At 38.6% G+C, this 72,089-nt stretch overlaps 1 protein-coding gene across 3 annotated transcripts; it reads right to left on the reverse strand.

Annotated features, from left to right (window-relative positions):
* Positions 1-7,657: 7,657 nt before the first annotated feature.
* On the reverse strand, positions 7,658-42,705 carry LANCL1 (LanC like glutathione S-transferase 1). 3 transcript variants are annotated; one of them, XM_047773397.1, is made up of 10 exons: positions 42,635-42,705; positions 42,226-42,322; positions 38,836-38,953; positions 21,956-22,163; positions 13,689-13,824; positions 12,987-13,133; positions 12,124-12,306; positions 9,205-9,381; positions 8,683-8,755; positions 7,658-7,814 (listed from the first exon to the last, which is right to left on the reverse strand). In XM_047773397.1, exons 2-10 carry the CDS (start codon positions 42,307-42,309, stop codon positions 7,738-7,740), a joined length of 1,203 nt encoding a protein of 400 aa, XP_047629353.1. In that variant the 5' UTR covers positions 42,310-42,322; positions 42,635-42,705; the 3' UTR covers positions 7,658-7,737. The 3 variants fall into 3 exon arrangements, with proteins under 3 accessions (XP_047629353.1, XP_047629354.1, XP_047629355.1); XM_047773398.1 differs by having other exon boundaries at positions 42,570-42,636; XM_047773399.1 differs by lacking the exon at positions 42,635-42,705 and adding an exon at positions 42,531-42,554.
* Positions 42,706-72,089: the final 29,384 nt, after the last annotated feature.

Raw genomic sequence — 72,089 nt, forward strand, 5'->3', positions numbered from 1 at the left:
CTAAGTGTTTTTCATGGGCCTACTGATATGTGTGTGTATTCTAAAATACAACAAGAAAAAAAATTAAAAGTTCTAAATTTTATTTTATTTTTTTTTTGTTTTTGTTTTTTGTCTTTTGTCTTTTTAGGGCCGCACCCATGGCATATGGAGGTTCCAAGGCCCGGGGTCCAATCAGAGCTGTAGCTCCTGGCCTACACCACAGCCACAGTAACGCCAGATCTGAGCCGTGTCTGCGACCTACACCACAGCGCACTGCAACACTGGATCCTTAACCCACTGAGCGAAGCCGGAGATCGAACCATCATGGTTCCTAGTTGGATTTGTTTCCGCTGGTCCACGACAGGAACTCCGAAAATGTTACATTTTAATTTAAATTAACACAGGAGTTCCTGTTGTGGCTCAACAAGTTAAGAACTCGACTAGTATCAGTGAGGATGTGGGTTTGATCCCTGGCCTTGCTCACTGGGTTAAGGATCTGGTGTTGCCTTGCACTATGGTGTATGTAGTTCACAGACGAGGCTTGGATCTGGCATTGCTGTGCCTGGTAGCTGTAGCTCCAATTCGACCCTTAGCCTGGGAACTTCCGTATGCTGCCCATGTGGCCCTAAAAATGAATGAATGAATGGACGAATGAATAAATAAAATGTCTACAGCATAATGTTAACCTTATTATTTTAAAATTTAATGGTCCTCAAAGTTCCCTGTGATCAGCATCACCTGCAGCTATAATTAAAACAGATTGCTCTGTATATCAGGATATCTGACTTTGTATGTCTTGATGGGGGCCTAAAATTTGCATTTCTAACAAGTTCCACATAATGCTAATTAATGTTGCTGGGCCGGAGACTGCACTTTGAGAACCAATAGTCTGAGGATGTTATTTCATGTTTTTTTGGCTTGAGCATCTGGGGTGGGTAGTAACATCATTGACTAATTTAGTAAAGTCAGCAGAAGGAATAACTTGAAGAATGACAGGTATAAAGATGGCCTTTCCAAGGAAACAGGAGAAAAGACCATCAAAGCCAGACTTACAGAGGGTCTTTTAATGTATTCTAATAATCTGTGAATGAACCTCGATTTTTGGGCGGGTGAGAACTGGTGAAAGATAAAATACACTATGCTGTCTATTCCCTGTAATAAGTGGTAGGAAATGCATTGGTTGTTTGAGTCATCTAATCTTGGATCAATTCCTAGTACAGAACACGCAGGGAATATGCTTATGTGAACAAGAGTGCATGCTCATACTCACTAGTATCAGCCTTTCAGTTTAAGAGTTGAGAACTAATGGGTTTTTCCTATTTCTGATGATATTTCCAAGCTTCCTTCTTTAGCCATGGTCTTATGCACTGAAGTGTCCCTGGACTATAGACCCACACTGCTTTATGAAATTCTCATTTTGGAAACATAGCAAATAGGGTAAATGACACCTCTGGTGTACACTTACTACTCAGAACACATGCTAAGAAAAAAAAAATGGAGTAAAGAATGTGATTGATCTGCTTTTGTGTTTATGCAGTTTTAAAAATTGGCTAGCTAATCATGTCTTCTTGTAAATTCTAAACAAGTACAGAAGGGTCTAATTTTCCTTCTACAAGCCTTGATTCCAGATGACTCAGATTAATTATTTAGTATAGATTATCTTCCATATGATTCTCATATTACCAGAAACTTATGGCTCTTTGAAGGATTTCAAATCCTTGGCAATTTTTCCATTAAAATTATAAACACATATTTGTTCCAAGTCCAGTTCTTTCACTTGCTACAGTCACCATCACAGAGAATTAATCCCTTCACAACCATACCCTTTGCCTTGACATTACTTGGAATTTTGTCACATCAGAAATCAGACTCCAATCACTTCAGCTCTTTCACGCTCTTGCTACTAGTGTGTGTGTGTCCTTTGATCACAAACATCGATCAATTCTTTCAACTCATCAGCCAACCCCTGACCTTCCTTCCTTCTTCTCTGCTGAGTTGGGATTCCATGACGCATTACCTAGTCCAGTGGTACTTAAAGGCCCCATCAGACTGGCATTTTAGAATTGTTCGAACGGGGTTCCCCCTGACTTGTATGCACATATGTTGAAGAATGCTGACCTCAATGTTTCTTTGTGCATGACTGTGTTCACACATGATATTCCCCCTTTCATTACTCACCAGTCCTCATGAGGTTCTGCATCTCATTGAAATCTCTTGTTTATATTTATCTCCTGACTTAAAGTCTTTAGTGAGCAGGTATCACCTTATCTTCCTAATCTTAGCTAGACACTGTACCTATCATATTCTAGCAGCACAATGAACATTGTTTGAAGTTCCTCAAGTTAATTGCTGCATAGGTCATGAACCAATTACCAGGGTGCTGGTTCATATTGATGAGTTGTCTTTTCAAAAATATTTGCATTTTAACAAGATTCCTAAAGGAAATGAACTTAACCTAAATCATGAATAAAGCTAACTTTAGCTTTAGTAATAAAACTAATAAAAGCTAATAAAGGGAGTTTTTGAGAAGTTGTTAAATTTTGGGGGCACATGATTTTTTTATCCTCATATTTCTCTCCACCTTCCTCATCAGCAAGGTGGTCCAAATGAAAGAATGCTTGAGTGCTTGTGCACGGAGTGACTTTAAAGTGTCTTGTCACTGCAGGAGTACTGAACTCCAGTATCTCCGAACACATACAGAAACCATGGGTCACAGAAGAGACTTGGACGTACTTGAAATTTGGGGAACAAAGCAAAGCTAGCTTGGTGGGCGGGGGTTAAGAGGAATTTTAGAAAACATTTCCTTGTAACTCCTTTCCTCTTCACCTGTCTTCTTCACCAGACTCTGAGTTGCCAAAGTAGGGATGTATATCTTATGCACACAGAATCCCTGTCAGGCATCTTGCATACAATACATGTGTTTAATGCATTTGGGGGATAAAATAGTTTTAAAGCATTACTCATGGCATGAGTAAATAAAATGGCAAGTTTACAGCGTGTAAACAGTAAGTGCCAGCAGTTCAGATTATACCAGCAAGGGAGTAATGCTAATTCTTGAATGCTCAATCCTGGGAGAACAATCATTTTCACTGTGAGCCACATCAGTATTTTTCAGGTTACAAACACCTTTCTTAATATCCCAGCTCCATCATGGAAGAGAAATTAGGCAACTGTGGCACCACTTTATAAACTGATATATCAAGAGTCCTGCCTTTCCCTGCGTAATGACTATATGCCTCCTCTAATGCTTATTTGTAGAGTGATAGAATATTAACTGAAGATTTAATGTCACCGTGTTTGTAATTTGCATGTGGATGGAAAGTTAACATATTGTAGAAATGTGAAGTTAAAGTGGTTGACTATGAACAGCAGTCCTGCTAAGATACATTCATCTATCCTCATTATTTCTCCTCTTCGCTTATTATGTCTGCTGCTTACTCCTATTACTCACAAAATTATCAAATAAGTCCCAGAGGATGCACTAGCTCATGGCTTTTGGAAAACAGTGTTTAGAAAGCTTATATAGTGGGATCAGTGAAGCCAGCATGTTCTCCGTTGTAAAAAAGCCAGTGTTCTCTTGCCTTGATAATTGACCCTCAACTTCAGAAGGAAGAGGGCGAATTTGGATGGGAAGCAGAATGAGAAAGCAAATTATCAAGGGACTGACCTGTAGGTCTTTTGCAGTTTAAATGATGCTTCAGAGCAGGGAATACATGAGATTCTAATGACACTGAATCCACAGTGGGAACTATCTTGGGGAAAAAGAAATGACACAACAATTATTGTTCTATTCAGACTCTATGAGGAGGAAGGCAAAGTTCTTTTCTAATGCAAAGTTTAGGAAAAAAATAAATTATTATGGGTAAGTCACAGGAAATGAATTACTGCTTCAAGTTTTCTTTGCTCATGAGGTTACAACTGTGAGACAATTTCAAGTGTTTGTTATTATTTTTCTTCCCGCAGGAAGATGAGCCAGGGAATGGTAGAGAACAGAGCTAGCTGGGCTCATCAGTTGAAATGTAAACTTGTAGAGAGTTAAGGGAAATGCTCCAAGCATCACTTTGGAATCTTTGGGTGGCTTCTGCAAAGCACTGCCCTCTTCATACCTCCTTGCCCACATCTAAAGATGTGATGCCACCATCTATACTTTTATTAAATCTAAAGAGCAAAATGAAAATAACTGCATTTATTCTTAGTGTTATGAGTCATTCAAACAATAGACAAAGGGAATGAAGGGCAGTTTAATCATATGTACCAGGGGACAAAATGTAATTTGAAGATAAAAACAAGAATGTTATAATCTGGCAAATTTTGGTGTGCTAAGTGATAGTAAGTAGCTGTGTCATGAAAAGGAGTAGTACAGTCATGCTAGGTGTTTCAGCAGAACTTCTTTCCAACTTCTGCACATATACTTTCTAATTATGCCTCATTTACTTTCACACTCTATTCAAAATTCCTCTCAGAACTGGTCAGCATGGAGATCAATTTCTAGAATTAGACCTTTAGTTACTAACCACAGGGTGGATTCTTATATATATGAGATCGTTGATACACTGCTCTGCTTGAAGCCTAGTAGATTCCTCCTAATTCTATAATGATAAGATTTAAAAATATTTTCCTCTAAGAAATCTTTACTTTCACAAAGTACTTCAAATCTTGTTTGACCCAATAATGAAGAAAAAGTCAGGAACAAACCCTAGGGAATGAGTGTATAGAGAAAAAGCCATCATTCACCATCGAAGGAAAATATTTCTTTACTTTAAACCAGAGTAAACAAGAAGCATGTGACGATTATAGTCCTAATAAAATTTTATTGAGAACCAGTAAGTCAAATCCTTTACAGAACAGAGAAATAATACAATCTCAGCCCTTTCCAATAAACGGCAATAGAACATTGGTATGGAATCCCTGAATATCTCAAACACTGTGTTTTGTAGGAGAGAAACAGTTCTTCTACAGCTTAATAATATAGAAATAGGGTGCACTGATCTATTTAGGGGAAGCATAACTGGAATCGGAATTCAGTATGAATAATAAAGGACTACAGATGAGCTCATGTAGGCGAAGGAGTAGATGAATACATGTTCATTTTTCACATTTTGTATTTCAAACTCAGCTAAGAGAAAGCAAGGCCTTGTAAGATCAGACACAAATTAACCTGAGGACACAGGAGCATGGTGTATATCTCTCAATTCAGTTGTGCAGGAAAGTGGTAACGAGAGAAAATGGCCGCTTTTACCTATAACTCTACCCACCGTGAAGGCTTTTGATGTTAAATAAATGGAACTGACATCAAAGATGAAAAGGGAGTCAAACGACTCTAAGGATTAAAGACTGACTTCTTGATAGGACCAAAGCCCAATAGGATCAATGTAAATAATTGATCATGATGTTCAGAGAAACACATGACAAGATAAATGAATACTGCTTGACAAGGTTTTACTACTTAGCCTTTGCATGTAGATAAGAGACACCATTGAGTTTTCTGGGAAGCATTTCTGGGAAGTTTTTTGTTACCAAAAAGAAAAATATCTGAGGGAAAAATGATGTAAATAGAATTGAAATGATACCTCTTCTTTCCAAACCTAAGAAAGCTAGTATAAAAGTTCCTTTTCTACCATAGTATAAGGGTATTAGTCTGGGTTTTATAGCCTTTGCCTGAGTTTAAAATCCTATCAAAATTTCTTAGCTTAAAAACATAAATAAAACAAACAATGGCACAAATATAAAATCCTTCCAGTTTAATAACTCTAAAAGGCTAAAGAAAAAATAAAACCTCAATTCATTTGTATCGATAAAGTTGTTAATGGATGACAGCAGCTAGATTGCAATCCAAATATGAACAAGAATTTTATTCAAAATGTTCTCCTCCCTGTATTGATGTTCTTTTGGGGTTAAATTAATCAAGATATTTGGAGAAGCACTGTGATCAGTCTTCTCTGGTTAAGAGAAGGTGTTTTATTCTTTTCCCTTGGCTAGTTACTATAGCAGCTCAAAGTGCAGGTACAGTATAGTAAGACATTTAACTAAACCTAATGGTCTTTACTCTTTCAAGTTGGATAAAGGCAAATGAGCTTTAGTGTGAGTGCCGATACCTCTGATCTGAAACGTTCATGGGAAGGGCACAGCTTGCACACACAGCTTTCTAGCAGCACTTTAGAAATTTGAGAGGCACAAGGTTGTCCCGAATAGCAGAAGTCGCAGAGGAATAAGCTAATCCTAGGAACTGAGCCCTGGGTTGTACTTTAGGTACAACTGTCATTATCCTTTAAAAGGTCAGACGGTTTCTAAAATGTTAGCTGTTTTGGTGCTAAATGGAAATTAATAGGGGAAAAAGGAACTAACATGTACGCAGTGGGGATTTGGTTCAAAGTTGCAATGAAAATAGCATATTTTTGTGACCAAGAGAGCTGTGAAGTAGGCACATTTAAAATTCTTAGACTCTTGTTTTTTTAAAGCTGCAAAATGTTCCCAAATCAGTCAAAATATATTGAAAAGATGAAACAAGCCTGGGAAAGTCAGTAATGGAAACAGAAGAAATGGTAACTGATGAGTCAAAACATTTGTACAGATTTTGAAGCACCAGGGATTTGATTCTACATCTACCATATAAATACCTGATCCTGAAGGCTAAGAAACTAGTGAATGTTAAAGCCTAGGATATGCAGAAAGATGGGATCCATTTGTTCCAAGTATGATCAATGGATAATACCTCCTCAATAAGTAGCATTTCTGTCAAAAGCTTAGTGATTTTGTTCAGGATATTGATGATATAGCACCCTTCACCTCTAATAACAGAAGTAGAATGCTCTACTACTTAAAGACTAAAGTCAGATAAATAGGAAGGGAAACATCTTATGGCTTATACCAAACAGCCAACACTTTAATAGCACAGTCACTGCAAGTAAGTAAAGCACAAGTGAAAGTTTAGAAGGTCAGACGGGATGAACTTAAATCCCGGGATATAACATATTCACACAATGTGATTCCTAATCTTATACTAATTCCAAAGAACAAACACATTTACATAAGTAGTTCCACATTAGCTTATTTTAGAGAAAACAATGAACTGTTTTTGTTAGCTTATCATGAACTAACCTTCAAATCAGAAGTTTCACAATAACCATTGAATTTCAAAAGATGTTGGGTTACAGAGCATGGATTCTCTGATAAAAAAAGGAGGTGAATTTCAAAGTATGTTTATCTCTAGTTTAAATAAGCATTGAGAACTTGAAAAATGGTATTTAGGTCCCTAGCTCATCTCAGTTGACAACTCTTGCGATTTTTGACCCGGAAGCAGTTATATTTTTGTCCCCTTTCATAATCAACCACCTAGAGAAAAGCAAAGTCATAAAACTGTCATAAAAAAATACTAAAGAGGGAAATATCCAACAATTATCATATACTTATCTACACTCAGTTTCTTTGGAATATTTTCAGAACAGTATCAGATGGTTATGTTCATAAGCTTAAAATACAATTGCCTCCAAATTCTGAAATACACACACACATATATACATACGTGCCCTCAAAATACTGTACATTATCACCTATCCTACTTTTTTAGGAAAAACTGAAGTTAATTAAGACTTCCTTGGGTATTTTAAAATAAAAGTAAATAATAAACAGGAACTGAATTCAAATTCTGAAAAAAAAGTGAACTAAATCAAGCACACAATTTGGTTCTACTGTTGCTTTAATCATGGTTTGATATACAGAAATGCTCATGCAGTGAGTTGCAGGGGGCAGACTCTCCTTTTATAGTTCAAATGCAGGGAACTTGGCTTTTGTGGGCACTAGCAGGTCAGCCAGGAAATATATTGTTCCAGCCATTCCTGAAGGAGATGAAAGAGGCAAAAGTTATTACACCAAATGATGCTGTTATAGAATGGCTTTATTTTGTAACATAAAGAATATTATAATATTAATTGAAATGATTTATATGAAGTGGGCATCTGTTTATATATGTTGCAGCTCAACATTAAGGGAGATCACTGGTGAGTACTGAGTGTCTTTATCCAGGTGGAAGACGGAAAGCACAGTGGAGTCAGACCAGTTCAAGGAGAGCCTTGCCATTTACATGTGAGCTCCTTCACTGTGGCCACATTTACCTGGCTGAGCCTCAGAAACCTCGTCTGTGACATGAGAATGATTATGTTTTTCTTTCTTTTTCTTTTTAGGGATGCATCTGTGATATACGGAAGTTCCCAGGCTAGGGGTCGAATCAGAGCTGCAGCTGCTGGCCTATATGCCACAGCCATGGCAATGTGGGATCCAAGCTGTGTCTGCAACCTACATCACAGCTCAAGGCAATGCTGGATCTTTAACCCACTGAGTGAGGCCAGGGAGTGAACTTACATCCTCATGGATGCTAGTTGGGTTCATTACCACTAAGCTGCAACAGGAACTCCCTATAATGTATGTTTTTGCAGAGATGATTTATGATGACATCTACAAAATGCCCAGCATATGCCTGGCTCCATAATAGGTAGTCACCATGATGACTACTAGTATTGGGTCTGCAGTCATTAAAAAATTAGTGATTTTTAACACTAAGTTATCGCACTAGGAAGTAAAGAAGTAGTTTAAGAAATAACTGTAAAATTAATTTGTTGATAAAACTCAAATTGAGATACCCTAATATTACTAAGCAAGAGAGGCAGATGCAGATTGTAAGGCAAATAAGTCATGTGTGAAAACTACCTTCAAAGAGGGAGAAAGGAGTGTCCGGTGTTCTGCATCCATGTTCTCCATAATCTAGACACCACTCAGCAAACTGAAAATGAAAGCAAGCTAAATTACTAAAGTGATTTCTTCTAGAGACCCCTAAAAGTGGGTAGAAATTATCCTAAGATTTAATGTAAAAAGTCGAAAACTATCTTCAAGGCAGGGAAAGGGGTTAATGGGTTAATATAGAGAAATGGATGGTCTAAAAGAGAGTACAAAGCATATTCCTCCAAGGTTATCAAAGAAGAAAGGAAGGAAAAAAAACTACCTACATCTCCCTGCCCCCAGCCCCCCATAAATGCTCCTGAGTAGAATTATGTCTTTAAAAGCTAATTCAATTGAATAGCTTTTGTAGGTTTTTCTTAAACTGTGTTTGTTCTATGGATTAATAGCTTTAAAAAAATAAATGAATAACAAAATAAAAACATCAGATCAACTAGAGACCCTCCTACAACCTCCTGGGCAAAGGTGCACTCTGTTTGGCAGGTTGACTCCTACCTTACAAGCCCTATATAGGTACTTCATGTCCTGCGTGAGGTTGAACAGGGTCAGGAAGGCATAGGCGTTCCCCGCAGTGCCGTGGCACAGCCCGTACCCCTTCTTCAGCAACCCGTACTTCCAGATCACATCGGCACACTGGTAGGCATCATTGAGATACCGTTCTTCTCTGAACACCTGCAGAGTCCAGGGACATACTTTTATTATAAGGGATATAAAAGAAATTTCTATTGGTCTTCCTTCCTGATAGGAGAAGGGGAGACAGGGTAAGGGAGGAGAGAGGGAGGTGGCTTAGCAAGAAAGGGTAAGGAATACAGCAATAGAGAGATGTGTTACATTGGTGGGGACAAATTATAATAATTAACTAGCTTTTTCTTGTTTGTTTTTATTTTTATTATTTTTTAATTTTTTGTCTTTTTGCTATTTCTTGGGCCGCTCCCGTGGCATATGGAGGTTCCCAGGCTAGGGGTCGAATCGGAGCTGTAGCCACCGGCCTACGCCAGAGCCACAGCAACACGGGATCCAAGCCGCGTCTGCAACCCACACCACAGCTCACGGCAACGCCGGATCCTTAACCCACTGAGCAAGGGCAGGGACCGAACCCGCAACCTCATGGTTCCTAGTCGGATTCGTTAACCACTGCGCCACGACGGGAACTCCCTTGTTTGTTTTTAAATATGTTAACTGGGCATGACCTTGTCTGCATGGTCTAAATTTTATGCGTATGCGTGTTTGTGTATGTGGGTGTTATTGGTGAAGTTGCCTTATTTTACTTGCAATTTGTTGTTACCATTAATGACTTTCCAAAGAATAAACAGCTGTCTTCTCTGTAACAATGATGCCCTTCTCTATTAGAAAGTTTCTTTACAAACTGGAGAAGAAACTATTTATAAAATTGATTATAAAAACTGATTTGATTATAAAATACTATACTTTGTCAGAAAAATAGAGATACATCTTTACAATCTATTGTGTGGCCTCTTATATCCCAAGCAAAGATTTGAGAAATATCCTCTCCAAGTAGACATTTTACATATCTCATTACAGTAGAAAAGTAGAATAAGACAGCTTTAAAAGATTCTGCATTATTTTCAACTTTCTGAAGGCAAAATTTGATGTGCTAAAAGTTTATTTAGACTACGAGGTGACAAAGCCTACCTAGAGTCTGTAGATTTGTAATTTGTAGATTTGGCACCAATAAACATAGATATCTTGGTTTACTTACTTTTTTTCTCAAGCGAAAAACCTTTCTTCTTTGATTATGGCTCTGTCATAGTATGCTTTTTAGAAGTAATATTTTCATTTTAAAAATTACGGTAAAATAGACATAACATAAAAGTTACCATTTTAATAATTTAAGGTGTACAATTCTGTGGCATTAATTACATTCCTAATTGTTGTATAACCATCACCATTGTCTATATCCAAACTTTTTCAACATCCCGAACAGAAACTCCATACCCACTAAGCCATTAATTCTCACCCTCCCAGCCCCTGGTAACTTTTGTTCTATTCCATCAATTTGCCTATTCTAGATACCTCATATTAACCCCATCACATCCTGTGGAATAATACAGTATTTGTCTTTTTGTATCTGGCTTATTTCATTTGGCAAATGTTTTCAAGGTTCATGAATGTTGTATATCAATCATAAGCTAATACTTTTTTATGGCTGAATAATATTCCATTGTAGGTATACACCCTATTTTGTCTATTCATTTATCTGTTGGTGGACACTTGGATTGTTTCCACCTTTGGCTACTGTGAATAATGCTTCTATGGAACATTGGTATTTACTTTTTTGGATATAGGAGTAGAATTGCTGGATCATACGTTAATTCTGTCTTTAATTTTTTGAGGAACCACGAAACTACTTTCTACAGCAGCTGTACTATTTTACATTCCCACCAGCAATGCATGAGGAGAATTCTTTTTATTTTTTGTCTTTTTTGTCTTTATAGGGCCGCACTCCCGGCATACGGAGGTTCCCAGGCTAGGAGTCTAATCGGAGCTGTAGCCACCGGCCTACACCACAGCCACAGCATTGTCAGATCCGAGCTGTGTCTGCGACCTACACCACAGCTTACAGCAATGCTGGATCCTCAACCCACTGAGTGAGGCCAGGGATTGAACCCGCAACCTCATGGTTCCTAGTCAGATTCGTTTCCACTGTGCCACGAAGGGAACTCCCTTTTTATTTTTTTAATTAATTATTTTTTTTAAGGGCCATACCAGTAGCATATGGAAGTTCCCAGGCTAGGGGTTGAATTGGAGCTATAGCTGCTGGCCTACACCACAGACACAGCAATGTGGGATCTGAGCCCTATCTGTGACCTATACCACAGTTCACGGCAACACCAGATCCCTGGCCCACTAAGTGAGGCCAGGGCTTGAACCCACATCCTCACGGATACTGGTCAGATTTGTTTCCACTGTGCTACAATGGGAACTCCTGGAACTTCAGTTTTTAATTGAGCTCCTGGGATACTTATCTTGACTCTGCCACTCATGTTATCATCTTGGCTATTCTACCTGTCAGTGAAGCAGTCTCCTGTTCTATGACATAATGTGTGCTATGGTACAGATGGATACTGTGAAAATGAATTGTAATCTATATAGCAAGGTGATTTTAGGCCCAACAGGTGATTTTTCTATATATCCTTCAAGAATTATACAAAAAATTAATTTTATTGATTTTTTTTTTCTTTTTGGCTTTCCAAAGAATAAATGGCTGTCATATGGAAGATTCTGGGCCAGGGATTGAATTTGAGCTGCAGCTGTGACCTATGCCACAGCTATGGCAACACCGGATCCTTAACCTGCTGTGCCACAGCAGGAACTCAATAAAACTAATTTTAACTTACAGAATTTTGTATTATGTTTCTCCATTTATTTCTAAAGTGAGAAAATTCACAGTACCTTATAGGCCTGAATGAGCATGTAGATTACCCCAGGGGAACCGTGGCACCAATGGACTAGCAGATCTCGAGTGTCGTCCACACAAGGAGGGTAATTGCCTGAAGGGAATTTCAGCTGGCAGACATAATCTACACTAGGCTTGACCAAACTCTGTAACTTCGCATGGCTCACTTGAAGGCTGGGCTAAAAACAAGAAAGGGAATTACCAGTTCTGCTGAAACAAACAGACCTTCCTAAGCCTCAGAGAGGAGTTTTAAATGAGAAAGAAAACAAGACCAAAAGGAACTGCTGCAATAAACTCTATTTACCCTTGGTCTATTTGACTTTGGCTGATGTCCCCCAGTAGTATTAGATCTGAAGCACTGCTGAGTATGGCATATTCAGTTATTTTTCAGGTAAGCTACACAAAATCCATTGAAAAGTCTCCTTAGTTTTACTCTCTGCATGAGCTTTAGACAGCATTTCCTCCTTTGTTTTCTATTGGTTTTGTTCTTACTCATGGAATTTGTTGTGCACTATAATGTGAAATAATATTAATTCAAGGCATCTGCTGAAAGAGAAGAGAGCAGAAGGCACTTCATATAGAAGGATAGGTCAAAATATTTTAGTTTGCACAAGTGGCATGAGGTGGGAGAGTGTGTTCACCTACAAATCAAACATCATATCAAAATGCAGTGCTTTTACAGTTACACATTTTTATATGCACCTTGGCAAGTATTACCCTTGCTTATCTAGACCAGGTTACCAGGAGAGTGATGCCGTGGTTGAGACAGGATCATAAAACAGCGTGGGAACACTGGTCTTCCCACCCTAGTTAGTATAGTTAGGAAGCACACTCTAGACTCACCATCATCATCTCTTACCTGCATCAGGTAGTAATAAATTCCTGCCAGGCCATGAGCAGCCCCCACATAATATTCTTGGTACCATTCATACATCAGTGGAGTTTTTTCTGTGAAGTTTCTTTTTCTAGCTAGGTTTTCTCCAGAGGTTAAGACTGTTTCACAAATCTACAAGGAGAAAGCCAACCAAAATAGAATTAGCGTGGAGGTGAGGAACTTTTTGCTAAGGGGTACAGGGGAACATGGCAAATTAGACACCTCATATGGCCATGGATGGGCACAGTTTAATTCAGTACTCAGAGAAGCACAGGTGACTATTCTGCCTAAAAGACGGAGAGTCTGGAAGATTCTGAACTCTTTTTACTATAGCTAGACTATAGAATTCACCTGTCAAAAGAAAGCAAAACCCCTTCAGGCACAGAAGGCATACCTGCAGCTAGGAGGTGATATCTGACCCATATCTTCCTCTGAATGGCCTCTAAACTCTCAAACAGCTAGATTGGAGCAGCTAGACTTCTTACTCTGAGTCACTCTCTATACTCTTTCCAATAGCACTCCACATGAAGCTGTTGGTTCTCTGATCATGCCTAACCTTCAGAGGTTAAGATACAACTTACCCTTCAGCTCCCTGGGATGTGCTAACTAGGGAAACAAAACCAAAGAGTCTAGGCAGATAGTAAGCAGGATCCTAAAAAGACTCCCCAAAGCATAAACACATGCTACCTGCTGAATATGGCTTCGAGGAATCTTTTCTACTCCAAAGTTCTTATTCACAAAGAGAAGAGCATAGATGTAGCCCATTCGTCCATAGAGCATTTCATTTGGAGCATGTGGGTCAATCTTATTTAGGTGAATTAGCCTGGGAATGAAAATAACATGCCTAAGACATTGTGAAAGGGATTGGGTAGAGGTATGTACTTAAAAATGGTATGTTTAAAGCACACACATAAATACATATATACACACACACATACATATAATTATATACATACAAATATATGTAATTATATTATTTTAAATGTATAATAAAATACATAAAACAAATATTTTAATGTATTTACATATCATAACATATTATTATACACTAAATATTAAGTGGGCTGGGCCAGATCACAAAGGGTAATCAGCATTCAGATTAACCCTCAACTAAATTTGTTTTTTTCAGTTCATAATGGAACTGACAAACAAGAAATTCAAAGAATGAAGGAATACATGAGAATGGCTGGGACCACCTGTAGCCTCTCTAGTCCCTCATGGTGACATGCCCTAAGACCAGCAGTTGGGGTCAGAGAAACTAAGAATTGCTGGCTATTATAACATTCAGTCCAAGGAAAGGACTAAGTTAACACTCAAAGGGCTATCTATTTCCATAAAATGAAATGCCTGCTGCACCCCAGTTATATCCTTGTTTGGTTTATTTCTTAAAATGTGTCACATGGCCTAGTTGATGTGTTTGTATAGCAGCCCAATCTGTCATAGCTGATAACACATACAAATGGCACAAGGGATTAGTCAATCTCCCTGTCTCCCAACTTTTAGTTCTTTTGAGAAATAACCATGGTTGCCAATTTCTTGTACAGTCCTAGAATTATTTTATGCACATAAAAGCATAAACATAGTTATTTATAAACATATCTCCCCAAATATTCTGTGGCTTTTCAATATAAAATACATCTTGACAACTATTCCCTATCAGCACACACAGAATAATCTCATTCTTTATGATAGTTGCATAGTATTCCATTGAATGAATGTATTATACTGTATTAGTTTCCTGTTGATAGACTCAGTTCAGCTTATAAGAAAAAGTTATTTTTGGTTATGGTTCCAGGTACTATGGAGTAAGCACACTCCATCCTGCCTCTCCCAGTATATGTAAGTCCCCAAACTGGGGAGAATATATAAAGCAGCTATTTGAGACCCCTGAAAAGTAAATAGTAGCAGGCAGAATGGGGATGACCAGAATTTGAAGTACTGCCAAATCAGTGGTGAACTTACCACGTTTTCCCCTCTGGTATTTCCCTGGCCTGAACTCAGGGCAGCCTGAAACCTGGAAGTGGGCATCAGAGGGCTGACAGAGAGAGCACCAGAAGAAGCCCTTTAGGTCTATCTCAAGGAAGAACAGGAAAGGGAACCCTTATTAGAAAGAGTGGGTAAAATACTTCATTTTTCCTTATTTTCATTTTTCTTTTCTTTGTTCCTTCACTCCCCAGGCCACAAGCAATCTCAGGGTGGCGGCAGAAGTGAAGGCAACAGAAGCCCACAGGAATCAAAACTCTGAGGGAGGGGACTTGTCCTCGCAGAAAAGAGGGGCTGTAGTCCTAGGAGTAGGAGGAAGATGTTGCTTCACCTCTCTGTCTAGCTTCCCCGTCACTTGACCCCCAGTGTGCAGACACATTTGTGGGAAGTATGTGGCTGAGTAGGGTAACCAGAGCCTCAGATTTCATTGCGGAGAACCAAAATGGGAAGCCCCAGGGAACCAGGATGTAGGTGGAGTTCACAGAGGAGTGAGAGCTCACGGAAGCAAGTCTACTTGTAGTCTGAACTCTGAGAATGAACCCGTTTTTCTTTCTGGTTTTTTGGTGGAGGCCAGCAAATATGAGAGGTCGGGAAAATGTCCTTGCTATTTTAGGTTTTTTATTGCATGAAATTTTGAAAGCACATCTCAAGTATCCCTAAATTATCCTATATATCTGATGTGAGACCATCTAAAGTATTAAAACAATTTTGGGTAAAATTTGACAAAATGATATTAGCATACTAAAAAAGTATGAGAGGGGAGAGAGTTAGGGAATTTCTGAAATAGAGTAATAATGAGAGGACATCAGCTCTATCAAAAAATGACCTTGTCATTGGGTAGTTTATTAGATTAAACATGTGATATAATCTCTATACTTTAAATTTCTCATCCATAAAAGGAATCATTCCTTCCAATTAAAAAAATTTATTTTTAAAGCAGTTAAGTATAAACAATATCTGTATAACTATCTAATTTTAGTCTATCTGCTAAAAATACATAAAAAAAAATACCCCTGGAGTGACTGGTTATATTTGAAGTATTCTAATAAGGAATCAACATTCAGAGATACCTGGCACTTCAAATACCTTTATCAAAATTTATACCAGAGGATTTGATAGTACATATAGTGAGGAATGGTTAGAAAATGGCTTTTATTGGTAGAATGAGTGGTGAAGGAGGGTGGGAGGTTTGCGAGATGGTACCAGCTCCACCAGTTTGATGAGTGAGATCCAAGAAGGGCCTAAGGGAGATGTGGCTTTCTTTGAGCAACAAGAACTGGTCAGGGGACTAATTGTCTGTGTGTGTATGTGTGTGTGTGTCTTCTTCCTAACAAATGTTTGTACATTTGCTAGAGTTTGGTAAATAACTGCTTGTGCCTTTATTTACTCAGTGGTAAGGTTATAGTTGAGATGGTATACAGGCCCTACAGCTAATTTCTGGAGGCCACCAATATCTACAAACAAGTAAACAAAAACCGAATAATTGCTACCACCAGGCGTTGATCAACAGGCAGGGAATCCTAGCTCTGAAGGGAAGGTACTTGTGAAAGAGAAAACAGTCCTCTTCTCACAACCCCTCCCACCACTTCCACAAGCCTGTGATGAGAGGGGAGCACTTACAGTGCAAAATGAAGACATGTTTTAACAACCAGAATGAGATGATTTTAGTGAGTAAAAAGGGCTGACAGTTACGAAACAGTGACTGAGAAAAAGTTATGAAAGCATTCTTAAGGGAACCTACTCCCCAGCAGCAAAGAGGGGTTTGAAAAAGCTTAGCTGGCTGCAATTACTGATAAGAAACTTTTTCCACATTATACCTCAACAAATGAAGGCATCTCAGTCAAACTGATTAAATACACATATGCTGCCTCGTGCAGTTTTTCCTACTACAGACAGTGGAGCAGGGGTTACGTTAGGAATAGGGACATAGTGGTCAGAGGCTGCTCTCAATTTCTTGTGATACCTCACTTGACTTTTCCCTCCCAATGCCAAAGCGATTATCTGGGAGACCACCATCCACTTTTTTCTACTTCAGTATCACACACACACACACAAACACACCCCTGATATTTTTAAGGAACTTAAAAGATGTTTATTAAGAAAAGTTCTATCCTTCTTTCATGCGAGAACTATTCGCTGCTCAGGAATGTTGAGACTTTAAGAAAATAAAATTTGTTTACTAGTTACAAACTCAACGTTGTAGTAAACCGAATGAACATCTCAAGAGTTTTGATAAGAATTTATCATCAAGTTTTTTTTTTTTTTGTCTTTTGCCATTTCTTGGGCCACTCCCGTGGCATATGGAGGTTCCTAGGCTAGGGGTCCAATCAAGCTGTAGCCACTGGCCTACACCAGAGCCACAGCAACTTGGAATCCGAGCCACGTCTGCAACCTACGCCACAGCTCACGGCAACGCCGGATCGTTAACCCACTGAGCAAGGCCAGGGACCGAACCCACAACCTCATGGTTCCTAGTCGGATTCGTTAACCACCGTGCCACGACGGGAACTCCCATCAAGTTTTAATATAAATATCAAATTACATAGAATTTAGATATAGAAAACACTTTTGATTTACTTTTATAAAGGGTATTGAAAGAACTGTCCAAAAACGGAAATGACTATCAATTTTTTAAACAAACATTTCCCTTTGGAAGTTACAAAAAACAATTATTAACTCCAGTGATGTTCACCTTGAACAAAATGTGTTTGAACCACTGAATAAGAAAACACTATTCCTTTATTTGCCATCATTATGGCCTGCATTACCACTAGGTGGCGATATATAATTAACATCCCAATTACTTTGCAGCCCAACACGGCATCTGGGCAAAGTAGATAGCAAGTACCTTTCAAGTATTTGAAAATAAAGAACTGTTCAGTGCATCTCAGTAAAATACTACTTAATAAAGAAGTATTCCTTTTTTTTCTGGATTTGCATTCAATTCATTAAAACTCACAAGTTGGATCTGATGATTACTAAAGACGACTTTTAACTCCATGTTTTACATGCTATATACTCTTAAGATAAAATGAAGAAATCACAACATTATCAATCATAACAGTTATTTTATGTGTTTTCAGAAACTCTCAATCCCAGAAGCACATCACTGCAGCTCCATTTGTTTTGCTATGTTGATATTAATAGCAACCGATCTTTAGATGAGACAAGTCACTGAAATGTCACTGAAGGAAAAACAAAGACATATGAAGACAGGATAATTCTGTTCCACTCCTAGCACTATTTCCCCAGGGTGTTACTAGGGAGAGTTTTTGTCTTTTATCTTCAAAAGGTTTTTAACTTTTAAATAAAGAAGTCCTTTTCTTCCTCTCACACTACAAAAAGGAGACAGGATACATTTTCTGACCAGAAAGACAAAGTTCTTCATCATTTTAAGCACTGGCTCCAAAGCATGATATGTGTGAGGTTAGTCACTTAATTGAGCACAAAATAGGCAACGTTCTTTATTCATGCAGTGGTACCAACTATCTCTGTTTAGAAGGAAGGAAGGGAGGAAACAGACATAATATAAATCAAGCAGTAGGAAGAACTAGTGCTATTTATTATCTCCCCCACCTCCTGCCTCAGCCAACTGCAGAACAATCTGAACATGCACACGTAACCCCGCCCCCCCAGCACACATGTAGACACACACTCCTTTTGGGGAGTCATGGACCCCTCCAAGAAAAGTGTAAATGTTCTCTCCTTGGTGAATACAATTTGGGGGTTTTCTATATAACTCTGGAAGCCCTAAGATTCTCAAAATTCCAAAGTTAAAAAAAAAAACTACCTAAAGATTAGATTTTCAATGATCCCAAAAGCCCTTTTGGTCTCTAAAACTGAAAATTATGATTCTGAAAGACCATTACATTAAAAAAATACCAGAACAGTAAACTGAAATATGTTGGCAGTGGAGCACAACAGAGATGCCACACACAGAAAATGAGTGTCTGATATCTCAAAAGGGCTGTGTGATAGGAGGAAGATTAGGTAAAAAGTAAAACAAATAAGTAGGTTTGTTAAATAACTGATAATATCAAATAATCTTAGATTTCCCGAAGTTGAAATGAAAAGACTTAAGAGATTTTTCCCTTAAAACGGAGGAGATGTGAAAATAATTTACAAATAATAATTTTCTTCTTTCTGGTCTGATATACACTTCAGAAATCTAAAAAATAAAATCTGTGGCCACAAATAGGCTACTTTCCTAGCGTATACCCACATTCTATATTTTAAACCTTAACAAGTTTATTTATAAATAAGATATTGTTGAAATAAACAAAAAGATAGAAATAACAAAAGAGGTATCAAAAAAAGAAATTTTAGTTTACTCTCTTAACAGTGTTTTATAATAAACCAATATTAATACATGATGCTATTCTCCAAAGAGTGTTTCTTAGAATAAGATGTCATGAGGAAAAAGGGTTGCCTATGTGACAAGTGTGGCAAATTCTGCTCCCTAGGGTCACTTGAGTTTCCCCCATGTGTAAAAGCTACTAAAGCCTGAGCAGCCGGTAAAGGTGCATATTTAACTTTGTGTCATTAGTGCTTCCCCACTGTGTCTGAATACACAAATCTTATTTTCATTTAATAGCTATTAACATTCATCACATATCAAACTGTTATTATTTGACTGTACATATTTTACAAGTGGCAGGCATTATATATAGAATACTGGGACCACTGCAATTTATTTTTATGAAATTTAAAAGAGTGATTCATGGAGTTCCCATCGTGGTTCAGTGGTTAACGAACCCGACTAGTAACCATGAGGTTGTGGGTTCAATTCCTGGCCTCGTTCAGTGGGTTAAGGATCTGGCATTGCCATGAGCTGTGGTGAAGGTCACAGACGTGGCTCAGCAACCACGTTGCTGTGGCTGTGGTGTAGGCTGGCGGCTACCGCTCCAATTCGACCCCTAGCCTGGGAGCCTCCATATATTGCAGGTGCGGCCCTAAAAAAAGACAAAAGACAAAAGAAAAAAAAAGAGAGTGATTCATTACCTGAGATTTTCTTATGAACCTCTAAAATGGGGGGAATCCTCAACAAATAAAATCAGAAGTGATAATACTATTCTAACAGTAATTTATAAGGATGAACAGTGGGAATCAAAAACCATAGTCAACTCAGAGATTATCACTAATTAAAATGTTGCAGACCTACTGAAAAAATTGGCAATGGGAGTTACCTGGTGGCTCAGGTTAAGGATTCAGCACTGTCACTGCTGTGGTACAGGTTGATCCCTGGCCTAGGAACTTCCACATGCCATGGGGTGGCCATAAAAAAATAAAGAAAAAAAAAAAACCCCAAAACTGGGCTAAACTTTCACAGACACCTCACCAAAGAAGATACACAAATGGCATAAGTACATGAAAATATTCCATACAATATATGTCATCAGAGAAATGCAAATTAAGATAACAATGAGATGTCAGTACACACTTTTTAAAATGGCCAAAATCTGGAACCCTGACAACACCAAATGCTAACAAAGATGTGGAGCAACAGGCACTTTGATGCATTGCTGGTGAGAATGCAAAATGGTACAACCACTTTGGAAGACAATTTCTAAGTTTCTTCCAAAACTAAACATACTCTTACCATATAATCCAGCAATCATGCTCCTTGGTATTTACCCCAAAGAGATGGAAACGTATGTTCACACAAAAACCTGCACACAGATGTTTTTAACAGTTTTGTTTATAATTGCTGAACACTTGAAAGAAACCAAGGTGTACTTCAGTGGGTGAATGAATACATAAACTCTGGTACATTCAGACAATGGGATAGTATTCAGAACTAGAAAAAAAAAAGAGCTATGAAGCCATGAAGAGATAATGGAGAAATCTAAATACATATTATGAAGTGAAAGAAGCCACCTGAAGAGAATCCACACTCTATGATACCAGCTATATGACATTCTGGAAAAGGCAAAACCATGGAGATAGTAAAAAGATCAATAGTTGCCAGGGGTTAGAAGGAGGGAAGAGGGATTAGTAGGCAGAGCACAGAAGTTTTTTAGGGCAGTGAAACTACTCTGTATGATACTATGATGGATACATGTCATTATACATTTATCCAAACCCATAAAATGTGCAACACCAAGAGTGAACCCTAATGTAGACTACAGAATTGAGATGATTATGATGAGTCAGTGCAGGTTCACTGATTGCAACAAGTGTCCTCTGGGGGAGGATGTTATAATGGGGGAGGCTATGCATGTGCAGGGCAGGGGAAATCTATGTCTCTTCCTCTCAATTTTGCTGGGATATGAAAAATGCTCTAAAAAGCCAAGTCTACTAAACAGTGGAAACAGCAACACCACCACCAACAAAAACCTTGGCTGGAACTGCAACTCTCCGCAGGTTAGCATACTCAGAGGGAGCCTAACAGCACTGAATGCAGAGTTGCATGCCAGCCAGATTTCTTAGTAGAATTCTGAAGGAATATTCAATAAACTCTACTAAAGCAATAACTGTTGTTTATTAGTACAACAGTTTCATAATTCTTCATGATTCTCAAGCTTCTAGTGGGTTGCCGTGATTGATATTGAAAATGAAAATCTGGATTTGCATGTTATTTGTCCATAAGAAAAGCAGTTTTGAATCTGTTTGTGTTCCCTTAGGAGGCTTCTCCCAGCCCACTATAGGATGGGCACCACATTTCTTTGAATTATTTATCTTGGATAGCACTCTGGATTAGTAATCACATGATTAGGCTTTTGATCTCATTTATGTTACTGAACTGATGTCTGCTCTGGAAAGAGTCAATGTCATTATATCTTGGAGTAAAATAGGAAATATAATGGTTGTTCCTTAATTGCAACACAGGAGTAATGTGAAAATTGATCAAATGACAGCAGAAAGATTTATTGCCGAGAGGAAAGTAAATTCACTAAAATGTTCTTTTGCTAACACACACAGAATTAAGGCATAACGTCTAGATAATAATTCTCAAAGAGAAACATGGTTACCGGGTGATACAGTCTTCTGCCTGCTTCTCATTGTTCATCTTGTCATGCACCACAGCAGCCACTGCCAGGGGGCCCGCATCCCCGCACAGGAAGGTGATGGAACGCTTGGTCAAACAGTTCAGACTTTGCTTTGCATAGCCATGTGCCATCTGCAGGTAGGCAGGGTCCCCAAACACATCATAGAGGTGTAAGTAAAGCACAGCGATACCTGAAAAGCAAAAAAGAAAACCACGTACAGATGAGGAAAGGGTTGTTGACGGTATTATTTGCTGTGTTGCCTATTCAGCAGCATGGGTTTTTTTTTTTTTTTTTTTTGTCTTTTTGCTATATCTTTGGGCCGCTCCTGCGGCATATGGAGGTTCCCAGGCTAGGGGTCCAATCTGAGCTGCAGCCACCGGCCTACGCCAGAGCCACAGCAACGCAGGATCCGAACCGCTTCTGCAACCTACACCACAGCTCATGGCAGCGCCGGATCGTTAACCCACTGAGCAAGGGCAGGGACCGAACCTCCAACTTCATGGTTCCTAGTCGGATTCGTTAACCACTGCGCCACGACGGGAACTCCAAGCATGGATTTTTGATTAGCTATAACAAATATGTGAATTATCTGGAAGTTGAGATGACCTTAATTCTAGACTCAGCTTTATTACCAAGCAGCTCTAAGGACAGTAGACAAATACTTGCTCTCAGTTCCCTCATCATTACAACTCTAAATTAATACAGGGGCTCTAAGAACTCTAAACCCAAGTTCATTATTAATCCTTGTCACACTCTGGTTATTGTGTTGATGTATTCCTTTTGATAGTTAAAATGATAGGTCATTAACCTATGGTTCTAAATAAATCATCACCTATTTAACAAACAATAATTTACTTAATAATAAACAAGAAACATTTGTTCTGAGGAGCTAAATAAATTCAAAGACTAGGGAATGAAAAACTCATTTTTTAAAAATACAGATGATAATTTTTTTTGCAAAAGAAGGTAGGTAACCAAATCCCCTATCCCAGTGTAATTTTAGGCAGGGATTATAAGAAAACTACTAAGTTATTTGGGATCTGAGAAAATAAATTCAATTCCTCCTTTATTTTTTTTTTCACTGTCAAGGACCCAGCCACTTTAGGAACTATACTAGAAAAGCTGCCAGTAACTCTCGCTTTGGGCTTTACTTGATTTGCTTCTTACCCTACTCTTGAAGCCTGCTATTTGTAATTGAGGCCTTGTCTGCTCGTCCTCATTCCAAATGCCTGTCACAGTAGATAGAGCCTTTCCTCTGAAGCTGACTGGTCTCAGGGCAGACTCAAAGACGTGGGGTAGGGAGCCTGTCTGCCTGCAGCATTTCCAGAAACTCATTTCTCCCCTTAAAGTACATTTTCCATCTCATTTACCATTTTTAGAATATACAGAGCGCCTCTGTTTAAATCTAAATTAATAGAGCCAATCTCTTCATGGATTTCAATGCAGTAAAAATGCAGTTTGCAAAATTACTTTTCACTGTACTGAGGACAATTTTAAATTTAGATGGTTTTCTCATTTTGCATGGGTAATCTCCAAAGCTTTGTGCTACAGACAATTCAATTTCACATGTATATTAAAGCCAAATTTTCATTTCCTGCCAAAGTTAATAACCTTGTCTGCTCTTTCAGAGTGGCTTGATATTAGTAATTCCACAAACTGCTGATCAGATGTTCCAAAGCTTAAGGTTTGTAGACATAAGCATATGAAACCATGTACGTGGGTAAGAAAAAATTTTTTTTTCCCTTTTCACAAATGATCAATGTCAAGAGCTTCTTCTAGAATTAGGTCCTTAAAAGGCTTCATCTCCATCTATACCAGGCATCTGCAGGCAATCTGTTTAAACTGTTAACCTTTCATTTTGCCCTCCTTGTTCCCATTGCTGCCTGAACTTCCCTAATTAAGTTATGTAGGCATTGAGGCCAGATAATGACATGACTGAGATCTGAGAAAATAAAAAGTGATTAAATACAAGCCCAATGATTGTTTTCCTTTCCAGACCTCTGTCTCTTGTTATCAACAATTCCTCTTGGCCTAAATATTTAACAAACAAAACTCATTAAAGTGTGCAGCAATTTTAAGGTTTGATGGATTTCTCATGAAAAACAGGTCTCACACTATTTCATCTATAAGAAATTTTTTTTCTTGTTTTTTAGAACTGTACACGAGAGCATATGGAAGTTCCCAGGCAAGGGGGTTGAACTGGAGCTACAGCTGCCACCTACACCACAGCCACAGCAATGCAAGATCTGGGTGGCATCTTTGATCTACACCACAGCTCATGGCAATGCCAGATCCTTAACCCACAGATTGAGGCCAGGGATCTAACTTGCAGCCTCATGGATCCTAGTCAGGTTCATTACCGATGAGCCATGAGGGGAACTCCCTATTTTTTTCTTTTTGATCAGCAGAATTAGCTTTCCACCACCTCAGGTTCTGTCCCTCTCTGTCTTTTCACTGGGGGCCTCTGTGTCTGCATATTTTGACTAAGCAATCTTTTCAGGTTGCAGTTTACAATGCCTGCCTCCCCCCTTGCTACAAGACACTCAAGGATGAGAAGGGTTGCAAGTGAGGAGTGCTGCTGTCAATTAGAAAACTTTTCCTGGACAAGCTTATTATAAATCAGTCTAGGTCAGGAAATTAAGACAAAATACATAAGTCAAAGATACTTAATCCCTCATTAATATTTTATATCCAATGTGGCCTAATTGAATAATAGAAAAAAAATGGAGGAATTGCCTGTGACCAAATATCTTGAACCTGAATCTTATGATCTTCTAATCTGTGACAATATTCATGCATATAACCTCTACATAAATACTGAAGGATGAGTGATAAATGGCAAATTTGGAAATCAAGATGCAACCTCAAGGGCTCTGCAGGGAAAACTCATTAGTCCTTATATCTGTTCATAGCCTTGACCTCAGCTATGTTTTTAAAAAACTCTTTCCAGGAGTTCCCATCACGGTGCAGTACAAAAAAATCCAACTAGGAACCATGAGGATGCGGGTTCGATCCCTGGCCTTACTTAGTGGGTTAAGGATCTGGTGTTGCTGTGATCTGTGGTGCAGGTCGAAGACACAGCTCGGATCCTGCGTTGCTGTGGCTGTGGCATAGGCCAGCAGCTATAGCTTCAATTGGACCCCTAGCCTGGGACTCTCCATATGCCGTGGACCTAAAAAAGCAAAAAAAAAAAAAAAAAAACCCCAAAAAACCCCAAAACAAAAAAAAAACCCCAAACCAAAAAAACCAAAACTATTTCCAAATATAATTTTTATCTAAATAAATTTTTTCTTTATGGAAAAAGTCAAACAGTACTGCAACACTTAATATACATTTGCAGACCTCTGCTCCACTCTATTCCTGCCTCCCAGAAGCAACCACTTTCAACAATTTTAGCTATTTCTTCTAGTATCTGTTTCCATATATAATAATATGCTATGTGCTTTTTCTTGATTTTTCTTTATCAGACATTTTTGATTCCCATTCCACTCAGGAAGATAAGCATTTAGCTCCTGTTGTAGGGTTTTCTAAATGGTCCCCCCCAATTTACCTCCCTTTTCTTTCAACAATAATGCTCTGGATTTTAGCTAGGCACATGGCTTACCAGCTCCTTTGCATCTGAATGTGGCTTACCAGCTCCTTTGCATCTGAATGTGCATGAATAAGTTCTGACCAATGAGAACAGTAGGAATAATGGGGTTAACTTCACACAATGTACTTGAAGGAGGGAACCTACCCTTTCTCTCCTACCGACTGGAATGCAATATGATGGTGTAGCTGGAGCAGCCGTTCTGGACCTTGAAGTGGCAGCTCTGTGTTGAGGATGGTGAAGCATCAAGAGTAAAGAAGCTCAGAACCCAAAGTACTGTGAAGCTGCCATACCAGTCCTTGACTGCCTACTTACACAAGAGAGAAATTCTGTTGTGTTAAAGCCACTGTTATTTTAGGTGTATCCCCACATGCTAGCAAGCCTAAACCTAGAGAATACAGCTCTCTTCAAAGGTGGGGAGGTAGGCAGGAGGTAGACCACACATAGGGTCTTGTATACGAGTTTAGGATTTGGGGATTTATTTGAAAAGCACCATCTTAAGCATGGAAGAGCATAATTTGTATGTTTAAAAGTTCATTGTATTTGCACTGTAAAGTTTGGAAAAGAGTATATGGAACAGTGGATGCAGGAGGAGCAGTTAGGAGGATAGTTCAGCAGTATAAGCATGAGGCAGAGTGGCTGCAGTAGAGATGAAGTAAGAATGAATTGAAAAGTTATCTGTCACAAGGTAAAAAATCAACAGAACCCAGTGGGGAATGACTGAGGGGAGATATCAAGATGCCTAACTACAACATCTAGAAGGGCAGTGGTGCCATCCTCTTGAGATGGAAAACACCTCTAGGGGAGGGCCAGGTATGGGAGGGAAGATTACAGTTGTATCCATTCATAAACTCATCCCTAAATATGATTCTAGTCTCTAAAGGATATTGAACATAATGAGAAAGAATATTTCTTACTGGCTTCTAGGCTAACAACCATCAAAACTGGTCATGATGGAGTTCCCGTCATGGCTCAGTGGTTAACGAATCTGACTAGGAACCATGAGGTTGTGGATTTGATCCCTGCCCTTGCTCAGTGGGTTAAGGATCCGGCGTTGCCGTGAGCTGTGGTGTAGGCTGCAGACGCGGGCTCAGATCCCGTGTTGCTGTGGCTCTGGCGTAGGCTGGTGGCTGCAGCTCCGATTAGACCCCTAGCCTGCGAACCTCCATATGCAGTGGGGGTGGCCCTAGAAAAGGCAAAAAGACAAAAAAAGAAAAAAAAAACAAAAAACAACTGGTCATGAGGCTCTATACAGAATGGTACCTGGAGTTTAAAATTTTTGATGTTTTCTTTAATCACAGAATATATTACTTTAGAATATTCTTGGGCTTAAATTTCAGCAGCAGATAAAATTTCCTTCTATATTGTTTGCTAAAGTAAGAGGTAGAATAATCAATATTTGCTTCCTTCTTCTACCCTTTCACCTTTTCTTCTAGACCAGAAAAGTTTGAAATGAGATTTAAAATTTGATGGCATTTAATTATAAAAGTATGCTCCAAATTGTTTTAGATTTTAAAATTATTTTGTTAAAAAATGAAAGACTGCTCCAGCTTTTATGAATCTGGATGACTTCTGACATTTTCATTGATAAAAATTTAAGTTAAATATTCTACTGGTCTACTTCATGATAATTACTAACATAAACTATGAAAATTAATGCTTTTTGGTCTTAATTTTATTGTTAGATTTGCTCATATTATCTATCTATCTATCTATGACTTAAACATACTGACATGAAAAAAGATATACTGAGAAATAAGTGAAGCAAAATCTAATCCATTATTTTCCCATAAATCTTAAAATCATTAAAGGTGACTTTACAATAAATATTTGGGATAATATCCTAGTTCTGTTAAGTAATGAGTACTTTTCTTCAGAAACAAGAGATTACTCCTACTTTGGAATGTGTCCTGCTTTATTTTCCTAAATGGTATAGGAAAGTTGTTATGGGGATACTACCTCTGTTTTACACGCAAATCCAGACAAATTTAAGGAACATTAGTTAAAAAAAAAAAAATCAATCAATAAAGTGCCATATGGGATCAAGCATGTGAAGTCAATAGCTGTTTCAGAAATGGAATGTTAATTCCTTAGTTATTCACAGCCTTGGAAGCTGACTTGGTGGAGAAGGAAGAGACAGGTAGGCAGAGTACCCCCTCTATCCCGGGGGGGGGGGGGGCAAGTAGTAGGTATGGATGGGGTGGGACTGAAAGGGGAGCTTCATATGTGGAAAGCTGAAATGGAGCTAATACAGCAAGTACTCCTAGCATGTGAAATTCTGAGCAAATCCATGTGGATTAGAAGACTAGGGGAAGACCTGGTTAGTAAGGCTGGATGCCTTGGGAATTCAAATGATTAAAAACCAGACACTGAAATTTAGATTCTCTGTTTAATCTACTGTCAGTTAATGCAGAGGAGCAGTATTCAAAACCAGCATTTTTCAAAGGTAAATTTGGCTACAGGTGATAGTCCAGGTCCTTCAAGATGGAATTGAACATGCAGCACTTTATTAGGGACTCACAGCACAAGAGTGCTGCAGGGCATCATATCAGCAACCGCATGCTTTGGCCTGGAGGTGCAACATACCACTTCTACCTGCAGCCCCTGGACCAGAAGGGGTGGCCTCACCTAACTAAAATTAAGTTGAGAGGTCTAATCCTCCCAGGAGCCCGGAAGGAGGAGGACAACCAGATAAAAGCAAGCACTAGAAGTGTCTAATATGGGGCCTCGTAGAGAGGCAGCAGAAAGAGAGAGCCAAACCTTGCACAGATCAGGTTTGAGATGTTCATTAAACATTCAAGTGGAGATAGCAAAGGTAGCTGGATATATGAGTCTGGAGTTCAGGGAAGAGAGGGTGGACAAATGTCCTCCAAAAAATAAAAGAAAAGAACTTACTTGTCATCTCCCATGATTTACGAGGCCAGTAGAAACCCAGATGTCTATTATTTTGACTTCTAACTCCTGGTGCCTGTTTGCTCAGAATCAGTGTCCAATGTGACAGACTCTAATGATAGGTATCTATGGAAACTTTAGTTAAAAGTAAACAAATTTAAAATTCATTTTCTTAGTCACACTAGCCACATTGCAAGTGCCTGATAGCTACTACATGTGGCTAGTAGCTGCTATAATGAACAGCAAAGAAACATTTCTGTCACTGCAGAAAGGTCAAAGGACAGCACTGCTCTGAACACCAGAGACAGATTTCATTCTTTCTAAGAAGTTAGGATGTCTGGCATTGCCTCACAGCTCATCCCGGGAATCTCTTGGTTTTGAAATGTTGACAACTAATTTACTTGAAAGACAAAAACATACGGTGAGGACCTAATAAAGCTTTTCTGTAACAGGAATCCGTCCTGGCTTTCAGTATAGAAGTGCTGAACCAGATTTTTCTACTCTGTTTCCTTCTGTAGCTACTACTGTGAGAAGGGAGGGTAAATTGTTCAGGGACATTTCTAAATCCACAATTTCCTTACTCAGCTACTTATCCCAGTAGTACTATAAATATAGCCAGCTGTTGAGAAGTAATTAATACTAAGCCTTTGAATTTCTGAGGGATCATTAGTCCTATTCATCTTGACCAATCAAGACCTTGATGCATCTCAAACGTCTGTGGAGATGCTAAAAATCTCCACAGATGTATGAAAGCTCTCAGAGTATTTCTCTGTAATTCCGCATTTTAGAAACCACTCCTTAACATTATTCATTTATTTTACAACCAGCCTACACTGATATAAAAACCTTTGCCAAGGTACTTCAGTTCTGAAGGTTATTTCCTTGTAGGTCAGGTGCTTTTGAAGACTCTCCTCATGTACTCTGGTGGCAAAAATCATGTTCAGAATATGGATACTGCTAGAGCTGCTAAAGGTGGTCTGCTAATGCCCAAGCATGGGTCTTAATCATTCTGAATGATATGGAGACGGGAACTTCCGAAAGGAGGGGGGGATGTGTTGTTCCAACCTAAGTTTCAAATAAACTATGCCCTAGTTGAAAATTTAAAAGCTCATCACTTATTTTTTTTTCTTTTAGACTAATAGAAAATAAGAAATGAACATTTTCTCTGATTAATCCCATACAGTATATGATCACCTGCTTTCTAAGCAGGCTGCTACTTTCTAACAGGTTATTTTGTAACTTCTCAATTTTGTGTGTGTTTGAGTGTGTATGTTTCCATTTCTTCAATAAAATGACAGTGTCTTTAGAGCAGGAATCCCATTCCCAGTCACTGTAGTTACTGTTTGGAGTGCTCACCACAGAGCCTGGATATAAACATGGTGCTGACTAGCACATACACTCAGTCTTCAGATCAAGGCCAGCACAGCACAGTGCTGACTTTCCAAATACTCCGGTACTTTTTTTTTTTTTTTGTCTTTTTAAGGCTGAACACGAAGCATATGAACATCCCTAGGCTAGGGGTCGAATTGAAGCTGCCTGCAGCTGCCAGCCTATGCCACAGCCACAGCATGCCAGATCCCAGCTGTGCTGCAACCGACACTGCAGCTCCACAGCAATGCTAGATCTCCAACTCATTGAGTAAGGCCAGGGATAGAACCCACATCCTCACGGATACTAGCTGCGTTTGTTACCGCTGAGCCATAACGGGAACTCCTCCAGTACTTTTAATACAGGTAATGTGTGCCAGGAAACTAGTTGTAACTTCACATCCTTAATTTAATAATATTGGACCAAAACAAAGAAGTGGAAAAGTAAATAACGAAGGCAAAGCATTCTGAAGATGTGTCTTTTCTCCTTTATCTATTTCCAGAGGCAAACAGGAAAAGAGCTTAAAATTTAAAAAAAAGGAGATATCATACTGTCCTCCCTTCTTCCCTAGTGCCCTGCAGTGTACTGCTTTGCAACTGTCCAGTTAGGAAACACTCCTACTCTTTTATTTGGACTACCATGATGGGTGAGAAACCCTTCAGCATGGTAGTTGTTAAGAGCATGGGTTCAGGAATCACTGCCTGGGAATGAAACCTAGCTCTGCTACTTCCCGGTTGTGTGATATTATCCCACTTACTAAGCCTTTCTCTATCTGAGTATCTTTATCTATAAAATGGAAATAACAGTAGCTACTCCTTAGTTACTGTAAATCGTACTAATCAATAGTCCTTAGCACATAATAACTATTTGGTAAATGCCCAACCCTATTAACAGGTGAATCTAAGTGATTGAGTCACTTTGTTGCATCTCTGATGCCTGATCTAAAGAGACAGAGGGAACCATACTCTTCCCAGATCCTGCCCCTCTTCTCATTGGCTTCTCTGACTGGGGAGGGTTAGCAAAGTATCCCCTACACATGTACTATCTGGCCCCTCTCTTGAGCTTTCTGGAGTCTTCCCCTGCCTCAGTCTCTCTCTCAATCCTGTTCCTCGTGTCATAAACTATTCCTTAGCTGTCCAGATGCTCTTTGAAGGAAGGTAGGAAGGTAAATTCAAACTGAAGGCAAGAAGGAGGATGCCCACTTTATGTCTGGTCTAAACAATATGCTCTCTATCCAGCTTTACCAAGGATAAAGTGAACATTAATGAGCCCTATGAGTCCTGTCTCAATTTTGAGTTCACCTCTCAATTACATCAGAGGTTGAAGGGAGAGACGTGATTAATTTTTCCATATCCTAAAAGACTTGAAATGAGTTGGGTTCCCACCCTTTTCCCATTCCCCTAGTTTTGTTTGAGTTTGCATAAGCGGTAGCTAGAGTAGTAACGGCAGGCTTCTCTCCATTCATTCATTCGTTCTTTCATTCAACCATTTTTTTTTTTTTTTTTAATGCACCTACTATGGGCCTGGTACTGTGTTAACTACTGAAGTTAATGGAATAAAAAAATGACAAGACATGGCCCCAGTCTCCTTGGTGTTGTCTATAAAAATCAAATGCTTAGTTATGTTTTCTTTACCACCTGACATTTCTTCTCATCTAACTACAAACACTCTCATCCTGCTCTGTGCTTCACCCAAGCACATCAGTGGCATCTAAACCCTACAGCTATTTCAAGCCTGTGACTCAGCAATTTAAGATTACCTACAGCATGATGACAACAGTACCATATAAAGTGCAAGCACAAAGAAAGCAGGCGACATTCTTAGTGCATTCACCTATCTATCGGTCACTGTGAAGGGCTCTAATAAACCCTGTGTGGATCCACACCGTTGATTCCTTCCATATGTCCCAACAGCTCTGGCTGGGAGGCATAGGTGCTTCTGATAAAGGTGAAGGACACTTGGACAAGGCTCAAAACAGACACTGAAATTCTGACTCTGATGAATAGCTACTTATAAGAAGATCAAATTGCAAAGAAAAGATACCTAGCCAGAGTGATTCCTTTCAAATAAGTCAGCAGAAACTATGACCCACATGCTAAAGCTGTAGCTCAGAGGCTATACATTTGGCAGATCAGAGGAACAGTGTCTTGAAACACTTTAATAACTTGCATTTAGAGTGTAAGTTAATATTACTCTAGGGATTATGCTGCATATCCTCTTATTTAAAATGTTATCTAATACTTGAAAAGAGGAAATATATGCCAATCTTAGACTCATTAACTTTGTGAGTTGGTTATAGAAGATTGGGTCATGTCTTTTAGAACTAAAGCCCTAGAGTCCTGTGTGTATTTTTTTTTTTTTAAGTGTGAGCTGATCACCATTTCCCTGAGGAATCATCATAGTTAAGAGTGGGAAAAAATTAAATTAAATGAAAGCTAGCACTTTACCTCATTCTCTCTTTAAGACACTTGCGAGATCAGCCATCCCTTGGGTTTATTTTCTACTTTGTTATCTGCAAGGGAAGCAATCTTTCCTATCAAGCGTTTATTTCTAACACGAGAATACTTCATCTGCTCATTTAATGCTTTATAATAACAATTCCTCACCAGTGTTTCATGTTTTCCATTTTATAAAGCACTTTAAAAATCATCTCACCCCCTAGAACCTAGAATCTACTTGGAACAAAAGCCAGAGTAGTCCAATGGCAGGTGGTATTATGCTCTCTGGTGAGTCCTCACAGTTCCCTGGACATCACCCATAACCACTTAGTAGCTGGCTTTTAGATTTGATCTTTTTTTTCCCCTTTTATTGCTGCACGTGTGGCATATATAAGCTCCCAGACTAACAGATGAAGAGGAGCTACAGCTGAGGCTGCCGCACAGCCACAGCAACACCAGACCTGAGCTGCGTCCAGACCTATACCATAGCTTGAGGCAATGCTGTATCCTTAACCCACTGAGCAGGGCCAGGGATTGAACTTGCATCCTTACAGAGACAACATTGGGTCCTTAACCCACTGAGCCACAATGGGAACTCTGGCTTTAGATCTGATTCTAAGGGGCTTCCACACCTATTTTTCTACACTGTCTGCTATGAGCACAGGCATTTAGAACAGTTCTTGGTGGAGCACCTATACTACCAATGGTTTGTCTAGCCTCCTCAGCTGGGAGCACATACTGCAAGAACTTCTATAAATCTACTGAGATAGGATGAAGGCTAAAACTGAACAACTGAATGCTTATTGCTGGCGTATATCACTCATCAATATCAGGATGCACTACACTTCAGTGTACTAAATCTTATAAAGAGGATTAGAGTGAAAAGAACTGAGGCTGTTCATTTCAAATATCGCTTATTAACGGTTGCAAGAGCTACTGATTACTTTCAGACTAAGGGTAATATTTCACTCAAGAAGATCCTCAACAAGCCTTTTCAAATACATTATGAGGAAAAGCTTCCGTTTTGGCCCAGTTAATTCTCTATCCTGAAACCACACTGAATATATTAATTCAGGATTAGGAAGGGGAGAAACACCTTCTATGGAACAACAATGAAGACGTATTTTCTAGCTGCAAAAGCCCAGAAATCTTTCCAGGGTCTAGTCTATGTCCAATCCTAAATAACTTTTTTTTTCTGTAGACATTTTAATAGTAATTACTCTTGCCTGTTTAACAAGCCATGTTTCCCCTTATCTTTTCAAATTCTTATCAGGTTTTGGCAGGGCTTATTCTGATTTTTTTTTCTTCTAAAATACTTAAAAGTGACTAGTCATTAGCCACTTCTAAAAAGTTTGCACAGCATGAGCATCATCATTTGGCATTGCTCAAATTATTCCATCTTACAGCTTGTGTAGAATCGTCTTCACTTATAAAATATATAGATTAAATCCCAATGTAGGAGTGGAGAGTAAACAACACACACATTCTCTCTTTCACTCTCAGGGGGTGGAGGGGGAGAGTGGGGTAAAGAGCAGAGCTCTAAAGCCAGGCTTGCTGGGTTGAATCCTATCTTTGTCACTTACTAGCTGTGTAACCTTGAACAAGGTACACAGCCTCGTTTTGCTTCAGTTTTCTCATCTATTAAATCAGGGTATGAATAGTATCCATTCCATAGAGCTGTTTTGAGATTTAGATGAGTTATTTAATGCCAAGCACTAACATCAGTGCCTGGCATATAGCATTAGTTATAGGCAGACATGCACGTACACTCTGGCTCCTGCCATTCAAACGTCAGTCCTATTAACATTTTATTAACAAAAATTGTGTTTTAATCTTTACTCCTGACCTTCAACAGTCAAATGATCATCAAAGTGCATATTCATGATTTTTATTCCTTTAGGAGCCAAAATTCATTCAATGTACTTATTATTAAAGTATTGAATTCTTGTTTTTTTTTGTCTTTTTGTCTTTTTAGGGCCACACCCACGGCCTACGGAGGTTCCTAGGCTAGGGGTCTAATCGGAGCTGTTGCTGCCAGCCTACACCAGAGCCACAGCAACACCAGATCTGAGCCGTGTCTGCAACCTACACCACAGCTCACAACAACGCCGGATCCTTAACCCACTGAGGGAGGCCAGGGATTGAACCCGCAACCTCATGGTTCCTAGTCAGATTCATTTGCGCTGCGCCGTGATGGGACTCCTGAATTCTTGTTTTTGAAAATTAATGTATGGTAATAATTTGTTAACCCTCAATTACTGACTGAAAAGTTGATTATTCATAACACTTCATTCCTGGACAGGAGAGACACAAGAGGGATTTGTGGCAATAACTGCCTCATTTGCCAATATGAAGCATCTGTGGGGTCTTAAAAATTCTTCCTTTCTTTCTTTCCTAAGGGTCAAGGCACTTAAGCTCTCTGTTGTGAATAAAAAAAGGTGAAAATCAAGAATACAGCTAGTAAAACTGTACTATGATAAACCACACATATAAATAAATATGCAGGCTTCAGAGAAGATGTCTTAATCCTATTAAAGGCTTAGATTAACCACTCTCATTATTGTATTATATCCTCTGCTTTCATTTAAAAATAAAAGCCAAGATAATCTAGGTTGCAAAATAGTTTGTAAAGTGAACGTAAAATACTTTCTAAAGCAATTATTTGCTTCATTTAAATTTCTACTTGTACATATCATGCTTAACAGTAAAGCATTATAGTGTTTTCTAAAGCACACATAACTCACAGGAGTGCTCTAGCAGAAATTCTAAAAAGTACCCTATCACTATTACTCTCAATTTTTGCTGGAAACACACACACACACACACACACACACACAAAGAAACAGAAAATGGGGAAAATGATGGGAGTCCAGTTTTTCAGTTTTAAGCATGTGTGTAACATTAAAAACACATGGGCACTTCCTTTCTTCATTAAAACTCTTTCAAGATCCAAGTAAGCAACTGAGACAAATTGAGGCATAGTGTGAATGAGGTATTATGATGTTGGGCTGCCTAGCTCTCTAGCTTTCTTTAGAGTCATGAACCAAAAATACAAACACGTGACTATGGGGTTTACTATGAATTGAAAAATGTTTCAAACAAATTAAAGACTTTATAACCCTGTGACATGTAAATAGGAGTTTTAGAGGAAGCAGAATGGGGAGGCAGAGAGCTGTTTGATCAAGCTGAGAAACACACCAGTGTTTCACAGTATTAAGTTTAGAAACTGCTGTAGCCTTTTTCTAGATTCAAGTTACATTTGACCTAAAACAATTATTTATGACTTGGCATTTCTATAATACTTCCTTTCTATGGCAGGCTTTATGAAAAGACTATTAGTTATAAAATGAAAGGAAAAAAGAGTAAGCAATTTTCAATCAAAATTCACATATCTGTCTCCCTAGAAACACAGAGCAGGCAAAATATTGCTTAGCAAATTTCAAATATTTATAGACATTGGTAAATTTATCCTTATAAAAATTCCCCCCAAATGGGCAGAAGTTAGAGGTTCTTTTGCAGATGGAAAAATTGTAGTTCACTAAATGCCTTGTGTGAACATAGGAACCAAAAAAAAAAAAAAAAAGGATCATTTTTCTTGTTACATAGGACTTATAGCAGATATTTCTAGCTCTTATCCCCAAATCCATGCTCCCCCTTCCTTAGTAACAGAACTCCAGGTAACCGACTACATTTATGGACCTTCCTTGCTAAGAACTATGACCATGTGACTATGTTCCAGCCAATGCAAAGAAAATAGAACTGAAATGCTGAGTGGGACTTTCAGTAAGTCTTCTTAAAGGGAAGGAATGCGTTTTTCTTTGCCTCTTTTTCCTTCCTGCTGCCTGAAAAAACATGTAATCACTGGATTTTCAGCAGCTATTCAGCCAAAGGTTAGAAGCTGGTGGCTGAGGGATGATGAACAGAAAGAAAGGAGCCTAGGTTCCTATTAACATCCTGAGGCCAACATATCAGCCCTGGACCACCTCCCTGTGGGTTTCTTTTACATTAGAGAAAAATATGCTTCTATCTTACTTAACCCACTGTAATTCTGATTATGTAATTCTGATTATTTTGGGTATATGCAGCTGAACCCAATCCCATTCTAAAATCAGTCCTATCTGAATCAACATAAATAGCAGACCATACTTCTACTAGGGAATGAAACTTAACAAAATAAGATAGTAATTTAAGATTCTAATTGTAACAATCATGTAGTTTCTTACATAAACTATGTAAAGAATAAATAACTTGCAAGTGCTTTCATTGCACACTGACAACAAATGCTCAATAAAAATGAATGTGAAAGAGGAAAATATATTTTCATGGATAACAAAATTAAGAATATATAATCTTTGAGGAAAAAGTATAACTTTTTGAAAGATAACATGAAGTGCACACAAAGTAACATACTACAAAGCACACAGTTATGTAAACACTGCTTTGATACATAACATCAAGTATTTTCATTGTGTTAAGATGTTTCTGAATGCATTTTTGGTAATAAAATTGCAGATGTGAAAAGTTGATACTTGAGAAGATATAGTGGGAGGAAAAGGTATTAGGATTTTCTGTGGTCTAATCAACTTATTCTCATGCAACTCAGAGTTTTATGCTATTCAGACTGAATACTAGCACAGGAAAGCATTTTACTTATCAAAACAACACTGGAGGAGACAGTCCATTTTATGTGGGAACAGTGGCTTTTTAACAGTGCTCGATCATGAGACATTAGGAGCCTGCCTTGAAAGCCATTAGCAAATTTATCCAGAAAATTTTATGCTACATCATAAAATAAGCCAGGAACTGAAGACATCCCAAACTGCTTAGTGTGCCATTTTGCCTCAGACACTTGTCGTATAAGCTGCTTTCAGGAGCCAGCAATGAACATTATAGGTACTGAAGGGTAAAAAGCTGAAGGACATTGGCAATTCAAAGGAAATGATGCCGAAACTTTATACTGCCAAAAAATTTTAAACAAACTTTCATTATACTTTGGAGTAAAAAATTTTTTTTTACTTCCAAGGAAATTTTAACTTTCTCCACTAGTCGTTGGCAATAGAAGAGCTTCATGATGGCTTTTTCTTACATTGTCAGCTATCAATTCAAACTTGAAATCAATCACTACTTCTTTTCCTCCTAAAGCAAAGTAACTTATAATATGTAATAACAGAAGCGCACCTGAAGCAGGTGAGTTAGAGATTTATGTCATTATTTTAAAAATCACTCATGGAATTAAATCTAGCCATCTGTCTCAGAAGTCCTGTTTGTTCAAATGCTCATAATTTCAAATAAAGACTAGTAATGTTCATTAATGAGATTCATCTACCAATGACTGCATACCAGGAACACAGCAGATACTCAATAAATGACAGCTGTTGCTATATTGTGTTTCTTGAAACAAAATACTTCCATTTTATTCTCATCTTAATATTTCTTGTGTTAAGCTTCTAAAACCTACAAAGATCATAAAACTAGACTGTAAAAGGGACTATCTAGTCCATTCCTTCTATTTTATAAAACATTGACCTAAAACAACCCTGAGAAACTATAATTGTACTCTCATTTTATCTGCCTTCCCCATCCTCATAGGAAAGGATGGAATCACTTGGTTTTACTGAAAGGCGACTGCTAAGAGATTGCTACTTAGTAAGTTCCTCTCATAGAAAAGCTCTCAAAGTGGTCTCTCTGGATGACCACCTGTATCAGGACCACTGAGGCTTGTGACCTGCAGCTTCCTGGTTCCTATTCAAGACTATGGAAGCAGAATCTTGCTGTGACGCCCAGGAACCTCCATTTTTATGATAGGCACCATTGCCTTAAAATCAAATCCAAATTCTTTAAGCTGAAAACCTGTTCCTCCTTGTCTGCTTTCCAGAATAACTGGGAAACAGACTCTAAACTGCTTTCTTCAAGATTAGAAAGCTGACTTTCTATCTCCTCGTTGCATTAGTAAGTTAGCTGCAGTTCTTTCAACTTTCCTTCTTTGGTTTTTCTCTCACTTTTTTGACATCTATATACTATTTCCTCCCAAACTTTCTCAACCTCTCAATGACCAGCAAAACAGTGAATGTACACCAACCAGTAGGGCCTATATGGAGGGATTAGTTCATAGAATCTATACTTTATCCTGAGTTCCTGTATGGATCCCTGTTACATGGTAACTTTAAAGGAAAAAAAAAAAAAAACAATTCTGGACATGTTTTATTTCCTGTAGGTGAATTCTCTGGTTTCATGTAAATAATAACCTCATTATTTTGGGAATCTTCCCAACTCTTCTCACTGAAATTTCAACTCCAAATTAACTATGTAATACTGAATATCAGTTTTTTTCTCTCAAGTAGGCAGCCATCCAGATTTGCATAAGGCATGACTTCCATGAATATGCTTATCCTAAATTCTGAGCACTATTAAAGATCCAGAAGATATCCCACTTAGGCTGAGAACACAGCATTCTCTCCTGAAGGAATTACTCATATGCAGATGTAAGAAGCATTTAAGGGTGTACCATTTAGGCAGACAGCTCTCAAAAGGTACCTCAACCATGCTTATACCAGCTCACAGTGAGTACTTTGTACCTGCCCATCCAGTGTAAGCAGTGCCATCACGAGGGTCTGCTGATTTTAGGCCTCTCTCCATTTGCTGAAGAAGCTCTCGAATCTTATTGTTCACGCGTTGTGAGAACTCAGGAGTGAGCTGTAGGTATTAAAGGGAAACCAAAAGATCAAAAAATATGGGCCACTCAGTGTCCTGGACTACAGGCTATCAAAAATAGAAAGTTATTTCATTTCTATTTAAGCTACATTTTTTGGGGGGAAGGTCTTTTTTAGGGCTGCACCTGCAGCATATGGGGGTTCCCAGGTTAGGGGTCAAATTGGAGCTACAGCTGCTGGCCACAGACACAGCAATGTGGGATCTGAGCTGTGTCTGTCACCTATACCACAGCTCACGGTAACACCAGATTCCTAACCCACAGATCGAGGCCAGGAATTGAACCCAAATCCTCATGGATACTAGCCAGGTTCATTAACCACTGGGCCACGACAAGAACCCCTAAGCTACATCTTTTTTGCCTGAGAGAACTGAAAAATTATCTTATTTGGCTTTATTTATTTATTTATTTTGCAGTCTTGTCTGTGGCATGTGGAAGTTTTTGGGACAGGGATGGAACCCTCACCACAGCAGTTACCCAAACCACTAACCTGCTGTGCCACAAGAGAACTCTCCAATTATTTTATTCTTAACAAGAATAAATTAAGAAAACTTAAAAAGTGCTACTCTGTTTTCTTACTCAAGTCACAAATATTTTTGATGTAACAAATGTTTTATATAAAATTTTAAATACTAAAATAGACTGCCAATGATAAACTCAATCATAGTAATTTCTACCTAATAAGAATCATCTATTATTTAAACTGATTTTTTTTAAACTGTAATAAAAGCCATACTATTAAACTAAGCACAAATCAGGAGAGGTTTGCTGTTTTCAAGCCACTGGATTTTTAGTACAGCACTTGGAATGTTACTTCCCTAAAGAAATGCTCTATTTCTGTTATTTAAAAAAAGGAGGATAAGCATTTATAAAAATCTATTTATTAAAAAATGCATAAACATTAAAAAAATTGTAGAAGTAGCATAAGATAAGCAAAATGAATTCACAGATGTCAGGAGCTTCCAGCAGAGTGGAAAGAACATCAGACCTAGCCTCAAAATCTCATGCCCAGCACAGTGCCTGGCAGGTGAGGGGCTGCATAAATGTTGCTCAGTGAATGAGCCTGACTACAATCCTTTTCTGCTATTAGCTGAGTGACCATGCTCAAACCATAACTTCTTCTTCTTCTTTTTTTTTTTTTTTTTTGGCATTTTTGGAGTTCCCGGTGCAGGGATCAGGTCCGAGCCACAGTTGTGACCTAAGCCACAGCTGTAGCAATGCTGGATCCTTTAACCCACTGTGCTGGGCTGGGGATTGAACCAGCGTCTTGTCACTTACAGAGACTCTGCCAATCCTGTTGCACCACAGAGGGAACTCCTCAACCTGTAACTTCTTTACGCTTCAGCTGTGTCTGTAAAGTAAGGATAATAATACCTGCTCCATCAATTTCAAAAGGTGCACTGAGGATCAAATGACATTGTGTGTCTCATGTCTTTTGCATTCAGGGATGTAATGTTGTCATTTTTACTCTTTGGAGCAGTCCAGTGATCTATAAAGGTAAAAGCTTGGATAGGGACTGAAAACACACTAAGGTTAGGTTATGGCGTTAGTGACATCCATAGATGCAGAGCAAATGGTGAGGTCTACCTAATTATGTTATTTGTCCTAAGAGTAACTGAAAAATATTTTGAAAGTTCTGTATACATTGAATCATGAATTATCTTAAAAGGTGACTTTAATGTATCCCTCAATATTTTTAGGAATCTGCTGTGATTCTCAGACTTGGATTTCACAAAGCAGTAAAATTTCAAAACAGTGCAGGTGGGAGGAATGAAAGAGATGGAGAAGAGTTGTAGGCTATGAGGCTGCCAAAGTGTATATGGAGCTAGAATCAACCTGATTCTTTTAAGACCAGAGTTGAACTGCCCAAACAAAGCCTCTAATAATTACCCTGAAGTCAGATGGCTTCCTTTTGGCTATTTGGACCTGTGTTCTGCCTACCTCTGCAGATACTGATGCTGAAGCATTTGTCTTGTCTTGTTGGAGGACGACATGCTGCTTCATGCTTAGTTGGCAGAAAGAACATGAGGATGGATCCTAAGCCTTCAATAAAATGTGGCTCACTTTTTAAGCTATTTATAAAGTAAATGCTTTTTACAGATTTAACACTATTTGAGCGAGAAAAAGATATTCATAAATTTGAACTCTAGATCCAAAATAATAGTGTAATTTATTGCCTAACACATGGTTTTTGGACCTATCCCAGAAAGAAACTAACGTACCAGTTCTGAAATTGCTTAATGTTGAACACCAAGGATCAGACCCTGGAGATCTATCCTCCTTAACTTGTTAACACAGATTTCAATAAGGAACTGCTCAGTTTTCTGGCATCTATAAGAAAAAAAAGGGGCCTTTACAAACTCTTCAAATTACTACGTCTGAATAATTTTGTGGTCTTTCAAAAGCAGTCAATATCCTGGTCTTAAAAGAATCAGGTTGATTCTAGTTCCATGTACACTTCGGCAGCCTGATGAGCTTAGAAGAAATAAACTAGTAAAATTTTTTTTTTTTTAATGTTTGCACATTTAAAGAGACCATTCTTCCAACCTAATTCATTCTTAACTAGGTATTTTTAAAAAGAACTGTATTCTCTCCTAACAACTATATTCAGAGACATGAGAAAACATAGGCCTCTGGTATTTCACATCCGGGGTCTCTTTTGTAGTGACCTGTGAGGTGCTCACCAGTGTAACTGACCCAGTTTTATGTATGTATGTATTTATTTTTTCAGCTATGGGGATGCCCTGGGAAGAATGGAAATGGTATGAAGAATTTCAGCCCTATGTCCCAAATTTCTCTTAGCACTTTCGGTATAAAGATGTCCTTACCCTGCCGATACTCCTGTTCAATCAGAAAAAAAAATAGAGTGCACGTGATATACCATCAGGATTTCTCATCTCTCTTAAAAAAAACAAAAACCCAAAGTTGTCAGAAATGCAACATCACGTAGTAAATTGCATAGCTGTTAATTTTTACGATTTAAATATCAATGACTGAGATGATTTCAGCTATTTATATTGATAATATTAACGACTCCTTATTAACAACGACTCCTTATACAAGTTCAACATGCTATAGCTCAAATTTCATATTTTCACATGTACTTTATATATTTAAAATATATCTTATTCGTTCATACTGAAATTCTATACTTATAAAAAAGGGATGCTTATCCTTCTTTTCAGGCAAAAGTGAGCTCCTTTCCAAACACTGGGGGTTGGAGGTAGGGATGGAGGCAGATATACCCCAAACTCACCCTCCCAGCAGAATCAAAGTAGCCTTCGGCCAGGGATTTGTTAAAATCTGCATAAGGATTCGGGAAGGCCCTTTGCGCCATCATGCCAGAAACGAGCCTGCAGAAGAGGGGAAAAAGAGAATCTACGTTGAGATAGGGACCTCGGCCCAGTAGCGCGGGCGGCGGACAGCGCCCAGGGAACATCTTCCTTCCAGTTCCCAGGCCACTTCGCGGTCCAGGTGGTCGGAGTAGACCCCGGGCCCACCACGGCCCAGCCCCTAGGGCGTGGCACCTCCGCAAAACGGCTGCCAGGGCCCCGAACCCACCGCGCCGCAAAGGACCCGTTTTGCACCCCACGTTCGCACTCTGGCTATGTGAAGAAACTGCCTGTCCAGCGTCCCAAATCCCTGCCAGGTCTCGGGCCACTCACCCTGCAGCTTCTGGACAATAACAGAAGCGACGCTTTCGCTGCCTACTTCCTTCCAGGTGGACCAATCAGAACCTTCGCTACTTCGGAGGCCCGCCTCCTCCCATTTTCAGTTTGTTAAAGAGACAGGAGTGTGGTTTCTAAAGGATGATACATGGTGGTTTAGTTGCTGAAGAGCTTAAGTGCGAATATATCTTAGAATACTGTGCAACTGTGCCCAATATTTCCTACTTTTCTTCTCTTAAATTAAAAAAAAAAGTTAAGTAAACTAATTAAAGTTCAGATGATTTATAAGAATTTGACTTTCTTTTTTCATTTTTAAATCTTGAGGAGAAAAGACTGCTTTGAGATCTGAACACATTCATAGTCCTATCGCTAGGCTCGAATAATCCTTGAGGATTGTTTCTCTCTGGAAACTTGTCAAACATTTTCTTTTATTTCTTAAAAAACAAAACAAAATAAAACAAAAAAACCCGAAACAAAACACTATCATCACCTTCTGCAACCACAATGACAAAAATCTTTGGAGATAATTTATGATAATTTTGCTTCAAAAGGACTCAGTCGATGTGAGTGGCCAAGGGCTAGGTATCAAATGACACTTGCTAAAATTTCAGGGAAAATAACATAAAAACACAAATCACAGCTCCTAAGAAATTTAATCTCTTCCTTAGCCTAAACTGTAGTATAATACCATATTACTAAGCCCTTAAAAAAAAAATAACAAAGGCCAATAGAGCAGGACATCTGTAACATTCAATTTCAATGTTTAACTGTCTCTGGTATTTGAAAATTTTTGTTTTCATTTAAACTTAAATCCCACCTGGTACAAATTAGGCCCATCTGTTGCTCTGACAATTTTGAAGCTCAGTTAAATTGTCAGAGTCATTTTCTCTTCTCTTTCCTTCCTTCTTGTTTCAATGAGGGACCTTAACTCCAAACCTCTTGTTGAATCCCAATCCCTACCCCACCCCCGCTTTGGCCCAAGCTTGTCCCTCTGTGGCTGCCAACCCGAAGTCTCCTCTGTCCCCTGCTCTGGCTGAGTTGGTTCTTTTGAACTGCTGCTCTCCTAGGACACTCATTAATTTCTTCACCACATTCGTGAAACCTTGGTAGAAGCCCTCAGTGAATCTTAAATTGGACGTCCTTCCTGTTTTAATAGATGGATGTGTGAAGGAGCAGCTCATAAAGGAGAAAAGGAAAAAGAGTGAGAGGCATTTTCAATTATCTTTAATTATTAAAGGCTCACTATCAGTTTTATCCTATTTGCAATCTTTGAGCTGTTAAAATAGAGTGATATTTATGTAGATTAATGATTATTAGAGGAAGGAAGGGAGGCATCATGAGAGTGGATTGTGCTTGAGCAGAAATGCAGGAGTGGAAGGGGAGGAGGAAAGGAGAGGAAGACCCCACTCTATTGCAGTTTTTCATTTAATTCTTACTTCTCACCCATTTCTCTCCTCCAGGAGGCAATCACCACAATATATTTAATTTACCTTTTCTTTGGAAAATACATCATCGGCTTTGTAGGTATGCATTTCAAAAAAAATGGAGTAGTACTATGAATAAAAACGTGTTTTAGATCTGTTTGTATTGCTCTATGTACAGTTGGTTGTTTTTAGATAATTGCGTACTTAGTATTTTCATGATATGTCTCCAAGTCCTTTTACTTATATTTCCCTCAAGGATGGGCATTGTTTCCAACTTCCACATCACAATAATGCATCCAGGAATAGCCAAGGACGTGTTCTAAAGATGTTCTAGATGTGTTTCTGAGATATATACCAGAAATGGATTGCTAAATCATAGGACATCCTCATACTTAATTTACCCAGTACAATTGGATTGCTTTCTAGAACTACTGGACAAGTTTATATTACCTCCAGTAGTATCTATTAGATAGTTTCTGTCATTCTCATGTCCTAACACTTGATGTTATCTAGTATTCTGTTTTTTTCAATTCTAATGGACAATGTGGAATCTCATTGTTAAATTTTCACTATTTTTGTTGCTAATGGTATTGAGTTTTTCTTCATATAGCTGTTAGACTTCTGACCTTTCTTTTTTTTTCTTTTTTTTTGTCTTTTTGCCTTTTCTAGGACTGCTCCCGTGGCATATGGAGGTTCCTAGGCTAGGGGTCTAATCGGGAGCTGTAGCCACCAACCTACGCCAGAGCCACAGCAACGCGGGATCCAAGCCGCGTCTTCGACCTACACCACAGCTCACGGCAACGCCGGATAGTCAACCCACTGGGCAAGGACAGGGATTGAACCCGCAACCTTCTTGTTCCTAGTCGGATTCGTTAACCACTGAGCCACGACGGGAACTCCAAGACTTCTGACCTTTCTATGAAATTTACTTACACCATAGCCACAGCAACTCCGGATCTGAGCTGCGTCTGCGACCACAGCTCAAGGCAACGCCGGAGCCTTAACCCACTGAGCGAGGCCAGCATCCCTCGTCTTCATGGATGCTAGTCGGGTTTGCCAACCACTGAGCCACGACAGGAACTCCTACTTGTTCATTTTTTTTTTACCCATTTTTCTTGTGAGATTGTTTTAACAAAGAGAGGATTTGTCATGCTTAGACTCTATCTAAACTTTCAAAACAGTTCTGTATTCTTCCAAAACAAGTTTGGATCCATGCTTTACACCATATTCAAAACTGAACTCCAGATAGATTAAAGACCTAAAGGTAAAAGCTAATAAAAATGTAAGTCACCTTTGCAGCCTAGGAATGGATAAAGATGTATTTGGACATGTAGCTAAATCCTCACATTACAGTGTTAAAATTGCATGGCTTTAACTTCATCAAAATGAAGAATTGTGGTTCAAAGATGTCTGCAACATCTAAAGACAAAGGAGATTAATATCTGGAATATCCTCTCCTGCCAAACAAAAACAAAAATAAAACAAAAAACAACTGCTGCATATCAACAAGAAAATAATACAATTTCAAAAGAAAAATGGGATTTGAATTACTAGAAAGCATATATAACTCATTTCTTGGTTTATTTTGTTTTATTTTAGAAGCAACCCAAAGAATTTCTCCTTGGTTCTGACTCAAAAGTGATTGAGTTCCATCATGGCTCAGCGGTAATGAACCTGACTAGTATCCATGAGGATTCAGGTTTGATGCCTGGCCTTGCTCAGTGGGTTAAGGATCTGGGGTTGCCATGTGCGGTGGTGTAGGTTGCAGATACAGCTTGGATCTGGCATTGCTATGGCTGTGATATAGGCCAGTGGCTACAGCTCTGATTTGACCCTTTCATATGCCACAGGTGCAGCCCTTAAAAAAAAAAAAGCGATTGACGCTGACATACTTGTATTAGTCATCTATGTTGGCCTTACCAAAGTACCAGTGGACAGAGTGGCTTAAATGACAGAAATCATTGTCTCACTTCCGAGGTTGGAAATCCAAGATAAAGGTGCTGGCAGGGTTGATCTCCTATGAAGTTTCTCTCCGTTTGCACATGGTTGTCTTCTCCTGTGTCTTAACTTGGTCCTCTCTGCATATATCTGCTTCCTAGTCTCCTCTTCCTATAAGGATATAGTCATATGGGATTAGGGCCCACCTTAACGACCTCATTTCACCTTCATTGCCTACTTGAGAAGCCTACCTTTCCAAATTTAGCCATGAGTGGAGGCATTGGGAATTGGGGCTTCAACATATGAATTTTGGGGGACAATCCAGCTTATAATAGCTCTTATGTTTTCACCTATGGCTATGGTGGCTTCACTCATTTGTGGTTAATATAAGTTGATTGTTGAATATTTTTCAAAGACCATCATTCCACTTCTAATAAATTTAGATTTTTTTTTTTTTTGGTCTTTTTAAAGCCATATCCAATGGTGTATGGAAGTTCCCAGGGGTCAAATCAGAGCTGTAGCTGCTGACCTACACCACAGCCACAGCAAAGCTAGATCAAAGCTGCATCAAAGCTCACAGCAACGCTGGATCCTTTAACCCATGTCCTCTTGGATACTAGCCAGGTTCGTTACCACTGAGCCATAATAGAAACTCCCAGGATGTTTTATAAAAAATATTATGGTGTTCTTTACAAAATAATGCCATTTGCAGCAAGATGGATGGAACTAGAGACTGTCATACTAAGTGAAGTAAGTAAGAAAGAGACAAAAACCATATGATATCACTTATATCTGGAATCTAATATATGGCACACATTAACTTTTCCACAGAAAAGAAACTCATGGATTTGAAGAACAGACCTGTGGTTGCCGAGGGGGAGGGGGAGGGGGAGGGAATGGGATGGAATGGCAATCTGGGGTTAGTAGATGCAAACTATTGCCTTTGGAATGGATAAGCAATGAGATCCTGCTGTATAGCACTAGGAACTGTATCTAGTCACTTATGATGGAGCATGATGGGGGATAATGTGAGAAAAATTATGTGTATATGTATGTGTGACTGGGTCACTTTGCTGTACAGTAGAAAATTCACAGAACACTGTGAACCAGCTATAATGGAAAAAATAAAAATCATTTAAAAATATTATAATGGGAGTTCCCATTGTGGTGTGGAGGAAATGAATCCCACTAGGAATCATGAAATTATGGGTTTGATGCCTGGCCTCGATCAATAGGTTAAGGATCTGGTGTTGCTGTGAGCTGTGGTATAGGTTGCAGATGAGGCTCAGATCACGTGTTGCTGAGGCTGTGGTTAGGCCAGCAGCTACAGCTCCAATTAGACCTCTAGCCTGGGAACCTTCATGTGCCATGAGTGCACCCTTAAAAAGCAAAATAATAATAATAATAATAATAATAATAATAATAGTAAATATATATATATATAGTTCTTTTACTTTGTGAATCTTTTTCTTTTGTCTGAACTCTTAGAAAATAGTCATTGTATTATTGCCTTTAAAAAAGAATTCCTCTAGAAATCTGGGAAGGTTTATATTAAACTGAGAAAACATGTATCATCTATGGGTTCTCTAGCTCTCTTCTAAGACCTTAATTTCAAAATGTTATCATGTGTATTAGGGTAACAGCTATGTTACCATTTTAAATAGGTTCAAAAACACAATCACTGACATAAATAGAAATTTATTTTTCTCTTAATTGAGGGTAGCTTTGCTTCATATTGTCTTTCAGGATCACAGATTCCATCCATCTTGTTTTTCCCTCATAGGTGTGTTATCCTCATCTGCAAGATCCATGCTTGTCATGAGCATGTCTATTCTAGCTTGTGAGAAGATCAGGAAAATGCAGAGATATGCACATCTGATGCCTGCAACCTCAGAGAAGGAGGTGGAATGCTTGACTTCCCACATTACGGCACTAGTGAGAATCCAGGCACATGGCCACCTCTAGGTGCCTGGAGGCTGTGAAATGAAGTCTTCTGCTGAGCTGGTGTGTGCTCAGCTATAATGAAAGAAGGCAGAAACTCACTGTGGTGCACAATTAGCAGTTGACACTCATGATGGAAGTCCTAGTAACTGATGCTGGGTATCCCCCATCAAAGGAGCAATGTGGTTAAATTTCTGCAGTGCTCCCTTTTCCTCTGACTTCCTAGCAACCACGTTGTCTCTCTTTCTTCCAGCATATTCCCTTGAAATTTCTGGGTCATTGACTGAGTCACTGACCTATGGTAGAAGATGGTAAGATTCCATATTCTTTTTTATTTTTCCTGGAAATTTCTCCCCTCTCAAAACAAAACAAAATGAAATGCACACACAAAATCAAGTAAATGGCTATTTTTTTTTCCACTTTGCTCCTAAGTGTTACATCTTTTGTGGAGAGTACCCTGTTTCCATTTCCGCTCAAGGAAGTACAAAGCAAGCGTTAGCTAAGTCTGACTTTCATGTCACTGTGCTGTTGGTTTAACATCCATCTGGGACTGTGTAAAATATTGAAGCAATTTTCTATTTCATTTACAGTGCAGAATTCATAGATTCACAAGAGCAATTGCCAGTGGAGGAAACAAGAACGTAAACAGATGTACACCACATGCACTATGGTACACTTTTAATTTCCCAGAGATAGTATTTCCTATGATGCTAGTAGCATATTCTCCCTCCCTTGTCAGGACTATTATTAGTGTGCTGACAGATTCCTTTCTTTAAATGAACCTGCTGGGTGCGAGAGCCGCTATTATGTGAGACAGGCGTGCTGGGGTTTTCTTGGGAGATTAAAGACTGAGTACAGAAAGTTGGTTAAAAAATGTACAAACATTTCAACTGTCTTTTCCTCTCTACACTGAACATTTGGGAAGGGATCTTGAGCAACAGTGTTAATCCATGTCTTTTTAAGCAAAAAACAAAACAAAACAAAACAAAAAAACCAAAACAAAAACAAAGAACCAAAAAAACACAAAAAACCTTTCCCCTTTATTTTTGAAAATAGGTACTTATACTATTTTTTTTTAATTATGCAGATCTCCATTTCCCTACATGCTTAAAATGCCTAATGAAGGTAGAAAGGGAAAAGTGTCTCTTACCAGAGCAGCCTTTTCATGACAATGAGTCATTAATCAGGTAGATTACCTTTGCTTCCATCCTCACTCAACCATACAAAACTAACCTATAGAATGAGATGATTTATTACAAGAGCCTTGCAAAATGTTGTCCCATTTCAAGGTGTTCTTTGGGCATGTCCGTCAGTCCTACTTCCTGGTAGGAGAAAGTAACCAACGGAGAGACACACTGGCCCATACAGTTCTTCTCTTAAGCTTCAGAATTGCCTCACAGCAGGTACTTTTCAATCATTTAAAGCAAAGCTGCAAAATTTCCTGGCTTGCCTGGTAGCCACGTTGTTTGTACTTCATTTTTCCTTTCTATTTGCCATAAGAGGCGAGAGTTCAAATGTATAGGGGAGAAACTATGTGAGTAGTTTAGTTTATGACAAGAGCTGGGAGAACTCTTATTTCAGGGCAATAGGAACTTAGCAGTGTAACTGCAGACCTATAAAGAAACTTTAAGAATTCCACTGGATCATCTTGCTACTGCCATGTGGGATATTCTGGAACTGATTAGATACTGGTCAGCCGGTTACTGGTCAGGCTTCAGTGCAGAGGAGAGGGCTGCAAGACCCAGGGAAGCTTGGGTCCTTTGCCTTTGTCACAACACCAGGGTTGAACCTCAAAGTCTGGGTCTAGAGCTGCTCATGGAGCTGGCTGAGAAAGTGAGGAGCAAATTCTCCGGCTGACTTCCTGAACTTCAAAGGATAGGACTTGGAGTCCAAGGAGTTATGCTAAACTTTTTGCCTGAGTGATTGAAAGTTGTAGAGCAATCATTCTGTTACATTGTGTTTCCTTGGGAATTTACCAGAAATACAGATTTTATAACTTCATTGCCAGAGATTTTTATTCAGGAGATTTGGGTTAAATCTGCATTAGAAAAAAGAAGTCCTTGGAGTTCCCTTGTGGTGCAGTGGGTTAAGGATCTAGTGTTGTCACTGCAGTGGTTTGGGTTGCTGCCGTGGCTTGGGTTTTATCCCTGGCCTGTGAACTTTCACATGCCATAGGTGTGGCCAAAAAAACAGTAAGTTCTCCATATGATTCTCTTGCAGACTAAAATTTGGAAAATGCTGGAGAGAGGGAGGGAAGGGGAGAGAGAGAGAGAAAGAGGGAGAGGGAGTAAATATATATAAATTACGGTGCTAAATGGTAATAAGTAGACTGAAAGTTTGTGAATTATCATACCCTCCGAATTTATATTTGACAAATCATAGCCCCTAAAGTATTTTCTGGGACTAGTGTTAAAAAACAGAATCCCCATACCCACCCCAAAAAGAGAAAATAAATGAAAAAGAAATGTCTGTTCACTCTAACTTAATACAACCTGCACTTATAGGGAGCAGTTTCATCAGAAATCCTTCCAGAGGAGTGTTAATAACTTCTTTTGACAGCTAATTAGTTTTTTTTTTTTTTAAAATATACTTATCCTTCTTCCAGGAGTTCTTTCTCAGATCTAACTTCAATATTCTCTCAACTAGACGTTTAAACATGTTTTGAACAAAGTAGAGAACAACTGGTCAGTTCAAATTTTTTGTGAGTTTTGAAACTTTAGCTTGATTTTTTTTTCAGGTAGAATAATTGCATTTTTACACCTTTTCATCATGGGACTAACTTTCAATTCTTTAATAAAGCTCTGTACCATCAAGCTGGGGACCAGGCAGATAGTACTGAGGGGACCAGGAGGTTGCTGTCAATCGTAAACCTGACAGAGTATTTGATGTTTCTGGTAGGACAACAAAAAGACCAGGAAGAGGAGATTGGTTCACAGCCCCATCCTAATAATAACATCTACTGTGTACAGGGTCTTTATTGTGTGTGAGAACTTTGAATTATTTCCTTTGATACTTGGAACAGTGTTGCAAGAAGTCACTATTATTAACATCCTGCTTTTGCAGATGAGGAAACCGAGACAAAGTTAAGACACTTTTCCAAGGCCATTGTTCAGCAGGTGGTGGCCCTAGACCTTCCAACTGCAGAGACATTACGCTCATACGTGATTTCCCTCCCTTCACGCAGGCAGCTCTAGGCCTCGGTGCTTCAGCCCCTGCCCTCTGCTGACATTAAGCCCCAAGTGCTGTTGGTCGGCTACTCACACCCTCGCATAACCCCCACCATTTCTTGTAAATTCCGATTTATTCTTCCTGCTTTAAATCTGTATTTCTTTCACTCTGAATATTTAAGAGCACAGTTCAAATAAAGTAATGCAAGTGTATGTGGTGGGAGGTAAATGTTTTAACACTTGCCTGCAAAAATCACATTTTGTCTGTTTCCACATATTTGGTTTATGCACAAGTGTGGTCCTGCCTGGATGTGCAAGGACTGGACCTCTAACATGCCCCCAAATTGCACTTTCTGATTCATTTGTGGGCTCTTTTGTTCATTACTTTTCAAATCAGTATTTCAAGCAGATGTTTATGGAACATCTATCGTGCTCTAGGTTTTGGGAATACAAATATAAAAGATGTGTTTGATCTGAAGTATCTCAGTCTGGTAAGAAGATGAACAAGTAAATAGATGAATACAATTTACATAAAAAATAGGCTATAAGATGTGCAGGAAACTGTGGGAACTCACAGCAGGAGCAAGTAGCCTAAACTGGAACAGTCTGGGAGGTTTTTGCTGGTGATATCTAAGCTGAATATGGAGGGAAGTGTAGCAATGAGCAAAGAAAAAGTGAGCAGGGCTGATTTCAGACTAGAATGACTGAATTTTCTTGGAATTATATGGTATGTCCTCTACCTTTTTTCTACCCAGCATAATTATTTTGAGATTTATTCATATTGCATATATCAATCGTCCTTTTTATCGTTCAGCTTTATTCTATTCTGTGGATATATTACAATTTGCTTCTTCATTCACCTATTTATGAATATTTTGGTTATTTCCAATTATTGGCTATTTACAAATAAAGTTGATTACATGTACACATCTTTGTAAAGATACACTCTTTGGTTTCTCTCGGGTAAAAACCTAAGAATGGAACAACTGGAGGGTATGTAAAGTCTAAGTTTAGTTTTAAGAAATGGATGAACAGGTTACCAAAATGATCTTGCCCTTTCGCATTCCCACATCAGTGTATGAGAGTTTTAGTTCTTTTACATATTCACGGATACATGGTATGTTCAGGGTTTTTAATATTAGCCCTTCTAGTGGTTTTAATTTTCACTCTTCTAATTACTAATATTATTGAACATATTTTCTTTTGCTTATTTGCAAAAGACATATTGTTTTTGGCGATCATTTGCCCCCCCCTTTTTTATTAGGGTGTTTGTTTTTCTCGATAGCTTTGAGAGTTTTTTATATATTCTGAACACAACTTGTTTATCAGATATGTGATTTTTAGATGTTTTTCCCCAAGCTGGGCTTGTCTTTTCATTTTCTTAACAGTGTCTTTGAAGAGCATCTAATGACTGGCCATTTTGGGGAGTATAAGTGCCCAGAATCCTTGCTTCGATCTGGAATGACTCTGAAGGGACATTCTAAATCCAGTGTTCCCCATGGAATGAGTGGGTGCCTCTCTTGTGACTAGTTATGGGTCATCTGCTGCGTCTGTTCAAGCTGCCTTCTCTCTTCTTCACAGCTCTTATTACCAAGGATATGAAACAATAACCTCTTACATGCAAGTTTCTCTCTGAGTCAGTTCCCAGGAACCGTGCCTAAAGCAGGACCTGTGACTGTTTTGCTTGCAAATCCTTTCCCTGTAATTGAATTCTACCCTACAGACACAGACATAGACACACACACACACACACACACACACACTCACTCACACATGCACAGTGTACATTGAAGCACATCTTTATCCCTAGTTACGATTTCTGGAAATCAAGTCTAACTCAAGAGTATTCATAACCTTTTTCTACCCTCTTGTTTCTGTAAAGAGTCTATATGTTACTTTCTGAGAAGGATCTGAACAACATGCCACTCTGCTTGCCTTGCATGTGGCTATAGTTGTAGTGCTCCCACCCTCACTCCTCCTTCCAGGGCTAACCTCTTGTCACCTTTCTCCTGCCCTCTGACCTTAGCCATTAAGATATTCAGTAAAGGGATTTGCATTCTGGTGTCTCACAACTAGCCGTACAAATTGTGGATGGACCCTAATATACAAAGGGTTCAATTTGAGTCATCTGATTTTTGTGGCATCTCCATAATTCGTGGGAGTGACTCAGATACCTGTCTTGTGTGGTGGTGCCCAGAACGATGTCTGGACCTGCATTTGCCAAATACTTTACCTAAGACAGAAGAAAACATCAGCTGTGTATATTAAGGAATGAGGGCATAAGGAAGCAGATGGAAATTAGACTAATGTTCTTCCAAGCCACCACTTGGCAGTGGCATAAAGACTGACTTGCTGTCTTTACGTTTATCTTAAATGCTGTTTAGAACATTGTTGTGCACCCACATCCCCCCTTTTAAAAAGCTAAGTCTGATTTCTCTTTTTTAGTTTTCTTTTTCCCATAGTTTGTATTTTCTTATTTAAGTGTTTGGATAATAAATTTACCTTTACACATGTTTGTGCTCCCATCCATACATATCAATTTGTAAAAAACCAAATAGAGAACAGTTTAGCATCAGTGAAATGTCAGGAAAATGCCCAGAAGGCACCAATGCAATACTGGAGTTTCAAATTTTGAGAATGGAATTAGGCCACTAAATCAGTTTTCCTGCCTATGTCAGGGACCACAGGGATATGTCCTAGTTATTAAAAAAAAAAAAGAGCAACTGAACCTCACTCAGTATAATTCATGGGTCTATGCTGGGGACCTGTGGGAAACCTTTGGACTTGCAACTAATTGAATCTGCATTGAAATGGCCTTTTTCTTTTTTTATTAAATATCTGACTTGCTCGACAACCTTTTTCTTTGGCTCGCTTGCATTATTCTTTTTTAGCTGCACAAATTGGCTATTCTCCAAGGTTGAAAGAGAAGAGAGAAAAAGAAAAGAAGAAAAAAATGGGTCTGAATCGTACTGTTTGTTAGATCAAGTAGAACCTTCACCTTTGTGTTGGAGGAAAAGGCACAACTCCTCTGGTTTAGTTGGGAGACAAACTAGTTGTCAATACAAAGTGTTATTATAATGTCTCCAGCACCATGGCCGAAGTGAAAACATCCTTTCTATATGAAAAGTAAGGAAGGATGACAACATATGTCTGGGCCCATCATTATCATTCAGACCCTTCCCACAAAAACCCTGCCTCTGATGGCAGGCTGAATTGCTCATGGCCACATTTCTTTTCCAGGGCTTGACACACTGTGGTTTTTCAACTATCTCTTTGTTAGCATGCTGGCTGTTCCCTCTATCTACTCCCACTGCACCTGCTGCGGTAGTGATTGTTTTCTGTGTTTGAGTGCCATTGCCTTCAGAAACTAAGGGTGCATTATGAGCAGAAATAAACCAATGGATCTATTAGTGACTGTGCAAATTCCACCCATCTTTTGGCTAATAACTGAAAGATCTCTCTTGGAAAAGTAATATTTCCTTTGGAAATTGGGGGTTAAAAACTTGTATTTTCAACTGTGCCTAAATCCCATCTCTTACTCTCGAATCTCTTTTACTTTTCATTTATAATTGTATTTAATCTCTAGACAAAATGGTAGAAAGCTGATTTTTTTTTATGTTCCATAGAACAGAAAGTGGAAAAACAAAACAAAACAAAACAAAAACAACAACAAAACCCTTTTCCAAGTAGGTTTACTGAGTTTTTTTTTTTTTTCCCTAGCAAATCTAGAGAAGTCTTAGTGGTTTACAGATTCATATTTTTCAGGAATTCCCCTCTAACCCTTAATTTCATACAAATCTGGGAAACTAAAGATGCAATAAATGATTAAGAAATATTGCTGTTTGTTCATTAGAGAGCTTGATAACAAAGTATTATTTCAACATTTGAAAAATTATTTGGTCTAGACTGCAGATTTATAGATGATGGGAAAATCTGGAGGAGGTCTGAGTTAGTGCAAGTTGCTCAACAAGGAAATCTTTAGTTTGATTTACCTTTAGGACTGAAGACTCTCTGTCCCAGAGTTTCAAAGGAAAGGGGCCCTCCTTTTGCTCTCTGAACAGATGCTCTTTGTTCCCAGGGTTGATTTAACTTGAGGGGTGAGGTACAGAACTGCTGCTAACTTTGCTTTGAATTTCTGGCTACAGCATTTCAGAGGACATAGCACATCTTTTGTTGGGTGCAGGTGAGTGTGTGTTGGCACAGGTTTCCCTCCTGACACATCTTGAGAATGAATGCTTACCTCCGTCTATGTTGACTCTACTCCAGTGGAGCGACCCAGAAAGAGGGCGGCTGCACTTCACGTGTGAGCAGGAGTGAACCTTCTCTTCCCTGCACACTTATCTGCCAGCACTTTGACATTTCCAATGTGGAGGTCATAGGAGTAAGTAAATAAGTATTAGGTAAGGTGCAATCAAAGATATGGATATCTATTTTAAGTCAAACCTCATAAAATGGGGAGACAGAACCATAAACCAGTCATACGACCTTGGTCATAGTCTTTTCCTTATACTATCCTAAGAGTGAAAGAAAGGAAAAAAAGAGAAAGAGAGGAAAGAGGAAAGGTAGAAGGAGGAAGAAAGAAAGCAAGTTTCACTTTATATATAGCCTTGCTTCAACTGGAGAGTGATTCAACTGTTATCAGCATTCTCAGTGTTGTGCTATCAGCATCTCGCAATGTTATCAGCATTGTTCTGCTTCTCCAAATAGCATTTAGGAAACCTCTTAGAGCGGGAGCCTTATTGCTGGTAGTAATATTCTCAATGATTGTGCGGGTATATGTATGTGTATAGACTTACATCTGACCCACAAACTGTCCCCAGTGTAGATTATAATTGTGCATAATCCTTTCTTCCTCACCTGCACAGCCATAGTAGGTTTCTCTCTGTGGGTTTATGTGAATTTCGTAGGTCAATCTTAGCATTTGTTGTAAGAAATAATTTTGCATCTAATATACACATATTCCTTGAATAAAGAATCAAAAATTATGTCACAAATGATTTTATAATAGCATTTTTTTTTGCAGAATTGAAAAATTTAAAATGATACATGTTAACATCTAAATTTGACTTACTGCAACCTGAACTCCTATTCCAGTTGTGGAATTAATTGTGATGTGTCTATAGAGGGAGGGTTACAGGATACTGGCAGAAAGTCGTGGTGGTATGAGGAAGGGTGTTTATTGGCCTAATTAACGGTGATGAGGTATATAAAAAGTAAGAAGAGAGGCTCTTCATTTTTCAATGGTCACTCATGGCTATAATTAACAATAGTTGGATTCCTTGGCAAATTGAAAGTGAGATTGTTCAGTTTTTGTACCATGGAACTATCACCTAAACTCTGTGTCACACAATACACATGTACACAATGAACTTGTTAGCCTTTTAATGTAATTCTTCAGTTTATATTTTTTCCTGTTTGTGTGCAATAAGATTATCCACAGAGGCTGAACTTGAGAGTCCAGTTCTGTTTCTACCCCAAGCGTCTCTTGTCTGAGAGAAGTCCCTTAAAACCCCAGGATTCCTCATCCATAAGGCACAGGATGTTGTGGGGTCAAAGCTAGAAAGAAAATGCCCTGAGAATTGTGATGCTCTGGACTGGACCACTTTATAGGGTTTCCTGGGAGCTAATTTCTAGAGGCAATTAGTTGGTTTATAAATAAATTCTTTTGATGTGAAAGTTTGAATTGTGCATTGGCAGGAATTGTTTGAATAATTGACTTGAATAACTTTAATTGGTTATAAGAGAGTGTTTTGTTTCTTCGGATGATGAAATTACTGCCTGTGTTGAGTTCCTGCAGGAATGATTTAAATGTCGGATGTATTTGAATTGCATTGATTGTACAAGTATTCATTTGATATCTGTGGAATTGTTTAGTTCTTTGTGGTGTTCTGAGTGTTCTATGACAATGGGCAGTTACCATCTTGCCACCACCACTGAGGCACCAAGTATCCACCAGTGGAGTCATTGGCTGCAACCCACACTGTGGTATCAGGAGTTGCTGCTAACCAAGAACCTCATGGCAGGAATGAAGCCAACCAAGTTGACTGCTGTGGTTTTGGCTGAAGCCAACCCAATATATCAATTGGCAAGAGTTAGTTTTCACTATCTTCCCAGAATACTTTTTCTGCACTGTATCCTGTTATGATTACATAACATTCATCATTTGGGAGTTTCAAAATATGTTACAAGCAACAATAGCATTTGATGGCTAGAAAACCTTTAGACATAATTATATAATTTAATGACTTACAGCTTTACGCTTTTTACATATGGAGAAGTAGACATTCCAAAAGATTAAATTAATTGCTGTTGTCCTCTAGAAAGTCACTAGAGAAGTCAGAAATAGGATAGCTACCACGAATGGGTCGTGGACAGTTTCTTTTATTTTTTAAGAAATGCAAGTAAAAGCATTTCATAACATTGATGTTTGATCATCTTCAGGAAATAACTTTAACATATTATTTGGAGTGAAGCATAGAGTGTATACATCTTCTTTACCCCATGATGAAGCCCAAAGAGCCACTGGTAGCAAAAAATTTAGTGGAGAACATTTTGTTTCTTGCCTACCTTGCTGATAGGAATTTTAGGATCATACACTTGGGACACCTGGTAAGAGTCTGTAGAAGTCTAATTACAATGAACAGAGAAGTTTCTCTATTTCAGGGGTTCTTAAACTTTTTGTGTTGTGACTGCTCTGGGAGTCTGGTGAAGATTGTCATTCCTCTTCAGAGTAATGTTTTAATATGCACCCTATAGGAGTTCCCTGGTGGCACAGCAGTTAAGGATCTGGTTTTGTCACTGTGGTATGGGATGGGTTCAATCCCTGGCTTAGGAATTTCCATATGCTGCAGGCACAGCCAAAAAAGAAACACACAATATAAAATACGAAGGATTCAAATAAAACATATCACATTGAAGTACAGTTTTCAAAATAATCTGAAAATTGTGATATAGTAGTATGTGTGCTTCTTATCTATGCATTAAATAATAGAATCTAATATCTGGCCTAACAGGCATCATAAATTCAAAGTAGTGACACATGCAATATTTCAATATATTTGCAAAACGTCAATGAGAAATAGAAATATCACTAAATTCTACCTCTGACAAAGTTACAGGTACTGCTGATATAGTGGTTTGTATCTGTGCTTATATTTGAATGAAATACTAAATTTCAGTTAGACATTAGTGAAAAATAAATGATGTAATTTAATTAAAAGTTCAAGTTCATGTATCTTTTGAATTCCATTCCCTACCCCTCTCTGTGGGTCCAAAATGAAGAACTCCTCCTTTGGGTTTCTAAGTCATCTTTCTTCACTTGCTTCTCCAAGATGGTGTTCAAATAAGGGTTCCCAATAGGTTTTTAAATAGAGGGCAGACTGGTGGCTTCACTGGAGGACAATTGAGTGGAGTTGTCAGGGGACTGAAGTAAGTGCACAGGTTAGGTGAATCCTAGCTCAAATTATAAAGTTATAAAGTTTCTTTTTTTTTTTCTGTCCCATTCACTGTCCTTTCTGCGTAATCTTCCAAGTCAGGTGCTTTGTGATTCTGAGTGATATGAACAATTCAATTAGTTTTAGTTGTCAGTGACAATGCTTTAGCTTTTACATGGACATATTAAGCGTGTTTACTTACATATAATCTACAGGGAGGAAGCACTATTTAATCCAAAGGGATCCAGTGCCAATGTTGGATTTTTGAGTTCTTTGGCATGTGGGTAGATGGGTAAAAGGATGTTTTTGCCTTTCAGTCGCCTCCTGGTTGACTGTTTCTCTTGCCTACTTATGAGCCAAGTGTAGGTTTCATTTAGCAAACAGAATTCCTTTTCAGTTGTTCTTGGTTCTCCTTATCCTGGCAGTAACGTTTCCCTAGAGGCAGGGAAATACTCCTTCTAGATGAACATCGCATTTTCAGGGCTGTCATTTGAGGTGAGAGTCATTTGTAGTTTGTTGAGGAATGATTTCATTCATGTGAATGAACACATGGGTTAATAAAGCTGTCTGAGGTTGTAACCTAGTTCACAAGCTATTTCTGGGATATCCACCATGGTCACGATGCTGAATACTGAACTACCAAGGCTATTAGATTACAAGCACCTTGAAAACGAGATGTAAACCTCATCTAAACCAGACCCACATCAACAGAGAGTAGAGAGGTGTGCTTTACTTCTAGGCTTCAAGAAGTAAAGGTGGTGCAATGTATGTTGCTGTCACGTAGCACAGAGAAAACATTTAACCTCTGATAATAAATTAATTTCATAAAAAAGAACTAAAATGAGTTTTGTGCTATTTTATTCTAAATGTGACTTCTTTATTGCCTTAATACTCCAACTCTGAAATGGATTTGGTATCTTGAAAGAAATGATCACATGAGTGCAAAGGCATTGTTTAAAGAATTGATACTTTATGAGCTTTAGGTGAAGGGATTCTTTTAAATTTGTTGTTTTAATTATGTTCTCAAGCACTCTTACTTATTGTACTGAGCTTGGTTTTGTTTTATGCATCACTGCAGTATGCACTGAGATTTGTCTTGAAGCCACATGAGAAAGGAAGATAGGGAAGGCAGTAAGGGGAAGCTGGCATTTTGCTGGACCTCTGCTAGGCTCAACTGTCAGAGTGTACACAGCAGGCGCCATTGATGCTTAAGCAATGACTTTCAGCACTGGCTGCATGTCAGAATAATTTAGGGGTTTTAAAAATATGCCTATTAAGTCAGAACCTCTAGTAGTGGGGCTCTGTCTTTGGTACATATTAAAACACTCTAGGTGATTCTAATGTGCAGCCAGTGTTGAGAATTATTGTTAAAACGGATGTGAATATTAGTCTATGAACTCAAGTGGGCAAGAAACTGAACTCAAATTATTTTTTATTCCTAACCTCAGTTTGCTGTGAACTTAATTTTTTTCTTATGGTTTACTAACCATCCCCTCCATAGTTCAGAGTTGTTACATAGTGCAAAATTTGGGACATCAGAGGAGCCTCCTTATTTGTAGGCTGTCCTCTGAGGTTACCACTGAGTGTCCACCATCCCATTACCATGACACTTGGGTCTAATGGTGCAGCATGCTTGGAGCACTGGCATCTTTCTGTGCTGTGCTTCATTCAGGCACCAGGACTAAGGCTAAGAGGATGTCACAAAATTCATTTTCACATAAATCATGCTTTGATGCAAAATTCACAAAATATAAATTAATGCAAAAATCCATGATGAACAATATCTCAAACTTTTAAAGAAATACGGGATCTACATGTCCTTCATTGTGAGCCATTCTCCTTGGGGGAAATACAGCCTCTCTAGCAACCAATATTGAACTTTCTTCCTACCCTCTAATGGAGGAAACGCTCATATTATCCATGAAAGTTCTGCCTTCATGATTGCCTGTTTATCTGCACATTTGATCTCTTCAGGAGTATTTTCTCTTATCTCTGTGCCCAAAATGGGCTTACATATTTGGAAGCAAAATATATGAAGAAAGGTATTTAGCAAGCAACTTAAATTATCATTATTTTTTCAATTTGTCACACCTCTCTTTGAAACTGGGCAGATAATTCACTACCTGAGGTATGTGTGAGGATGTGCATATAGTTTGGGTGTGTATGTGTTTGTGTGTGTGCCTGCATGTGTATATGGAAGAAATAGGGTAAGCCCTTCCTCCCTCCCTTCCTTCCTTCCTTCCTTCCTTTCTTTCCTCTTACTTGCTTTTCTTTTTTTCTTTCTTCTCTCCCTCCCTACCTTCCTTCCTTTCTTCCTAAAAAAAGGCAAACTGATGGGGAACACAAACATTTATATTATTTCTCAAAAACTGAGATTCTGGAGTTCCCTTTGTGGCTCAGCAGTAACAAACCCATGAGGATGCAGGCTTGATTCCTGGCCTCACCTAGTGGGTTAAGGACCCAGCGTGGACATGAGCTGTGGTGTGTAGGTCACAGACTTGGCTCAAATCCTGCACTGCTGAGGCTGTGGTGTAGGCTGGCAGCTGCTGCTCTGATTCAACCCTTAGCAAGGGAACTTCCATATGCCACAAGTGCGGCCCTAAAAAGACAAATAAAAACAAAAACTCAGATTCTTGTCACCAAGATGCCCTCTCCCTTTTTCTGTCTCTCTCCTCTTTTTAACTTCAAAGTTCTTAGAAGAACTTTGTGGGCTACGACAAGTCACCATCTTGTTATCAATATTTCCTGCCTCCGTTCCCCTGGTGATCCTCCTCCTCTGGCCACATGGGAATTAAAAGCCACATGGGAATTAATTTAGGTAAACTGAATCTTCTCAAGGAGGCCCTGGGCAGGAACATCTGAACATCAGCAGCTCATCTATCTTGGCTTTAAGTTCTACTCCTCTTGTTCTCAGACGTACCACATCCAATTCCTCAGTGAAACTTATCAACTCTAGCTCAGGTTATATCCAGGATCCTTTCAGTTCTTACCAGCTCGTCCATCATCGCCTGGGTTCCAATCAACATGATTTTCCCCCTGGATACTGCAGTAGTTTCCTAATTGGTTGTGGGCAGGAGCTGCAAATGCTCATCCACATGCATATTCTTCCCATCTTTGTTGGCACAACACCTGTCTACTTGGTATCTTTGGGAGCTGTATTGGATTGAGACGGGATATTGCCTGCTTCCTCAGGTGGAGGGATGTGTGCCTTCTCCACATTCTTTATCTTTCCACATTCTCCAGCTCCAGGGAGAGAGGAACACTGCGGACCTGGGGAGAGTGGGGCCACCAGATGGAAAGGACTCTGAGTTAGTGTGCCCAGAATTGCTCTATGGATTAGAATGATCATGTGAGTGAAAAATAAACCTATTGTGCAGATAGATGCTCGACTCAGTGCCTTGGCCTCTCAGTAACACCTTTCCTGGCCATCCCAGTTAATTTAATAATTAACTCCTATCCTTCTTTCTGCTTTATTTTTCTCTGTAGCGCTTACCACCATTTAATACTATATGTTATTGGTTTACTTTATTTTCTATCAAAGAATACTGAACAACTGGTCTGTTTTATCAAATTGGGAATGGGAATCTTGTAACTGTATTTTCTCCCTTCCAACTCTTTAAAAATTAGCTCTTAGAAGCTCGTCAGAATTTGTGTTTTAACTCTTTCTGATTTTATCTTACTGTTTCATCTTCATTGCCTTTCATTCTGACTTAAAATAAAAAAAATACTGTTCTATATCAACTTTTGTTCCAAATCTTTTTTGAAGTGGGGCAAGTTATAGATGAGGAATTTATCCTTATGTGCTCTAATACCAGCAAAGTTTATGCATATAGAAGTTTTAAAAAGAAGTTTAATAAATGTAATTAAGATGTTTTAAGAAATCCCACATTCTATTTATTTTGCGAGGTTTGCACTCTTTTTATTGTAAAGAGCATCTTTTCAAATGAATACAGTATTGATTTATATCAGCATATGTTGATTTAGTTTGAACATCTGAGAAGCATATTTCAGGACAGGAGAGAGAAAAAAGACAAGACCAGAGCAGGTACATCCACGCTAAAAAGAAGTCGTGGTTTCCACCTGGATGGCGCTTCTTACCTCCCTCTTGGCCTGACTCTTCAGTCTCATGATTTTCACTTCAAAAAGATCTCACAATTAAGTTAGGGCCTTTGTTCCTAACTCAGCTCCTCCAGCAGCTGGATGACTAAGGGTAATTCTTTCCTCCTTTCCACCCTTTCACAGGAGGAGGGGTAGGATTAGCTCAGTGTTTCTCAAGGATTCAGCTTAAGTGACCTGAAGAGCTTTTTAAAAATATCAATTTCCGGAGTTCCCGTCGTGGCGCAGTGGTTAACGAATCCGACTAGGAACCATGAGGTGGCGCAGTGGTTAACGAATCCGACTAGGAACCATGAGGATGCGGGTTCGGTCCCTGCCCTTGCTCAGTGGGTTAACGATCCGGCGTTGCCGTGAGCTGTGGTGTAGGTTGCAGACGCGCGGCTTGGATCCCGCGTTGCTGTGGCTCTGGCGTAGGCCGGTGGCTACAGCTCCGATTCAACCCCTAGCCTGGGAACCTCCATATGCCGCGGGAGCGGCCCAAGAAATAGCAACAACAACAACAACCAAAAAAAAAAAAAAAAAAATCAATTTCCTGGGCTCTAATCCTTGAACTTCTGATTCATTTTATTTGAACAAAATAAATTGATTCTTTCATTGTAATAAGTACTGGGGCATGAAACCCAAACATTAATATATATATGTGTGTGTCTCTCTCTCTCTATATATATATATTTCAAGCTTTCCATGTGATCCTTCTGTGCCAAAGTCTATCCCGAGTCTAGACCATTGGTCTTGCTAAGGTCCCTCCCAGCATTGATATTCTGTTGACAGTGTGAATGACTTCATGGAAAATAAAGTTAGAATCACTAGTGATTTCCATTAAGCTCTTGGAGGTTATATTACATGCTGCCACTAGATGGCGTTGGCAATTCTTGGGACAGAGGAGATTTGTTATATGGGATTTTTGTTTTCTCTGTGTAATATATACTTGAAATACCTAGCTTAGGAAGCTTTATGGGGACATGACACTTTAGTTCCTCTCTCTGAGCTAGAGGCCCAAAAGGTGCAGCTGTTTTGCTTGACAAATTGATAAAGAGAGACTCATTAAATAAATGTTCTACAGTCTGAAGGGAGCAAGTGAACCCCTGCATAAATATTAGCTCACACTTTTCTTATTATTTCTAGCAGGTGTGTGCTCTTTTCCAGTTCTCTGTATTTTTCTCTCTTTCTGTCAGTGGCCTCTCTTTTCCTTTCCTTCTCCTTTTTCTTGGTTTTTGCCTCTAACCACTATGATTAATTTTGTTATAATACATAATGAGGGAATAAATTTTATTTTCCTACCTTTATGGTTGATAAAAATTTCAGGAATCTAAAAATGATTCAGACAGAGTGTTCTTGGAAGGGGGAAGATATTTGGGTTACAATGGGAAAATTCTCATTCAGAGGATTTCTTCTGTAACAGCTGTGGTAGTACCATCCAAATCCAGGAAAAAAGGAAGAATTTTATGTGCCCTATCAGGAAAAAACAGTCAAAATCCTCTTCTTTTACAGCACAGTTCGAGTGTGGGCCAAAGCTCTGGGTGTACATATAAGTAGGGGTTTTGCACGATAATAGGGTGTTCTTCTCTGCTGCTTTTCATCCGAAGATCTCAAAGCACACTTGCTGTTTTATTCCATATAGCTGCCTCTTTTCCCTGGGCTGTCAAAATAGGAAGATGTGTTGTGATTTTTTTTCAAAGAGATTGCATTCCTTTCCTGGCTTTCTTCCAGCCCAGCTGCTTGTCATTCAGGGAGATGCTATGCTGTTGGTGCCAGGATATACCTCTGTGCTTTCTTCTTCCCTGACTGACATATACTGATGGGTCACTGCCTGAAACAGTGGAGCAAAGCCTGGTGTGTGTCCATCCGTGAAGAACTCTTGTTGTTTACTCTTCTCTGATCTCCATCTGGCAGTATCAAATACCAATCTTCATTAAAAAAAAAATCAACCAACCAACCAAAAAAAAAATAAAAAAATAAAAACCCCACAAAACCCCCAATAATGCAAAAGACAAAAAAATACAAGTGAAAGCCTTTCTTTACATTAATCGTTAATATTTATTGAGGGCTTATGGTATGCCAGGTACTGTTTTAAACACTTGATATATATTCTGTCATTTAATCCTCACATCAATGTCATGACCTCTATTCTATTATTATCCCCATTTTACAGATAAGGAAACCAGGTAAGGGCTTGGGTAAGGAAATTGCTCAATGCTATAGGCTGATGAGGAGTTGAGCCAAACTCTGAGCCCAGGCAATCTGATACAGGAGCCATGCTCTCCCAACCCTACATCCACGTTCTAAATGGTCGGGAATTGTATTGGCGTCCCAAAGAAATAAAGGGAGGTTCTTCAGTTGCACGGTCATTGGGAAAGGGTGCACTTCCTGTTAATGTAACAATATTTCCTTTGGTGTAAGATTGAATAGGTGATCCAAATCCAGTTCTTCCCCATTCTGGAGGATCTAAGTACATTCCAATATTACCACTTCTTATTGGTTAGGACATCAAGAGGAGAGGAACGTCTTTCTTACTGTGATTGGCATCATACAGTGTGTCATCTACATAATCTTAAATAAGTCTGAGAAATAAGCAACTGGGAGGATGACCTTTTTTGTTTTTTGCTGAATTACTCCCACATAACCTGAGGGGGGATAGAGATAGGGACCAGTATATATAAAACTCTAACCTATGGCGTTTGGGTGTTTTCTTCCTTAGCCATACACTAACTTCTTTAGGTCAAGAGAAATCTATAGGAAAGACACACCACTCAGCCTAGCAGAGTGCATTCTTAGTGTAATTCATGTGATTTTGGGCAAAAAGAGAGCAGACTATAGTCATTCTCTGAGTGAGCTTCTTTTGAGGACATATAGTAGTATTATGAATGGAGAATCTAGAAGGAAGAAATTCATAATATGCAGGGATTTGAAATCCCTTCGATCAGCATATTGTGAAGAAACTAGCTACTAAAAAGAGAAATCGAGCACAGGCCTTGCTAGAGAAGAATGATAATCGCAGTAGAAGAATCCAAAAGTCAGCATCACTGTGCAGAGATCAAGAGAATGGTGAAGAGACTCAGTTTGAAGAACTTCATGACTCCATAAGCAAAGATGGAAGCTTAGAGATAAGCTCACATCACACTGTGGCTTAAGCAGATGGGCCAAGGGTGATATGGTGCAAACACTGAACAACATGGAAAGGATTTTAGAGAGGCAGTTACCTGAGGCACCTTGGTTAAGTGTCAGTACCTATTCCTTAGTGAAAAGAACTTTAAACTTAACTCAAAACTGATATTATTTATAATTTGGGGCATATTTTTTTTAATTTATGCATAACAGTTTTTTTTTAAATAAATTTTATTGGAGTGTAGTTGCCTCGAAATTTGTGTAGCTTCAGGTGTACAGCAAAGTAAATCTGTTAACAGATATACATACATTTGTTTCCTTTTCATATTCTTTTCCCATACAGGTTATTACACAGTATTGAGTAGATTACTCTGTGCTATGTGGTAGGTCCTCGTCACCTATCTATTTGATATATAGTAGTGTGTATATGTCAATCTCAACCTTCCTACTCCACATTTCCCCTTTGATAACCATAAATTTTGTTTCACAATTTTTAAATCTGTTTCTATTTTGTAAGTTCTTTTGTGTCATTTTAAAGATTAGATTCTAGGAGTTTCCATTGTTGTGCAGCGGAAACAAATTCAACTAGGAACCATGAGGTTGTGGGTTCAATCCCTGGCCTTGCTCAGGATGTTAAGGATCTGGCATTGCCTCGAGCTATGGTGTAGGTCGCAGATGTGGCTTGGATCCTAAGTTGTCGTGGCTGTGGTATAAGCCTACATTTGTAGCTCCACTTTGACCCCTAGCCTGATAATCTCCATCTGCCACGGTCACAGTCCTAAAAAAAAAAAAAAAAAAAATTAGATTCTACATATTAGTGATCTCATATGACATTTGTCTTTCTCTGTCTGACTTACTTCACTTAGTATGAAAATTTATAGGTCCATCCATGTTGGTTCAAAAGGAAATATTTCATTCCTTTTAATGGCTGAGTAATAATATATATGTGCCACATCTTCTTTATCCAGTCCTCTGCTAATGGACGTTTAGGTTGCTTCCATGTCATGGTTATTGTAAATAGTGCTGCAGTGAACATTGGGGTGCATGTGTCTTTTCTAATTATGATTTTCTCCAGATATTTGCCTAGGCTGGATCATATGTTAGTTTTATATTTAGTTTTTAAGGACCTACTTACTCTTCTCCATAGTGGTTGCACCAGCTTACATTCTCACCAACAGTGTAGGAGGGTTCCCTTTTCTCCACACCCTTTCCAGCATTTATTATTTGTAGATTTTTTTGATGATGGCCATTCTGACCTGCGTAAGGTGATACCTCATTGTAGTTTTGATTTGCATTTATCTAATAATTAGTGATGTTGGACATCTTTTCATGTGTTTTTGGCCATCTGTCTTCTCTTTGCAGAAATAAATTTATTTAGATCTTCTTTCTGCCCATTTTTTAATTTTTTTTTTTTTTTTTGCTATTTTAGGGCCACACTTGCGGCAGTTAGAGATTCCCAGGCTAAAGGTCAAATTGGAGCTGCAGCTGCCGGCCTACACCATAGCCATAGCAATGCAGGATCTGAGCCATGTCTGTGACCTACACCATAATTCATGGGAACACCAGATCCTTAACACACTGAGTAAGGCCAGGGATTGACCCTGAATCCTTACGGATCCTAGTCAGGTTCGTTAATCGCTGAGCCACGACGGGAACTTCATTTTGCCCATTTTTGATTGGATTGTTTGTTTTTTTGATATTGAACTGCATGAATTGTTGGTATACATTACAGTTTTGATGATCCTCAACAAATTTATTCATGTCAGTATAATTCTCTAGTTAATATTTTTCTCTGAGTTTTGTTCTGGGTGAGACTTCACTGTGAATTATGGTATTTTAGTTCAAAATCAATTGCCTCCTGACATTACCTGATGATCCGCAGGCAGTTCAAATTGTACATAATTAAAACTAACTCACTATCTCTCTATAATGAAAAAATAAAGATCATTATATATAAAAAATAAAGTAAAAGAAAATAAGAATCTATACATGTATGTGTAACTGGGTCACCATGCTGTACAGTAGAAAATTGACACAACACTGTAAACCAGCTATAGCGAAAAAAAAAAAAATCATTATATACAAAAAAAAAAACACCCAGAAAATTCACTATCTCTCCCCCAGACCTCTTAATTCTCTTAGAAACCATATTTTGGAGAATGATAAAACCAGTTACTTTGTTGCTCAGACCTGGTTGGTATCATCTTAGACTCTTCTCTTGAGCCTTCATCCAATCCATGGACAAGTCCTGCAGTTTCTATCTTTTAATGCCTCTTAAATCTGTCTTCTTTTCCTCTTTACATGCCTTTATTTATTTATTTATTTATTTATTTATTTATTTATTTATTTATTTATTTTAGTGACACTCAGACAGGCATAGCCCAGGGAGGACTCTTTACATGCCTTTAATTTCAAGGTCTTGTCACTTCTCATTTGTGTTATAGTCTTTCTTTCTCCCCTTTGACCACATTCCTATGTATCCTTCTCTTTGGTCAAGTGTGGGTTTTTTTTGTTTTGTTTTTTTTTTCTAAAATGAATATTTGCTCATGTCGCTTCTCTGCTTAAACCACTACAGCAGTTCCATGGAGCTTTCAGGATAGAGTTAACTCTGCCTTAATACACGAAGCCTTCTAAGATTTGAACCCTATCTCCCTTTCTACCTTTCTACCTTCACCTCAACCCTGTGTGCAGTTCCTGCAATAGGTTTCTGTGGCACATATGCTGTCCCTATATTAACTTGTCCCTCAAAACTCAGCTTATGCCTCCTCCTCCAGAAAGTCTTGAAATGATAGACTGATTGTTCTTTGTTTCTCCAGTATTTTTTCATTCCTCTCATTATCATTTCTTTGGTGTCAGGCTTTTCTTTCTCTTTACCAGCTACTTACTAAAATATTAGCTTGCTTTCTTTCTACTATTTTTAAAATTAATTTCTCTCTTTACCTTTACTCATAGATTAATATATTCTAAGTTTTGGTCTCCTCTTCTATGTACTTTATTTATGTACGTATTAGCTTTATAATCTTTTGTGGAAGAGAAATTATTTTATAGACAAATGTTTAGTCTTGCTTTATCAATGACATTAACCTAAGGAAAACCCAGGAACAAACGCATTGAACTTTTCTACCCAATTCCTTTAAATTAGTCTTCTTACTGTAACAACTGTTCTCAGCAGTTAAAGATTCATCTGTATCAAAGATTAATAGTTTATTGGTGCATAATCTTCAAAGAGAGTCTTAAGGTCTGCAAACCAGAGATCCAGCACGAGGATGGGTCAGAAGTCCAGGGTGCGCTCATGTGTGTGACTTGTGGCAAGGTAAAGGTTTCTATTTGTCAGCGATAAGACAGGTAGGCCAAGAGCAGCCTCATTCATAAATTTGGTCTGGGTCAAATTCAATTCATAGATATTCAGCCAACAGAAGTGTGAGTTGCAATTATTCATGGCCTTGAACTGTCCCACCTTGGATCCTGGGAAATCAATGTGGCTTTGTTCGGTAGTGACTGCCTGAAAGGACCATAAATCAGGAGCTTCCATACAAACCTTTTATTGTCAAGATAATGGCAAAGAAAAATGATAGCTGTTATCACACTTACACAGTTTAGCCTTTTTTCCTTTTTCACTGATGTTTTTTCCTATTTCCTTTCCTTTCCTTTCTTCTTCTTCTTCTTTTTTTAAAAAATCTAATAGGCAGATATAGCTTTTGAGTTTTTCTAGAGGGATATGTGATCCAAAATGGCATACCATTCTTAAGGGGCCATCTTAAATAATTTTATTTGTTGAAACTCATTATGGATATGCTGTATTTTGACCTGATATACCAAGTGGTTGTCCAAAATGAGAGTTTTTTATTTTTGATAATTTTAAGTCATCTCTTACAAATTAATATCCTAAGTGTATATCAGACCCAGAACATTATACATGCTATTCACATGGCTGGGATTTGTTCATTTGCCCCTATACAAAATGATTAGTAGCCATAGATGGTTGTGGTGTGATCATTTAATCAGCATCAGTAAGACTCTGTGTACTCATGATGCCCTGACAAGCTGATATGTTGCTACCTATTGTGTCTTACAAGAAATTTGTCACCAGTAATTGTTAAGATAACAAAGATTGTGAATGATTTTGTTTTACAGTTAGGTTGGACTCACAGTGAGTCTTATTTTTTTGGGTGGCTGCACCCACAGCATGTAGGAGTTCCCAGACCAGGAATGAAACCTGTGCCACAGCTGTAACCAGAGCCACAGCAGTGACTACGCCAGATCCTTAACCTGCTGTTCCATGAGTGATTCTTATGATGATGCTATAGTTGCCACTTTCTTTAGTGGGAGAAATAGTAGTGCAGAACCATTTTTCCTAGGGTTTTATGTATGTGCTAATATCTAATATCTGTTTACTTCCTTTTCCTTAAAGAAGCCTTGATTTTTAGCTGAGTACATGTGTAGTTAGAATAAAGACTGTATTTCCAGAAGCTGTTCTTGTAGATAGGTATAGCAATTGCCTAAATTCTGGCCAATGGGTTGAAAATGGAAGTAGCATGTGCAATTATATGAAGTGTCTCTAAAGGGAGAGGCCATGCTTTTTTGTCTTCTTTCCCTTTACTGTTGATTGGACTATGAAAATGATGGCTGAAGCACCATCAACTTTCTTGGACCACAAGATAAGCTTGGGAAAGGAAATTACTTAAGAAAAGGGATTGGGTTCCTGATTCTGTTGAGCCTCCTACCAAGGCCAATTTCTGGACTTAATGGATATGAGAAATAACCATGTTTCTAATTTGTTAAACTTCCACTGTTTCTTTTTTTTTCTGAACCTAATTCTCAACATCAGAATAAAGTAAAGGTTGAGAATTGAAAGTAATGATTCTATGATTCCTAAATTCCAAACCAAGTCTTCTGATCTCTGAACCTTTCCATGTAGATAACCCAGGGGCCTCCAAATTTAACTCTTTAGCTTCCTCTCCAGATTAACTCCTATTGTGTTCTTCTTTTTCTCTGTTAATTCTAAACTAAAATCTTGACAATATCTTCAGTTCCTTCCCTTCTCTTGGTGTTATGAGAGAATTCACAACAGTCCAGGAGATTTTCTTCCTGAAATGTTCTTGAAAAATCAGAATACATTTTTTTTTTTAATTTTCCCACTGTACAGCAAGGGGATCAAGTTATCCTTACATGTATACATTACAATTACATTTTTTTCCCCACCCTTTGTTCTGTTGCAACATGAGTATCTAGACAAAGTTCTCAATGCTACTCAGCAGGATCTCCTTTTTTTTTTTTAACTTTTTCAAAAAAATTTATTTTTAAATTTTTTTCCATTATAGCTTGTTTACAGTGTTCAGTCAATTTTCCTTCTCTCTCTTTTTTTTTTATTTTCCCACTGTACAGCAAGGGGATCAAGTTATCCTTACATGTATACATAACAATTACATTTTTTTCCCCACCCTTTGTTCTGTTGCAACATGGGTATCTAGACAAAGTTCTCAATGCTATTCAGCAGGATCTCCTTGTACATCCATTCTAAGTTGTGTCTGATAAGCCCAAACTCCCGATCCCTCCCACTCCCTCCCCCTCCCATCAGGCAGCCACAAGTCTCTTCTCCAAGTCCATGATTTTCTTTTCTGAGGAGATGTTCATTTGTGCTGGATATTAGATTCCAGTTATGAGTGATATCATATGGTATTTGTCTTTGTCTTTCTGGCTCATTTCACTCAGTATGAGATTCTCTAGTTCCATCCATGTTGCTACAAATGGCATTATGTCATTCTTTTTTATGGCTGAGTAGTATTCCATTGTGTATATATACCACCTCTTCCGAATCCAATCCTCTGTCGATGGACATTTGGGTTGTTTCCATGTCTTGGCTATTGTGAATAGTGCTGCAATGAACATGCGGGTGCACGTGTCTCTTTTAAGTAGAGTTTTGTCCGGATAGATGCCCAAGAGTGGGATTGCGGGGTCATATGGAAGTTCTATGGATAGATTTCTAAGGTATCTCCAAACTGTTCTCCATAGTGGCTGTACCAGTTTCCATTCCCACCAACAGTGCAGGAGGGTTCCCTTTTCTCCACAGCCCCTCCAGCACTTGTTATTTGTGGATTTATTAATGATGGCCATTCTGACTGGTGTGAGGTGGTGTCTCATGGTAGTTTTGATTTGCATTTCTCTTATAACCAGCGATGTTGAGCATTTTTTCATGTGTTTGTTGGCCATCTGTATATCTTCTTTGGATAAATGTCTATTCAGGTCTTTTGCCCATGTTTCCATTGATTGATTGGCTTTTTTGCTGCTGGGTTGTATAAGTTGTTTGTATATTCTAGAGATTAAGCCC

The sequence above is a fragment of the Phacochoerus africanus genome, chromosome 3 (genome assembly GCF_016906955.1).
Source record: "Phacochoerus africanus isolate WHEZ1 chromosome 3, ROS_Pafr_v1, whole genome shotgun sequence".
Taxonomy (NCBI): Eukaryota; Metazoa; Chordata; class Mammalia; order Artiodactyla; family Suidae; genus Phacochoerus; species Phacochoerus africanus.

Coding starts and splice junctions, on each gene's coding strand:
- LANCL1 (XM_047773397.1), bottom strand. CDS start 42,309: ATGATGGCGCAAAGGGCCTTCCCGAATCCTTATGCAGATTTTAACAAA. Junction 13,825..21,955: donor GCAGAAGACTGTATCACCCG/GTAACCATGTTT, acceptor TTTCATTCCCAG/GCTAATTCACCTAAATAAGA. Junction 9,382..12,123: donor TGCTCATTCAGGCCTATAAG/GTACTGTGAATT, acceptor TGGACTCTGCAG/GTGTTCAGAGAAGAACGGTA.